At 45.4% G+C, this 71,859-nt stretch overlaps 2 long non-coding RNA genes across 4 annotated transcripts; one reads left to right on the top strand and one right to left on the bottom strand.

The window, feature by feature from the left end:
- Positions 1-48,933: 48,933 nt before the first annotated feature.
- On the bottom strand, positions 48,934-54,088 carry LOC115635961. The gene is made up of 3 exons (XR_003996752.1): positions 54,059-54,088; positions 50,334-50,468; positions 48,934-49,037 (listed from the first exon to the last, which is right to left on the bottom strand). It is a non-coding gene; the product is annotated as an uncharacterized LOC115635961 (long non-coding RNA).
- A 544-nt stretch (positions 54,089-54,632) lies between these two features.
- LOC115635960 lies at positions 54,633-70,966 on the top strand. 3 transcript variants are annotated; one of them, XR_003996751.1, is made up of 5 exons: positions 54,633-54,979; positions 57,619-57,753; positions 58,265-58,308; positions 69,118-69,292; positions 69,965-70,966. It is a non-coding gene; the product is annotated as an uncharacterized LOC115635960 (long non-coding RNA). The 3 variants fall into 3 exon arrangements; XR_003996750.1 differs by having other exon boundaries at positions 69,789-70,966; XR_003996748.1 differs by having other exon boundaries at positions 54,786-54,979; positions 69,118-70,966.
- The last annotated feature ends 893 nt before the right edge of the window (positions 70,967-71,859 follow it).

The following is a 71,859-nucleotide window of genomic DNA, read 5'->3' as shown; positions in this document are numbered from 1 at the left end:
AAGAAAAACAAACCCAGGAATTTTAAAAATTGTATTTTTATAAACATTTTGAAGCCAGAGCTTTGCATCACATAGTTGACTCTCAGGGCTAGATTCTCCAGGTGTTGTAAATTGCCATAGGCCATGACTTCAATAGAACTATGCCAATTTATGCCTGCTGAGGAGCCAACCCTTTGCACAATAACTGTCCTCCTTCAAAAATGGATATTTGTCAATATGAGGTGGGGTGAAGTGTTCATTTCCTTGCTACTGGTGAAATCAGCTTTTCATAGTAAAAACTTATTCATTTATTATTATTAATTCCTGGCTGTGCACATCCCTCAGCTGAGTTTCTGCATTATGGTTAGCCTTGGAAGGTTTAGATTTTAATTGGTAAATGTCAGTAACACACACACAATTTCACCAACACACACAAACTGATGAAAAAAAATTTCAGTTGCTGATAATTGAAATTTACAGATAGGCAAAGTAAAAAAAATGCTGCTTGAGAACTCCTTAGAGTCAAAATCCAGTGATTTCGACTTTTGAATGAGACTTGTTACAAATGGACTAGTGAATGCAGAGTAAAAACAGGTATGATTTGTTGATTTAAAGATATTTACTTTGTGTATTGTGACATGATGTTGACAGTTTGTGTCTTAATGGTTTACAAAGTTTTAATTTTTGAATCTCAATGCCTATTGTCATTAAATAATTGTCCGACCTCCCCACATAACTTTTCACAACTATAAAAATTTTATCTGTCAAAATGATACAAAAAATTGAATTCTGCCAAGCCCAATTATCGTATTGCTGTAACTCTTGTCCTCCTTTCACAGCACCTTGACTGTTTGCAAACTGCCTTGTGTGTTGTGTCTGAAAGTCCATTGGGACAGGGGCTGTACAGGGCTAGCATGCTTCTGGCTGCTATATAATAATGACATTGAGGATAATTCTGTCATTGGAGGTGTTTATGAACAGGTTAGAGAATCACCTTTCAGGGATGGCCTGTGTGTATTTGGTTCTGCCTTCGCTCAGGGGGATGGTCTTGATGACCTCTCAAGGTCCCTTCCAGCCCTGCATTTCTATTATGATGATTTGTTAAGCACCAACTATGTGTCTTCTGCTGTACAAGACACAGAATACAAGAAGTCCCTGTCCCAAAGAGCTCACGCACTAAGGAAAATGGAAACGTTCTGACCTAAGGCAAAATGACGTATCCCCCTATGCAGAACCGTTCAGAAAAACACACAAAGCCAAGCAGTAGAGAAGATCTTAGCCATTAATAACCCACTAGATTTCTGCCATGCTCAAGCATCCTGGTTTGGTATCTGATGATAGTATGTACAGGTTTTGTTTCCTTCATTATTATTAGTTATTATTAGTATACCAGAGAGCCTAGGCACCCTCGTCATGGATCTGTTGTGCTAGGCACTGTGCAAAGATGGTCTCTGTCCCAAACTGCATAAGACAAGAGAAAACAGATAGATACAGATGGACAGATGGGGGATTACATGAAAATAGTGAGATAATGTTGATCATTGTGATAGGTAGTGATCTCAGCGTATCAGGGGCCTAACTATTACCAAGTTTTTTGTAGGAATCTGTTATGATTCACAGCCTACAGTTTGATAAAAACATAAATATTCCCGCTAGAATGTTGCAGTTTAGTACTACTTTATTTCTTAGTATTCAGAATGAAAACCATACAAGAACCCAAAATAGACAGAGACAAAAAAGGCTGCCCCCTAAAACAGGGAGACAAACTCAGGGGAGAGATACCTGAACTGCCTGGCAATTGATAGCCTGCTGGGCAGCTGCCACACAGGGAACTTAGGGGCGCTGATAGGGGGGCTGCTGGTCCACCCTGGTTCCAAGCCCCCACCAGCTAGCTCCAAGGGGCTGCTCTTTCTGCAAGCAGTGGACAAAGCAGGAGGCTGCCAAACAACGTTATAAGGGAGCATTGCGCGACTTTAAACGAGCATGTTCCCTAATTCATCAGCAACGTCACAACGAAACATTAATGGGGACGACGTTAAGTGAGGAGTTACTGTACAGTTTTCAATATACCAAAGCATCACAATCCTTGCCTGAGTGTCTTCCATATAGACCACCTCTCAAAAATTGGAGTAATAATGTACTGAGACCATGTAGTTCCTGTCACTAAAAGTGAATAGGTCTCTCACAAGCTTTTTGCAGGGTTGGGTCAGGATTTCATGAGGTAGTAGAGACTCCTTCTGTTGATCACTATACTCTTTCCAAGCCTTGCTCTGTTCCATGTGTGCGCTCCATTGGAGATTCACACCTGGCCAGTAGATACATTCCTTCGCTCCGTCTCATGATGCCAACTCTTAAATCTTCTGGGATTACTTATTATTTGTTTGGTGGATTTCTTATCAATAGCCTGCATTGGCCCAGAGGCCTCAGAATGATGTTATTGTTCATCACTAGTGCTTGGTCACATTTCTCCAGTGTAATATTGCTGCTTATCAATTTCTGGGATTACTAGCTTCACAAACCATTTGGAATCAAATTGGTCACACAGTTGCAAGGATGGCAGTTGAATGGCTGGCAATGCTTGCATATTCAGAGTCTCAGGATCTTGTGAAATCACACAGCACATATACTCGTCCCCATAGGAAGTCTCTGTTCTCAATCACTGGATCTACTGCTCCTTCTTTTCTGCCTGGAGTAGCTGTGTGATATTGGAACAAAGTAATTCTGTTTCTGACACTGCTTGCATTGTTGCCCATAGACTGGCCATTGTTTCTTTCCGCCTTTCATGTCGCTTTCCACAGTATATCCACTGGACAGTGATGCCTGCATTATTGATCAATCTGTCCCTGCTAAATTTCTTTAGCTTAAGCCTGTGAACTTGTTTGGCACAATTGTTTTGATCCTTTCCCTGGACAGTTCATCTACCCTTGCTATTTGGAGGCATCTCTCTAGGGTTAGATTTATTTCTCTCAGCAATCTCTCCTGTAAACTGGAATCACATGTCCCACAAATGATCATGTCTGTAATTAGAGACTCTTTAATATCTTTGAAGTTCCATGTGGATGCTAATGTTCCCAGCTCTGTAATATAAGTATCTATTCCCTCTTCTACTTCTTAGTTTTGGCTAAAATAAACAGTATTTCTCTGCAGTTTGATTCTGTCTGGGGTCACAGTACTCAACACATTTTAAGCTGTTCCAGTGTTTCGGGTATTATTTCTGGCAACAGTGACTCACTCACTTCTCATCCTTTCACTGAATGAAAGATTAAAAAGCTTTACCTTCATTTTCTCCCCTTTATCTCTCTGGGTTAGATCTGTAGGCAGACTTAATTCTTGCTTCCCCAGCTTCCATGCTTGGGCAGTTTTTTTGTCTGGAAATCAATCTTTGTCTCAATGTTTCCTTGTATTCCCCCAGCTGTCCTTCTGTCTGTCTGTCTGCATCTGTTGTTTCTTGTCTTATCCTTAGATTTTAACCTTTTTGGGACAGGGACATATTACGGTTCTGTGTTTGCACAACAGCTACCATTATGAGGAGAAATCATAAATAAAATAAATAAATAAAAATGCTGCTTTGTTTTCCTGTTAATCACACTCTGTTCCCTGCTGTGGATGTCACTAGTTCTGATTGCTGCCACCATGGTTCATGTACTATGCACTGGATAATAAAACAAGAGACAATTACATGTTTCTAAAACTAAACTAGCTCTTTATTAAGAGGACTATTTACAGAGGGGCTGTAGTAGCCAGGTGTACACAGACTGACTTCTGGTGCCTCCTCCAAACTCTTCCCTCTTGCAATCTGTGCTCCTCCCTCCAAGTTTCATGCAGGTTGTTACAGTAAGTTGTTCCAATGGCTAATTACCATCACTGTTAAGAGTGTGCACCTTATTTCCAGCTTGAATTTGCCTAGTTTCAGCTTCAAGCTAGTGGATCTTATTATGCTCTTGTCTGGTAGAATAAAGATCCCTCCACCTTTAGAAATCACCCAATGGAGATGCTTATAGTCTGTGATCAAGTAATTTCTTACCCTTCTTTAGAATAAATGAATTAGTCCGAGCTCCTTAAGTCTCTTATTGTAGGGCAGGATTCCAGACCTCAAAACATTTCCTGAAACCTTTCTAATTTGTCAGCTGGTTATTGAGTTTCCACTGGGACACACACACAGGCAGCCTCCCTAAAGGTGTGGTTCCATCTATGTGGGAACAACTCCAGGGTCAGGAAGTAATTCTGAGATGAAAGCATGGGTGCGCCTGCTTCTCTTGCATTCCCCTCAACTTCAGACTAGAAATGCACAGGTACCCTTCTTGGACCCATTGTTATTTATGAACCATTATCAGTATTATTGCAATGCTGTATCAGTTTAATTCAACCCCCACCTCATCCAAATCCTGCTGGCTAAATACTGCAGTATACTGTTCCAGCTTGTTTGAAATAAGTCCATTTTGTGACCACTGGTTTCATTCACTTGCAGTGCCTCCAGAGCCAGTGCTACCATTTAGGTGACCTAGGTGGTCGCCTAGGGTGCTGGGATTTGGGGGGCACCATTTTCTTCAGCAGCGACCACAGTGGCCGGATCTTCGGATGCCCCGGTCACTGTCAGCATTCAGGTGGAGGGAGCTGGGGCAGGGGAGCGTGGGGAGGGCCGCCTGCAGCAAGTAAGGGGGGGGCGGCATGCAGGGGAACTCCCCGATCCAGCTCACCTTTGCCCTGCCTCCTCCCTGAGCACGCCATTGCTGTTTCACTTCTCCCGCCTCCCAGGATTGCAGCATCTAAGCTGATTGATGCCACAAGCCTAGGAGGCGGGAGAAGTGAAGCAGTGACGGTTTGCTCAGGGAGAAGGTGGGGCAGGAGTGAGCTGGGGTGGGGAGTGCCTCAGGGCAGAGGGTGGGGTGCGGGGAGCTGCTGCATGGGGGGCATTTCAGGGCAAATGGTGGGAGCTGCCGTGGGGGGTGATGCCTCAGGGTGGGGGGGGGCGCAAGGTGGAAGTTTTGCCTAGAGCGTGAAACATCCTTGCACCGGCCCTGAGTGCCTCCATTAGCTACTTCATATCCCAGAGCTCCTTGGAGCCTTCCTGTTTCTCTCTCTTTGTCAGTTTCTCTCCCCCCATCACTTCCTATTCTCCTATATTCAGAACTAGGAGGCTCCCCTAGCTTATTGTGACTTTTTAAAATATGAGCTTCTAGGGCCAGATTTGTAAAGATATTTAGGTGGCTAAAGATGCAGATAGGTACCTAGTGGGATTTTCAGGCACCTAATACCTTTAAAAACCAGGACTGCTCCCTTTTTTGTGATTCCAAAAGAGAAGGCCACTAGCAGGCCAGACCTTCCCAGTGATGTCTCTATCACACCCTTTGCTCTAGCATGATTTACTATAACTACCATGTGGGTCGGATTTGCTTCCATCCTTCAAGAAGTGGTTACATCCTTAGCCAGAGTTTCTGAGATCTCTCCCTGGATGCTTCTTTACAGGTGGTCACCTCCAAATCAGTTCAGAACTGTGCCAAGAAACATTCCCTCACTCTGAAGCCAGCAAAGTAACTGTGTCACAATATTGTTATCCAAAGAAAACAAAGTGGCATAAACAGCTGTTTTCTTTGTAACCATAATAGGAAATCTATGATATCACTGTGTTCTCATTTCAATGGAGGCTGTTGGGTTTCCTTGGTATATGTTATGTTTCTTCTTCTTTGGTTCACAGAATCTGCGTATAAACTGCAGCTTCGTCCAGAAGAGAAAATGATCCGTGTCTCCTTGTAGCGGAGTGGTTACCCCACTCCTGCCCTGAAGGGCTTATAACAGCCCTGGTAGAGGGCTGTGGCAGGGGAGAAAGCTGGGCTGATTGGGAAAGCAGCCACAGCTGTAGCCAGTACAATCAGGACCCAGTTGGCCCTTATAAGAGGGGGGTGGGCCAGAAGGAGAAGCACACACACTCTCTAGCTCCCTGGGAAGCTGAGGAGGGTACCTAGGGTAGAGCAGTGCTGGGGAAGGGCAGAGGGAGCTGGGGAGCTTCAGGCTAGCAAAGCCCCAGGCTGAGTTAAAGGCCCACCAAAGGGTACTAGAGCTGCAGAGGGGCAGCCCAGGAATAGGCAGAGGCAGCTGGTCCAAACTGCCTTGCTGATGATAAGTGGTTTACGGACTGCCATCTGCCCCAGTGAGTGGGGGCTAAATGGAAACTGTCAGTAGCCACTGAGGCAAGGTGGGGATAGGGAGTTAGGGGTTCCCTTGGGAGGGCAGACCCAGAGCAAGGGGGTACTGTGGTGGGCAGAACCCCTGGGCAAAGGGCACCAGGGTCTGGGAAGGACACAGGGCCAGCAGCAGGCGAGACACCGCCTGCAGGGGCACTCCAAAGCTGGTGAAGAGCTAATTCCCAGGACAACCAGCAGGAGGCGCCATGCCAGTGAGTCATCACTTCACTACACTACTATCAGAGGGATGTGAGTGGGAATGTTGTTCGTTTGTCATGGTGGATAGATGTTTAGTTGGGCGGTTGAAGTTCATGGTGTGTGTATGGGGGAGGGGGAGCATAGTTTCGACACAGGCAGGAAAAAAATATACTAACTGCAGCTGGAGTGAACAAAAACTGATTGTTTCCAAAATATTGCAAATGCACCTGTGATCTCAAGCAACAAAGCAGGGAAATATAAAAAGGATGCACTTCCCATGGCATCTTTAAAAGGGGTAGCAAAGAGAAATAAGAAAGCACAACAGGAATACTGTGTAGCCCGGGGAGGAGACTGTGTGCAACAAAGACAGGAGACTAGTTCTAGGGGAAGTATTGGTCTTTCACCTGGGGAGATTTATGTTCAAATACTGAACCTGACTTTAAGAGACATGAGCTTTCAGCATTTCTCATTCTTGTTCTTAGTAAATATTTGTGCACATCATAAACACCCCCCCACACACATACACTTTGTCACAATTAATAATAGACAGACAGTGCTAAAGAGAAATAATGTGGGTGGAGAGGTCTCTGATTCAGGTGCCTCAACAGGGCTAGGATGAGACTCAGGAGTGGAATGCTGCTCTTCAGGCTTTGAGGTGTATTAGCAAAGGCATCCCACAAGTGCAACCATAGACTCATAAACTTTAAGGTCAGAAGGGACCATCATGATCATCTAGACTGATCCCCTGCACATTGCAGGCTGCAGACGCTCACCCTCTCCTGAAATAGACCTCCAACCTCTGGCTGAGTTACTGAAGTCCTCAAATCATGATTTAAAGACTTCAAGTTATGGAGAATTCACCATTTACACTAGTTTAATCCTGCAAGTGACCCGTGCCCCATGTTGCAGAGGAAGGCAAAAAACCCAGCGTCTCTGTCAATCTGACCTGAGGGAAAATTCCTTCCCAACCCCAAACATGATGATCAGTTAGACCCTGAGCATGTGTACAAGACCCGCCAAGCAGCTACCTGGGAAAGAATTCTCTGTAGTAATTCAGAGCCCTCCCCATCTAGAGTCCCCTCTCCAGCAGTTGGGGATTTTTGCTACTGGCAGTTGCCATTGGGTCACATGCCATTGTAGGCAATCTCATCATACCAACCCCCCCATAAACTTATCAAGTCTCAGTCAAATCACATAACTATGCCATCTACTATTTGAATCTCCAATGCACCTCAATTCTCACCTCTGGGAGAATTTGGCCAAAGGTTTCATCCATAAATCAACCTCACCTGCTGGGGCACCTGCTCTCTTTATGAAGAGGAAAGATTGTTTATGAGAAGGTCATGTAAGACAGTATCAAAAGCCTCACTAAAGTGAAGATATACTACATCTATCACTTCCCCCCCATCCACAAGGCTTCCTATCCTATCAAAACTATTAGATTGGTTTAATATGACTTCTTCTTGACAAAACTATACTGACTGTTACTTATCACCTTACTATCTTCTAGGTATTTGCAAATTGATTGCTAGATTAGCTCCATTACCTTTTCAGGCACTTAAGTTAAGCTAACTGGTCTTTAATTTCCTGAATAGTCCTTATTACCCTTTTTATAGATTGGCATTATATTTACCCTCTTCCAGTTCTCTGGAATGCCTCCCATCTTCCATGAGTTTTCAAATATAATCACTAACAGTTCAGATATCTCCTCAGTTGGCTCATTGAGTATTCTAGGATGTATTTCATTGGGCTTTGCTGACTTGAAGACATCTACTCAGGAGCGGTGCCAGGGTTTCTGGTGCCCTAGGCAGAATTCAGGGGGCAGCATTTTGTGCGCTCCCCATGGGGCGCGCAGGAGCTTCCGGTTCCACTCCTGTCACGCCGCCGAAGAAGGACCCTCCGCCGAATTGCTGTAGGCGACAGCGGCAGTCATTGAGCTGCTCAGTTACCTGACGCTGTTTTCTGCGGCACGTCGGCAGAAGATCCTTCTTCGGTGGCACGATGGGAGCAGAACCGGAAGCTACTGTGCACCCCGTGGGGAGTGCACAAAGTGCCGCCTCCCGAATCCTGGTGCCCTAGGCAACTGCCTAGGGTCACCTAATGGAAGCGCCGGCCCTGCATCTACTTTGTCTAAGTAATTTTTAACTTCCTCTTTCCCTATTTTAGGTCTTGTCTACACTATATAGTTTTCTTGACAAAAGCTGCCTTTTGTTGACCAAAACAGTGGATGCATACAAACTGCAAAGCGACTTTAGGCTGCAAAAATGCCCTGTTTTGGCAACAAAATAAAACCACCTCGACCAGAGGCATCAGGCTTTTTGCACAAAATTTTTGTTGACAAAGTGCCAGTGTAGACATCACATTTGGTTTTTATTGCTTTAATTGATCCCCGGGCTGCTCTGGTCAGCGGTTTGAACTCCTCTGCCCTGCAGCCAGGTAAACAACCATCTGCCCCTCTCCCTTAGAAGTCTCAAGAATTTTTGAAATTCTATTTCCTGTTTGTTTGGGGTGGAGAGGTCTCATTGCATCTTCCCAGGTGACCATGGCTGCTTATTGCAGCAAATGCTCTGCTGCTTGGACCACTGCAGAGCTGCTGGATCTGCTCAGTATATGGGGAGAAGAGGCTGTGCAGTCCCAGCTGTGCTTGTGTTGTAGGAATTGGGATACCTACAGGCAGATTTCTCAAGCCTTGTGTGAAAAGGGCTGTGATTGGGACACGCTGCAGGGCAGAGTGAAGACAAAGGAGCTGAGGCAGGTGTACCATAAGGCCAGGGAGGCAAACCATCGCTCTAATGAGGCTATCATAACCTTAGTCCCAGATTTGGACCTTAGCGTCCAAAATATGGGGGTTAGCATGAAAAACCTCCAAGCTTAGTTACCAGCTTGGACCTGGTACCTGCTGCCACCACCCAAAAAATTAGAGTGTTTTGGGGCACTCTGGTCCCCCTGAAAAACCTTCCCTGGGACCCCAAGACCCAAATTCCTTGAGTCTCACAACAAAGGGAAATAATCCTTTTTCCCTTCCCCTCTCCAGGTGCTCCTGAAGAGATCCACAGACACAAGCTCTGTGAAACTACACAGAGGGACTCCCCCTCTCTGTTTCCAATCCTGGAAACAAATAGTACTTTCCTATTCCCCCAGAGGGAATGCAAAATCAGGCTAGCAAATCCAACACACAGATCTCCCCGATTTCTTCCTCCCACCAATTCCCTGGTGAGTACAGACTCAATTTCCCTGAAGTAAAGAAAAACTCCAACAGGTCTTAAAAGAAAGCTTTATATAAAAAGAAAGAAAAATACATACAAATGTTCTCTCTGTATTAAGATGATACAACACAGGGTCAATTGCTTAAAAGAATATTGAATAAACAGCCTTATTCAAAAAGAATACAAATCAAAGCACTCCAGCACTTATATTCATGCAAATACCAAAGAAAAGAAACCATATAACTTACTATCTGATCTCTTTGTCCTTACACTTAGAAACAGAAGATTAGAAAATAGAAACTACTTCTCCAAAGCTCAGAGACAGCAGGCAACCAGAAAACAAAGACACCAGACACACAATTCTCTCCACCCAAAGTTGAAAAAATCCAGTCTCCTGATTGGTTCTCTGGTCAGGTGTTTCAGGTGAAAGAGACATTAACCCTTAGCTATCTGTTTATGACACGCCCCCCAAATTGCAGACAGTGGGGAAGCTCACTGGCGGCAATTTCCTTCTAGAACTTGAAAATAAACAGATTAATACAACACATGCACCTTTACATATACTACTAAGTATATAACTAACAGACTTTTACATTTTAAAAACACTTTTTAACTACTGGATTCTGGGAAACTCTTACGGGAGAGTGCATCAGCAACTTTCTTAGAAGCTCCTGTGATGTGTTGAATTTGAAAATCAAAATCTTGGAGAGCTAAACTCCAACGAAGAAGTTTCTTGTTGTTCCCCTTGGCAGTATGAAGCCACTTTAGTGCAGCATGGTCAGTTTGTAGTTTGAACCGCCGTCCCCAAACATATGGGCGTAGCTTTTCCAGGGCGTACACAATGGCATAGCATTCCTTTTCACTGACTGACCAGTGACTTTCCCTCTCAGACAGTTTCTTGCTGAGAAACACGACAGGATGGAAGTTGTGATCTGTTGCTTCCTGCATGAGCACTGCTCCTATACCACGCTCAGATGCATCTGTGGTTACTAGGAATGGCTTGTCAAAGTCCGGGGCCCTGAGCACAGGGTCAGACATGAGCATCGCCTTAAGCTGGGTAAAGGCCTTTTGACACTTATCAGTCCACTTAACGGCATTTGGCTGGGTCTTTTTGGTCAGGTCGGTCAATGGGGCAGCGATTTGGCTGTAGTGTGGTACAAATCGCCTGTAGTATCCGGCCAAGCCTAAGAAGGATTGGACCTGCTTCTTGGACCGTGGGACAGGCCACTTTTGGATAGCATCCACCTTGGCCTGTAGGGGGTTTATGGTTCCTCGACCCACCTGGTGCCCCAGGTAAGTCACTCTGTTTTGGCCTATTTGACACTTTTTGGCCTTAACAGTTAGTCCTGCCTGCCTGATGCGCTCAAAGACCTTTTCCAGGTGGAGTAGGTGTTCGGGCCAGGAGTCTGAAAAAATGGCCACATCATCGAGGTAGGCAACTGCAAATTCTCCCAGTCCAGCTAGTAGACCATCTACCAGCCTCTGGAAGGTGGCGGGTGCATTTCGAAGGCCGAAAGGAAGGACATTGAATTCATACACCCCCGCATGGGTGACGAATGCTGACCTCTCCTTGGCAGGTTCATCTAGCGGTACTTGCCAGTACCCCTTGGTTAAGTCTATTGTAGAGATGATCTGGGCACGTCCCAACTTCTCCAATAGCTCATCGGTACGTGGCATTGGATAGTTGTCCGGACGAGTTACAGCATTTAGCTTACGGTAGTCCACACAAAAGCGTATTTCCCCATCTGGTTTGGGTACCAGAACCACTGGAGATGCCCATGCACTGGTAGATGAGCGGATTATACCCATCTGTAGCATGTTCTGGATCTCCCGTTCTATAGCAGCTTGGGCATGAGGAGACACCCGGTAGGGTGGGGTTCTGATTGGGTGAGCATTACCTGTATTAATGGAGTGGTATGCCCGTTCAGTCCGTCCTGGGGTGGCTGAGAACAATGGGGCGAAGCTAGTGCACAGCTCCTTGATTTGTTGCCGCTGCAGACGTTCCAGGGTGGTTGAGAGGTTCACCTCTTCCACGCCACCGTCTTTTTTCCCGTCGTAGTAGACACCGTCAGGCCACTCAGCATCATCTCCCTGGACTGTAAACTGACAAACCTGTAAATCTCTGGAATAGAAAGGCTTGAGAGAATTAACATGGTACACTTTAGGCTTTAGTGAGGAATTGGGAAATGCTATGAGGTAGTTTACATTTCCCAGGCGCTCTTGGACCGTGAATGGCCCTTCCCATGATGCTTCCATCTTATGGGCCTGTTGCGCCTTCAAGACCATAACCTGGTCTCCTACCTTGAAGGAACGTTCTCTGGCATGTTTGTCATACCAGGCCTTTTGCTCTTTTTGAGCATCCTTTAGGTTCTCTCTAGCAAGGGCTAAAGAGTGTCGGAGGGTGCTTTGTAGGTTGCTTACAAAGTCCAGAATGTTAGTTCCTGGAGAAGGCGTAAACCCCTCCCATTGCTGCTTCACCAACTGTAATGGCCCCTTAACCTCGTGACCATACACAAGTTCAAATGGTGAAAACCCTAAACTGGGATGTGGTACAGCCCTGTAGGCAAACAGCAACTGCTGCAACACTAGGTCCCAATTATTGGAGAATTCGTTGATGAATTTTCGTATCATGGCCCCCAAAGTTCCATTGAACCTTTCCACCAGGCCATTGGTTTGATGGTGGTACGGGGTGGCAACCAAGTGATTCACCCCATGAGTTTCCCACAGTTTTTCCATGGTCCCTGCCAGGAAATTAGACCCTGAATCTGTGAGGATGTCAGAGGGCCAACCTACCCTGGCAAAGATGTCTGTTAGGGCCAGGCACACAGTGTTAGCCCTGGTGTTGCCTAGAGCTACTGCTTCTGGCCATCGGGTAGCAAAGTCCACTAAAGTCAGTACGTACTGCTTTCCTCTGGGCGTCTTTTTTGGGAAAGGGCCCAGAATATCCACAGCTACTCGCTGAAATGGGACCTCAGTTATGGGGAGTGGCTGGAGAGGGGCCTTGACCTGGTCTTGAGGCTTACCCACTCTTTGGCATACCTCACAAGACCGGACATACTTGGCAACATCCTTGCCCATCCCCTCCCAGTGGAAGGACTTCCCCAACCGGTCCTTGGTTCTGTTCACCCCAGCATGGCCACTGGGATGATCATGGGCTAAGCTTAAGAGCTTCCCCCGGTACTTAGTTGGAACCACCAACTGTTTTTGCGGCTGCCATTCTTCCCGGTGTCCACCAGAAAGAATTTCCTTGTATAAAAGTCCTTGGTCTATAACAAATCGGGATCGATTAGAAGAGCTGAGAGGCGGTGGGGTGCTCTGTGCCGCCGCCCACGCTTTCTGAAGGCTGTCATCTGCTTCCTGCTCAGCCTGGAACTGTTCCCTTGAGGCTGGGGTCACCAGTTCTTCCTCAGACTGTGGACTTGGGCTTGGTCCCTCTGGAAGCGATGTAGGTGATGGAGTTGTTTCCGTTGCTGGTGAACCGCTCTCCGCTGGTGCACCTGAGGGTATTTCAGGCTCTGGCTGAGACTTTTGGGTATGGCTGTCTGTTGCTTCTGCCAGCTCTGGCTCACTGGCGCCCTCTGGCGTTGAGTTTGAAGATGTGGTTGCACTTGCTGGTGCTGGTTGCTGTTCCAGTTCCGGGCCTGGGACTGGAGATGCTGTGGCTGTTTCAGTGATAGGCATGGAATCCGGGTCCACTACCTCTGTCTGGGTCTCTGGTAACACAGACGGGGCCTCTGTGGACGGCTCAGGAACAGGAATGGGTCTGGAAGCTTGCCTGGTTTGGCTACGGGTAACCATTCCCACTCTCTTGGCCCGCCTCACCTGGTTGGCCAAGTCTTCCCCCAGTAGCATGGGGATAGGATAATTGTCATAGACTGCAAAAGTCCACATTCCTGACCAGCCTTTGTACTGGACAGGCAGTTGAGCTGTAGGCAAGTCTACAGCTTGTGACATGAAGGGGTAAATTGTAACTTTGGCCTTTGGGTTGATGAATTTGGGGTCAACGAAGGATTGGTGGATAGCTGACACTTGTGCCCTCGTGTCTCTCCACGCAGTAACCTTCTTTCCGCCCACTCTCAAATTTTCCCTTCGCTCCAAGGGTATTTGAGAGGCATCCGGGCCTGGGGATCTTTGGTGTGATGGTGGTGTAATGAATTGCACTCGCATGGTGTTCTTGGGACAGTTGGCCTTGATATGTCCCAGTTCATTACACTTAAAGCATCTTCCATCTGATGGGTCACTGGGCCGAGGTGAGTTACTGGAGACTGGTGAGGTTGAAGGGTAGGGTATCTGTGGCTTTACTTGGGTGGTATGTGGGGTCTTTGGCTGTCCTCGGTTGTAGAGCTTATGGTCTGTGTGCCTCCTGTGGTAATCGATCCCCTTGACAGTAGCTTTCTTGCTTTCTGGCAGTTCCATCCATTTGGCTCCAATCTCCCCCGCCTCAGCGATATCTTTGGGTTTTCCATCTTGTATGTACCGTGTGATGTCTTCAGGAACACCATCCAAGAACTGCTCCATTTGTATGAGGAGGTTCAGTTCTTCCAAGGTTTGAATGTTGTTTCCTGTTAGCCAGGCCTCATAGTTTTTTGCAATGTAGTAGGCGTGTTTGGGAAATGACACCTCTGGTTTCCACTTTTGGGTTCTGAAGCGCCGACGGGCATGATCTGGGGTTATCCCCATCCTGTATCTGGCCTTGGTTTGAAAAAGTTTATAGTCATTCATTTGCTGCTTAGGCATTTCAGCTGCCACCTCTGCTAAAGGTCCACTGAGTTGTGGCCTTAATTCTACCATGTACTGGTCTTCGGGGATGCTGTACCCAAGACAGGCTCTTTCAAAATTTTCCAAGAAGGCCTCGGTGTCATCACCTGCCTTGTAGGTGGGAAATTTCCTGTGCTGTGGAGCAATAATTGGCGCCGGGTTTTTAGGGTTGGCTGGCACATGCAGCCCAGCTTTTGCCAAGTCCAGTTCATGTTTTCTCTGTTTTTCCTTCTCTTCATTCTCTTTTTGTTGTTTTTCCATTTCTCGGCGGTGGGCCACCTCTTCTTCTTCTAGTTTTCTTTTGTGTGCTGCCTCTCTTTCTCTCCCTCTTATTTCCATCTCTGCTTGTTTTATTTCCAGTTGTCGCCTGTGTTCAGCTTCTTTGATTTGTTCTTCGGCCTCCATTTTTGCCTTAGAAGTCATGATTCCTGTTTTCTTGTGTTGGGGTGCCCTCCGGTGTTTATCTTCTGAACTGCAGGTTCTCTGTTGCCTCCTGAAGTCTGCCTAGCAACAGTGTTTTTTTCCTTTTCTCTCTCTAGCTAATGTTCAATGAAGGGAAACCAGAAAAACCACTTTATTTGCATGCATATAAGTGCTGGTACTTGCCTCCTAATGGGAGGGCTATTGCATGACAAAAGACCCTTAACAGTTTGGTAATGGCTTCTTGCTTATTATGCAAGCCACAAACTGCCAGAGAGAGCAGAAAAAAAATTCTCTCTGGTTCCCTTTTAAAACCAACTGTTTCTCTCTCTGCTAAAAAGCCCTTAGCAGAGAAAAGAAAAATATAATATTCCTACTGGCTTCTGGATTCTGTCTATATCCCACCACTGCCACACCATATCATAACCTTAGTCCCAGATTTGGACCTTAGCGTCCAAAATATGGGGGTTAGCATGAAAAACCTCCAAGCTTAGTTACCAGCTTGGACCTGGTACCTGCTGCCACCACCCAAAAAATTAGAGTGTTTTGGGGCACTCTGGTCCCCCTGAAAAACCTTCCCTGGGACCCCAAGACCCAAATTCCTTGAGTCTCACAACAAAGGGAAATAATCCTTTTTCCCTTCCCCCCTCCAGGTGCTCCTGAAGAGATCCACAGACACAAGCTCTGTGAAACTACACAGAGGGACTCCCCCTCTCTGTTTCCAATCCTGGAAACAAATAGTACTTTCCTATTCCCCCAGAGGGAATGCAAAATCAGGCTAGCAAATCCAACACACAGATCTCCCCAATTTCTTCCTCCCACCAATTCCCTGGTGAGTACAGACTCAATTTCCCTGAAGTAAAGAAAAACTCCAACAGGTCTTAAAAGAAAGCTTTATATAAAAAGAAAGAAAAATACATACAAATGTTCTCTCTGTATTAAGATGATACAACACAGGGTCAATTGCTTAAAAGAATATTGAACAAACAGCCTTATTCAAAAAGAATACAAATCAAAGCACTCCAGCACTTATATTCATGCAAATACCAAAGAAAAGAAACCATATAACTTACTATCTGATCTCTTTGTCCTTACACTTAGAAACAGAAGATTAGAAAATAGAAACTACTTCTCCAAAGCTCAGAGACAGCAGGCAGCCAGAAAACAAAGACACCAGACACACAATTCCCTCCACCCAAAGTTGAAAAAATCCGGTCTCCTGATTGGTTCTCTGGTCAGGTGTTTCAGGTGAAAGAGACATTAACCCTTAGCTATCTGTTTATGACAGAGGCACCTAAGACCTGCCGGTTCTATAAGGAGCTGGTGACCCTACCTCCACCACCAAGAGCCCGTGGATACTTTGGCGGGCCTGGAGGCAGCAGAAAGAGGGCCTAACCCATAGGACAAAGTCATTGATGAAGAGGTGGAGTTAGATGACAATGTGGAGCTCCCAGCAGGGTCACCCAATGAGGCAGGCAGCCAGGAACAGTTCACCACTCTGGAGGTGTCTGGCCAGTCTCATCAGTTGCTCTCAAGTGAGCAAGAAGCAGGAGAGGAGATGCCTGGTAAGTGGCTGTAGTTTGTGTTGTGTGGAGGTTGGTTCAGAGTATAGAAATGTACATGGCTGCCTATGTGTCTGTGTGCTGGACATTTCCCTGGGTAACTAATTGGTATGGCGGAACAGGGTGTTGATGAATGCCGAGATCTCATGGGAATCCTTCAGAGAGATCTCTAGGAAAGTTTCCTGGAGGTACCTGACAATCCTCTGCCAAAGGTTCCTTGGCACAGCTGCTTTGTTCCTTCCCCCATTGTGGGAAACTTTCCTGGGCCATTTGGAAATCACTTGTGCAGGGACCAAAGCGGCACATGGGCAAGTAGCATAGAGACTAGGGCAGAAGCCACAAGAATGTAGCAGATGTACCCTTTCTTCCCTGCTTATCCTCAGCAGTGAGATGTCTGACAGAAAGACCCCTGCCTGTGGAAAAGTGCGGGAGAATTTTAGAATTTTTTTCCTAGTCGGCTGCACTGGAACCCTTGCAAAATGCTCTTTCCCCCATATAGAGCACCCCCCACCAACACTCACCATGCTTTGGGTGTTCACCAAGATGTGTACTTGCCGAGGGTCAGTGAGAAACTGATTGTTATGTTACCAGAGGTGTATTTTGCTGCAATGTTTCAATACTGTGCAGGAACCTTAACCATCATGTTCTCTGCATTGTTCCTTGTGCTTCGGCAGATGTAGCCTTGAGGAACACTCCCCCCAAACACCAGCTGAGCATCTCTGCCAGATTAGAAAGCACCCAAGACAGAGCAAAAAAGACATGTTCCAGGAGGTACTGCACTTCTCCAGTGCAGAGAAAAGGGAACGCAAGGAGTGGAGGGAAGCCGAAAGGCAGGACAGACAAGAAAATCAGGAGTTTGTTAAGAATGACACTGAGCAGATGATTAAAGTCTTGGAGAAGCAAACGCAAATGCTGAAGTCCTAAATAATGCTGCAGACTGAGCAGATGTGCACCCTCTCCTGCAGCTCATTCAGAACTCTTTTTTCTTTGTCCCCCTCCCTCAAACTCTGCCTGCACAGTCCTTTGCACTTTCCAGGACATCTCGGTTCCCTTTCACTCTGCCCCCTCAGACAGCTTTCAAAATGATAGCTGGACCTACACACTGCTCTGAAAGTCTGCCCTTCCCTGGTAACTCCTTCCCACCAAGCGTCTTCATGTGTGTGTTTGTTTTTTGTGCAAAAATTTTGAACTTTATTTCCTACAAATTGAGATAGCAGGCACTACCAATACATACATAGGAAGTTTAATCATTTCATTAGTGGAATGTAACACCCCAGATTTCACCACTGCTTCCTAGGAAAACTACATGTAATGTAACATTGCAGCACCAATCACAAAGATGTACATTACTGGTTCTCATTTTAAAATGTTGCCTCAAAGCCGCCTTGATTTGAGTTACCCCCATTTTGGGCTCCTCTGATAGCCCTGGTATTTGGCTGCTCAAAATCAGCAGTCAAGCGGTCTGCCTCAACACTCCACCCCTGAGCAAATCTTTTACCTTTAGCTTCACAAAGTTTATGCAACGTACAACATGCGGCTATAACCATGGGACTATTATCATCACTGAGGTCTAACCTGCCATAAAGGCATCACCAGCATGCCTTTAATCTGCCAAAGGCACATTCCACTGTCATCTGGCACCTACTCATCCTGTTGTTGAACCACTTCTTACCTCTGTCTGGATTTCTTGTGTAAGGTATGCCAGGTCTCCCAGGATCACTATGGGCATTTCAACTTCCCCCACTGTAATCTTCTGGTCTGGAAAGAAAGTCTCTACTTGTAGCTTCCTGTACAGGCTGGTGTTCCTAAAAATGCATTCATCATGCACCTTCTCTGACCACCCCTCGCTGATGTTAGTGAAATGCCCATGGTGATCCACAAGCACTTGCAACACCATGGAGAAGTACCCTTTCCTATTGATGTACTCCACTGAAGGTGGTCTGGTGCCAAAATTGGAATATGTGTGCTATCTATTGCCCCTCCACAGTTAGGGAAACCCATTTCTGCAAAGCCTTCCACTATTTCACACACATTTCTCAGAGTCATGGTCCTTCATAACAGGATGTGATGAACTGCCCTGCACACTTGCATTAATGCAGCCCCTACAGTCGACTTCCTGACTCCAAATTGATTCACAACTGACCGGAAGCAGACTGGAGTCACCAGCTTCCACACAGTGATTGCCCTGTGCTTCTCTTCTGAGAGGGCAGCTCTCATTCTGGTGTCCTTGTGCTGTAGTGCTTGGGTGAGCTCCACACACAGTTCCAGGAAGGTGGCTTTCCGCATCCAAAAGTTCTGTAGCCACTGCTCGTCATCCCAGAACTGTATTACAATAGGATCCCACCATTCAGTGCCTGTTTCCCAAGCCCAAAAGTGATGGTCCACCACCTGCAGCTGTTCTGTGAATGCCAAAAGCAATCTAAAGTTGCTCCTATCCATATCACACAGCATGTCAGGCAACTGGGAATCTTCAGTTAGAAACTTTGTGATTAACTGCACTGCCATCTGCAATGTCTTAATGACAGTTATCAGAGCATAAGAGAGCAGTGAGGGATCCATCCCTTCTCACAAAGATGTCCGGGGGTAGGACTACAAGTGGTATGCAGACCAACAACAGAAAGACCCTGACTTCGCTGTAGGCCAGGAAGTGTGGCTCTCAGCAAAGCATTTCCATACCAACAGACCATCCCGCAAAGTCAATTACCAATTCCTTGACCTGTATTGAATTCACCAACAGATCAGACCTGTTGCTTTTGAACTCCACTTGCCTCTTTCTTTCAGAATCCACCTGGTATTCCATATATCCTTATTAGAGCCACATGGGGCTCACCTGTTTTTTTCACCAGATCCAGCCACCCCCGGAATGATGCGTGTTCAGGACCATGGCACATGTATCATCCACAAAATCCTCAATTCTAAAAACAGATGGGGTAAACTGGAGTATTTGAATGGGAAGGTTACAGGCCAGAGAAGCATTCCTGGGAGCTTGCTGAAAATGTCCATGCCTCTGAACTTGTAAAAAATGTTTACAAGAACCACAACCCATTGTCACTCTACAGATGGTAACTGATGTGGTGTCCAAAGTCTTGAACCCAGGCCTGAAAGAACCCAGAAACCTGCTGCAGCCTAGTCTCCACCAGCTATCTGCTAAAACCTTTTGGGCTAAGAAGCTAGTAGGACTATAGCCTCAGCCAAGATACCACCTGAAAGTTGCCTGGGCAACAAGGTAGTTTCCTGTTGTGTCTGTATCGGGCCCTGTACCCAACTGTGTTCCTGATTCCTGCTCATCCTTGTCTCTCCTCCAGTTCCTGGGTTTATCTCAATTTTACCATCAGTGACCGCTCCTGTCTCTGACCCTAGGTTCTGACTCTGGCTTGACCCTTGGCTCAGGCATTTGGTATCTAACCTTCAGCTCTGACCCTCAGCTTCAATTTCTCACTCTGGTAATTGGCAGTTGACTCTGGAGCTGACCCTGGGCTTTGTTCCCCAATCTGGATGCCTGCTTCACCCATAGAGCTGACTCCTGCTCTGACTGCTGGGCCAGACTGCTTATACCCTGGCCTGTAACATGGTGCATTGTGAGAGATGCACTGGGGATCCAGGACTGGCATAGTGGGGTGTGGTCCTGGTCAGGACTGTGTACTGTCTATATTGCATGGTAGGGAAGGCTTGCCCAGACAAAAACATTCACATTGTGCCTGGTTTGAGTCAGGGCCACTAGTCCTTCTGTGTCAGCTGTCAGTACTAAATATACTCACACGTTAAAGACAAAAATCCTTAAAACAGAAATCCCAGTAATCTGTCCTCACAAACTCCCATTAATCCAGAGCCTTCCCAAACTATTCAACATTAATCATTGTTAGTGTGTGTCTGGAGGAATGAAGGAAACCAAGTTCGGTGCCTTTCGGTAACCAGTCCCAGGTGAGATGAAAGGGTTACTACATGGCAATTTGGAGAGGAAGAGTCTCAGCTCCTGGTGGATGGGAGTGAAGGGTGGAAACAGGAATGTTTCTTTCTGTGTGGCTCACATTGTTCTCTTCTGAGTTCTTCACATTCCCCGTGTGTCTAGCTTGAACTGCTGCACATGTCATCCCCACCTCCCACGCAGCAGCAGGCTGAGTGTGCTGTGTGTGGGTACATCTCCAGGAGGCTGTACAGGGATGCAAATGACCTCCAGGAAGGGTTTCAGTGCTTCTTTTGAATTACAAAGGCAAGATGGCATCCGGAGGAGAGCTGTGCCAGCACTCGCTGCCCATGTGTGCTAACTCGGGCATCTGCAAAGGGTGCTTGTGTCCTTTACTGCCCTTGGGAAGTGCAAAACCAGCTACTTCTGTCCATCCAACCAGTGAGAGTCTAGCATCTGGCTGTGGGGCAGATACAGTGTTAAGCATTCAGTGGCTTTACCCCTACCTTCTCCTGGTAAAGAGTTGCCACAAGCAAAGGGTGAGAAGGAACAGCAGAGGGACTAGAAAGTGGGGTGTGTTTGTCCATCACTGCTCCCAGAATCTCAAGGTGATTTATAGACTATGGCTCCCATATTTCTTCGGGAGCTGTCCCCAAGCCCCTTCCAATGCTCCTATTCCCCCTCATTTCCCCTCCACCATGATTCCCCATGAATCATTTTCAGAAGTGTCACGTAAGTCCTTAGAAGAGACCTCAGTTTAACCCTTGGGACACAGACCACTTCTGAGGTGATGGTGATCTGGGAGTGGGATTGGCCATTTCCTAGAGGTGCTTTGACAGAGAAAGAGGGTCTGTTTTTGCTGCTAGGTAACTGGCTCAGGTTTCCTACTTAATGTTCTGACTGGCTATATGTCCTCCAGGATGGAAACCACCCCTTGCCCTTTGCCTGCACTACCACTCTGCCTTGCCAGTCCGTGTATGGGGCTCTGCACACACACACCCATCTCGTGGGGAACCAGCCAGGGCAGACAGCTCAAAGGAGCAGTAGAGCCCAAGGGCAGGGATCGCTGGTTTTGAGCTGATGGCAGCTCCATGCTGAAGTGCAGGCCAGAAGAGAGAATGAGGATCTGCAGCACTTATGGGAGTGGCTCAGGCAGGGAGATTAGCGAGTTAGGCGAGGCCTCATATTGTAGGTGGGTGGGAATAGGAGGGACGTATAAAGTGTGGCCATTGGGTTTATGGTGGGGGCAGGACAGGCACACTTCTCAGTGCCATTCACTGAGGATCAGTAGCCTGGCTGCCAAGGTCCTAGGGTGAACGTCTCACCTGACTGGTGGCCTCTCCCTACCTGCTCTTCTTCACGGGGTGAGAGTAGGAAGGGGACATCACAATTTATGGCCGCAGTCATATTGTTCATTCTGCCATGTCTGGAAATTGCACTTATGGTACTTTTAGCTGCAGAGTCCCAGCCTCAGCTAAAGTACCTTACTCTGGAGAGGAGATTAAAGAGCTCTCCTGGGCTTGTTCAGTTCTAACAAGGTGCAGCTGTATGGCTTGTAGGAGCCTGCCCCAGGGAGGAGACTCCTGTACCTCAGAGCCCACCAGCCGCAGAGACAGGTCAGCTATGAGGGAGACAGTCACAGGCCTTGCTGCCCCTGAAGCTGCATGGACCAGCTATGAAGCAGGGCGCCCCAAGAGGAGGGACTGGAAGTAGATCCTAAATAAAAACATCGACCTGCTGATAAGGTAAGCCCCAAGCGGGTGATCCCACAAAGACTGCATGCGAGCCAGACCACGTTTACCTTTCTTTTCTTCCACTCTGATTCCTTTGTCTTGCACGGGAAAGAGAGAGAAGAGCTTGCTTTCAGTTGGTCGGTTTGGAGAAGGCCTCCTGTGAGTGTAACCCTTCTGCCAGGTGGAGTTGACAACAACAAGGGCTGAGTTCAATATCCAGGAGTTCCTCTTAACAATATTAAACAGACCCAGCTTGAGCCCCCACTCAGGAATCTGGGACAACTTAACATCACCCTGAGTGCCTCTGTAACCCATGTGCCTAATAGGGAGATATCTCTTCAAGGTAGGAATGAGTTGGGTCTGGGTCATTGTTGCTAGGCAGATTTAGCACTCCACATCTAGAAGCTTCTGGAATTGGGTGTGGTAGTTTTGGGTCTGCTTCAGTAGGTTCCCTGTTGCTGGGGTCAGGCTCCAGGAGAGCAAGTGGTCAGGGCAGCTGCTTTGCAAAGGGCCACGTGCTCTGTGTGAGTTGTGAAAAACTGAGCCCAGAAGCAGAAAGCAGGCTCTTTTCCCTAACTCTGAAGCGTTTTGCAGCTAGGTTTTCAAATATGTACACTTAACTGAGTGGGTTGGTTAATCGGTTAGCTGACTAGATAGCAGTGATTTCAGCAGAGGAAGAGTCTGCATGGATTTCAAGTGAGGATTCCTACAGGCAAGTGGAAGGAAGATGTTGTTTTAGACTTAGCAGACTGGCTATACTTGGTGATCAAAGACACTAACTGAGACTTAGGTGAACTAAACCTAAGCTTTTGAGAACTCTCTGTTTCTTCTCACTGTGTTTCTGTGGGGTTTGAATTGTTCGGATTTTAATTTTACTTTATGCATAACTGAAGGTAATGGCTGTGGATTATAAAATAGCCATGTTGTGCTGTAAAATTAGATTTTGTTTCTTTATCATAAGATTTAATCAAGTTATTTAATTAAATTCATTTCTTTAGTTCCTTTGGGGGACCTGAATGGGGAGAGGTTGACCCTGTGCAATCCTTGCTGAAAATCCTCAAAGAGACTGAACTCTGGGTCTCCAGTTACATTTCTGTGGGAACTGGGGCGTTTTAGGCATTGAAGAAGGGCGATGAAGTGAAGTCTAGCCCACCCAAAGGTTACACTTCCCCACTCGCAAGCACTGAGCCTATGTATAACAAAAAAGAACTTTTATTAAAAGGGGAAGGGAACCCAGCATTAGTTTGGGGAAAATACCACAACCAGATTCAAAAGCATGTGACCATAAGCAAACCAAACCTCAGTGTTCTTTGCCTCAGTTTCCCAACTTGTGGTGGGGAAGTCTGATGAATGAAAGTCCCTTTAACATGCCACTCTGCTCTCCCTCTGTGGCTCCCCACCCCCAGTTGGCTGTCCTTGGTTAGTGAAGACTCAAGAGTTCAGAGGTGTGTTCATGTGGGTTCACCTCCCACCCCTCAGCAAGGGGGGGGGCAGTGAATAATTCCTTTGCTGCCTCTGCAACTGGCTCCCAGCTGCTGCTGTCTCTCTGCTACCACTGCTGTTTCTCTGCCGCCACTCTCTACAATCATGTTCTGAGGCTCGACCACTTAGCCCATTTCCTGTTGACTTTAGCTCTCAGTGAGGTCAGCAGGTAGTGGGGAGCCTCGCTGCCAGTGTCGTTCCTGGGTTGTCTTTCACACCAGCACTGTCTCCACCCAAAGTCTGAGGCTTAGACCCTAGGCCTGCTCAGTAGTGAGGTCAGCTCCACCAACCAGAAACAAGGACTCTCAATGGATTCTAATCAGCTGTCTCTAAAGAATGGAGAGGGGCATGTCAAATGGCAGCATCCAAATCACCAGGTAGAAACACCTGTCTCTACTCACTCTCCACTTCACTGGATTTAGCAGGGGGTAGGGATGCCTAGCAAGTAAGGCTCAGTTGAGGGGATCCCTTCAGTCAGGGCAGGCTAAGCACAGGCCTGCCCTTTACTCATACAGTTGGGATAAGTTCATTACCCCTGCAATCAAACACTAAAGTGATTTGTAACCCAACACCAGCCAAAAGTGATCACTCTGGCAAAGCAGCTCCCTCTGTGCACAGCTATACACAGCCAATGTCTATGCAAACACAGACTGCTCCTGAACTCTCTTCCCTCGGTGCATCACTAGATATTGGGGAGAGCCCATTGAGATCCCGCTTACATGTGCTACAAACAGGGGAGGACATTGGAAACAACTTGACTTGGGCTGTGGTGGGACCTCAGGAGATGCAGCCTCCATAGAATGAAAACTACTCCGAACCACTCAGCTACTCCCACCAAGGCTTTCTTCATCACTTTGGAGCTTCCCTGTTCAGAGCCAAAGGAAAAAAGCCTGACAGCTCTTCCTAGTTTCAGGTGCTGAGCGAGCTCCTGGGTCGCATCTCCAGGGCTCCTCTGACTGGATCAGCCTTTCTGGAGAACTGTAGGAAAAATTCTGAAGCAGCAGGTCCAAAACAGCCACTTGCCCCTCTGAGGTTTTATGAAACTCCTGCAGGGAAGAAGAGCTTTCTTTGAGCAGTAACAATTCACTAGAGCTTTTCATCCCAAAGGACTCTGAAAAATTTTTGCTAAAACACCAGCAAAACACCTTGGCACAAAAAATGGGAATGTGCTAATAAAGTTTGTGGATGACACAAATCTGGGAGGTATTGCTAACACAGAGAAGGACCAGGATATCATACAGAAAGATCTGGATGACCTTGTAAACTGGAGTAATAGTAATAGGATTAAATTTAATAGTGAAAAGTGCAAGGTCATGCATTTAGGGATTAATAACAAGAATTTTGATTATAAATTGGGGACACATCAGTTGGAAGTAACAGAGGAGGAGAAGGACCTCGGAGTATTGGTTGATCACAGGATGACTATGAGCCGCCAATGTGATATAGCTGTTAAAAAAGCTAATGCAGTTTTAGGATGCATCAGGCGAGGTATTTCCAGTAAAGATAAGGAGGTGTTAGTACCGTTATACAAGGCACTGGTACCTCATCTGGAATACTGTGTGCAGTTCTGGTATCCCATGTTTAAGAAGGATGAATTCAAACTGGAACAGGTTCAGAGACGGGCTACTAGGATGATCCGAGGAATGAAAACCTGTCTTATAAAAGGAGACTGAAAGAGCTTGGCTTGTTCAGCCTAACCAAAAGAAGGCTGAGGGGAGATATGATTGCTCGTTATAAATATATCAGAGGGATAAATATCTGAGAGGGAGAGGAATTATTTAAGCTTAGTACCAATGTGGACACAAGAACAAATGGATATAAACTGGCTATCAGGAAGTTTAGACTTGAAATTAGACGAAGGTTTCTAACCATCAGAGGAGTGAAGTTCTGGAACAGCCTTCCAAGGGGAGTAGTGGGGGCAAAAGACATATCTGGCTTCAAGACTAAGCTTGATAAGTTTATGGAAGGGATGGTATGATGGGATAGCCTAATTTTGGCAATTAATTGATCTTTGATTATTAGCAGGTAAATAGGCCCAATGGTCTGTGATGGGAAGTTACATGGGGTCGGATCTGAGTTACTACAGAGAATCCTTTCCTGGGTGTATGACTGGTGAGTCTTGCCCTCATTCTCAGGGTTTAGCTGATCGCCATATTTGCGGTCGGGAAGGAATTTTCCTGCAGGGCAGATTGGCAGAGGCCCTGGAGGTTTTTCGCCTTCCTCTGCTGCATGGGGCACGGGTCACTTGCTGGAGGATTCTCTGCACCTTGAGGTCTTTAAACCACGATTTGAGGACTTCAGTGACATAGACATAGGTTAGGAGTTTGTTACAGGAGTGGGTAGGTGAGATTCTGTGGCCTGTGTTGTGCAGGAGGTCAGACTAGATGACCATAATGGTCCCTTCTGATCTTGTCTATGAATCTATGAAACAATAATTACTCAATCCACCACTGCTATGCCAGGAGAAAGTAGGGGGAACCTTCAATAACCTTACTCCTGTCTGCCCCCAGGGCAGACACTTTTCAGAAGTCAGGTGTCCCAGGACATTCTCGTCCCACCACACCCATTCCTTCTTTATGCAGGACCCTCCTTTCCATGCAAGCCTCTCTCCTGCCCCCACCAAGCCCTGCTCACCTGCTGCAATGCTTTGAAATGTTCAGAGCTCTCTCAGCATAAGCACCTGATTCTCAAGATAGGTGAGAGCCTTTACAGCTGGGCAGAAAATGGTGGTGTATATGGGAGGGTGGCCCTTGGAAAACTTTCATTTGTCATTGAAAAACCAAGAACTCTACCATCAAAAATACTTTCATTTTTGGCAACTGAGAAATGTTGACCGAAAACTGCCAAAAAACCAAAATGTTCATCTGCACACTGCCAGAAACTGAAAAAATTATGGTGTTCAGCTACAAATTTTCAGTTGTCAAGTCTTTGTATTTCTGACAAATCAAAACTTTTCAAGGTAAGCAGTTATGGAAAAATCTTCATTTAGTTGAAATCCTATTTTCTGATTGGAAAAAAGGCTTTGGTGGAAAATTTTCAACCCAATATACAGCTCTATAAATGCATCTCAGTACTGACCAACAGCACCCCTGCGGGCTTAGTTGTGAGCACCCAACAGCTCAATCTTGCTCACTGCTCTCCTAAGGAGAGTTCTGTCATACTGAATAGCATGGTGGTTTTGTAACATGGACAAATTGGGGCTAGACAGGATGAAACAATCAGAAAACTGAAGATCTTCTCATTGCTAAATAGTGGCAGTCACTTGACACAGTCCTTGCAGAGGTGCTGAAATCCAGATGAGTTTGGGGTTCATGCAGGAAGGCATGGCATTGACCAAGCTTGCAGGGCACCTCTATTCAGCTTGATGGCATTTCTGTATCTGTCTGTAATGTAATAACGTCTGAGCATCACAGCTGATCAATTCTGGGAATGTTCTAGGGATCAGTGACAGGAACCTTATTGATTTTTTGGGAAAATGAGAAGACTAAATTGGGGAAAACAGAGGCCACATGGAGCCCCTGCCATCTGTTTAGCAGAGCCACAGCTTCAAGCACTTCTACAATTCTGTAGAGATCAGACAGCTGGGTGATGGCACCATGAATGCCTTCCAGCATAACAGTGCTCCATCTCATTTCTGCTCATCCTCCCAGAAGAGTTTAATGTGTAGCATGTAGTCTCCTTAGTGTGCAGGGAATGGGGGACCCTGGTAGGGGGAAGTAGGGACACAGAGCCCCTTGCATGGAGGGAAGGTGCTTCTTTATTAATTTCTCTGAATCTGCTCATGCTCCAACCAGCCATACAGATCAGATTCCTGGAGACACATAGGTCTTTTTTTTTCTTGCAGTTTTAATTTACTCTCCTCTTTTTATAATGTTAAAAACAAATTCACATTGAACTTAAGAAGTTCATGGCCACAGTGGAGAGATTTCCAGATAGTTCCAAAGAAGGCATCCAAAATGCAAGTACTGGTGGAAGCAGTGGGCCCAATACCATTGAAATCAAGAATGGAGAAGAGTTTTTTTTTCTGCAAGAGGATTTCCAGATCAAGTGCTTTGACTTTGCATTACTGTAAATGTTTGGATTTAGGAACCCTCAAGGTAAATATTGGCTTTAACTTTCCACTGGTCACTTCAACCGAAGTCCATGTTTGCTTAAACAGGAAAGATCCTGTTTTCAAACAAATGTCCCTATTAATAGAAAATGAGGAAAGAATAGTAAGTATATTCTAAATAAGAAGCTGATTAGTTTCTTTCCATGAGACTTCAGCTATTTTTTCTACCTTCATTGCAATATTTATTCCCACAACACACGTGAGCATTGGCTTTCATCAAGAAGATCATCATTTAATTAAGCAAGATCACAGACCCAAGCTAGAACATGAAGTCTCAAGAATCATCTTCTTTTTTAAGCATGTGCCTATGAGTTTGAGTTCCAAGTTGGGTAACTGTGCTAGCACCACCTCTCAGATGAGGGAATTATTGACTGTTTTTGATACTTAAAGCAGGTTTCATTCACAAGAGTGCTACTACCAGCTATCAAGCTACTGAAACAAAGATGGCGGCAGCTTCTAGGGAAGGAAAACTTCCATGAGGACCTCATGAGACGTGGACTCCCAAAGCTCCAGCATAATCCCTATATTGTTAACATCTGAGCTACAGGGTTTTGTGTCACTTTCCACATGAAGATGACATGATGCTAATCATTGCTATGGTAGCAAGCAAGGTCTGCAGACTGAACTGTGCCAGTGGAGGGATCTCCTCATTACCTCATTTCTGGTCAGTGAAAATGAGCATGGTAACCACAGTGGGAGAGTGAGTAAGGTATTGAACTGTAGCACCAATGAGCAAGTGTGTCTGTGTTGACTTGGATTCCGCTTGTGGTAACTGTGATGAACTGGGGCTGTTCTTAATGTGGTCTTTGAATGCTGAGTGGGGAGTGTTGGCCTGGGAGGACGGTGTGCATTGCGGGATGGGAGACTGGCCTTGAGGGAGGATACCTGAGCATGTAATGTGAAAACCCAGGAAGGGGTTAGAGGCTAGGTGACACCTCTGCCTGGGAAACTGAACAAAGGCTGAGTGAGAGGCTAGGGGGAGTTTTTCAGTTTGGCAGCTGGCTGGGAAATTGAGAGGGGCACCCGATGGGGCTCAGGCCTCCAACGGGGCTGTGGCCTCCCTGGGGCCCCAGATGGACGTAACTAAAAGGGGTCCTGTTGTCTGTACCGGCAAGACCTGTTTTGGACTGTGTTCCTGTCATCTAAATAAACCTGTTTTACTGGCTGGCTAAGAGTCATGTCTGACTGCGAAGTGGGAGTGCAGGACCTGGTGTCTTCCCCAGGACCCCGCCTGGGTGGACTTACTGTGGGAAGTGCATGGAGAGGCAGAGGATGCTGAATGCTCCAAGGAGAGACCCAGGAGGTGAAGCTGTGTGAGCTTCTTGCCCTGGAGACAGTCTGGCTGTGTGAGCTTCTTGCCCTGGAGAGGAGGCTCCCCAAAGTCCTGACTGGATTTGTGGGGAGCAGTTCCAGAGCATCACCTGGGGACTCCGTGACAGTAACGCTGCTGTTTTTTGCCCTACCTGTTGAATGAGAGTGCTTCTGTAAAGTGTACCATTTCATATAACTGAAGTAGCATTATCTAAGTCCTATACAACCATGGCACTATCCATACTTCCACTTTTTGCAGAATTCCTTTTTGATTTTTTCACATTGGGAAAGTGCTCTTGATTGAGCCATATTCATTTCTATTCTTCCTATCTTTCTTTCATGGAGGGATAACTTGCTCTTGTGCCTTTCATATTGTCTCTTTGAGAAACTGCCAGGTCTCCTGAACTCCTCTTTCCTTCAGATATTCTTCCCATGGGACCTTACCTACCAATTGTCTATATTTGTTTTTCTGCTTTTTTGAAGCTCATTGTTCTTGTTATGCTGCTCTCATTCCTCCTGCCTTTCCTTAGAATCCTGAAATCTATCGTTTCATGATCACTTTCACCTAAGTTCCCTTCTACCTTCAAATTCAAAACAATTCCTCCCTGTTAGTCAGAATCAAGTCTAAAATGGCTGTCCCGCTGGTTACTACTTCCCCCTTCTGAAACAAGAAGTTGTCCTTAGCACGTTTCAAGAACTTATTGGAGACTTTGTTTTGCTGTACTGCTTTTTCAACAGATATCTGGATAGCTAAAAAGACTCCTATTACTAGTAGTCTTATGTTTTTGATGTTCTAGAAATGCCTCGTTCATCTTCTCCTCCTCCTAATTTGGTCTATAGATGATCCCTACCACATCATAACCCCTGGGTTTTTTTGTTTGTTTGTTTTCTGCTTTTTTCTTCACCCAGAGACTTTCAACTGGTCAGCTTCTCAGCTCCTTCTGACCTCAGAACAAATGTCTATATTCTTGATGTACAATGCAACACCTGCTCCCTTTTTCCTTGCCTGTGCTTCTTGAACAAGCTGTGTCATTCTACACCAGTTTGTCATCAGATTTATCCCACCAAGTTTCTGTGATGCCAGTTAAGTCATAATTTAGCTTGTGTACAAATACTTTCTGTCCGTTCCTCAGACACTTTGCATTTGTGCACAGACATTGAAGATTTTTCACAGATTTCCCCCACTATGTTCTCTTGTTGCTCCTATGACCCTATTATAATCTTCCATTACCCCCCTCTCCGACATCTATCCTTATGTCAAGGCCACCTTTTTATAGCCACCTGCCTCCTTTGAACCTCATTTAAAGACTTCCTCATTTGTTGGTGTCGAAAGATGCTCTTCCTTTTCTTGGCTAGATGCACCCCATCTCTTCCAGCAGTCCTATCAACACTATATCGGAGGTAACTCCTATACATTAGCGCTCAACTGGTCGGCTGGGTAGAACATAACGCAAGATGACAGTCAGCTGATCTACATGTGACACATCCAGTGGTGAGTCAACAGACACTGAAAAATATCCCACATCTTTGATTTCATCTACAGTGGCTGATAGTGTAATTGCCATTGTGTTTCGATCCAACAGTTTCATCTGAGCCACAGAATGGCAGACCACGCTCAGCAATAAAAACTATGGTTTCAACTACATATCTGAGAACATTCTTCCAATAAGCACAAACTTCCAAAAACTTGTTTTCCATTTGGGTATCAGTTCTGCCACTAACTTTCTTTCGGGCATGGTAGCTGCTAACTGACAATGTATACTGCTCACTCATTGCACGACTGGTAATATATACAGTATTCTTCCAATCATTGAAGCCTTCACAGAACATTCCCCACTTTTTGGTATCAGAAAACAGGCTGCAATAAAAACAGTACACTTTCTTTTTAGAAGGCGAATACATGAGCCATTTTCGCTTGCCAATCTGTTTATTAGGCTTCAGGTATTCAAACATCCTCCTTTCTTCACATGCTTTCTTCCAGTGTAGGCCTACTGTGCACAATGTTCAATATGGCTTGGGCCCACAAACACTTACTTAGACAAAGTCAAAATCACTACCACCATTAATTGAATTCACTATCTTAATGGATTAATTTCCACAAAGAAATAGCTAATGAGACAAAAAAATTCCAATTGCCCCGCTATTGTTGCTCAGCTGTTACTTCAATATGGAATGGAGGGCCTACTGGAGGGCCTAAAATAGGAGGCCCTAAGGCTATAGCCTTATTAGCTTATGGGTTAATCCAGCCCTGCAAGAAAGGGAAGCTTTCAAAATGCTGAACTGAGATCTGAACTTGCAACTACGGGTTTTAAGAACACTGCTCAAAAGTCACTGCTAGCCCTCAAAGGGGCCATAAAGATGACAGAGGACTCAAGCTGGGCCTGCATATCTGAATGTCAAGCTTTTATAAAACTTGAAATGACAACTAGAGTTACTGGGTGGGTCAGGTGTTGAGCTCAAGTGATAATGAGCATCGCTGTGTGGATCTGAATCCCACTTCTAGAATCTTTGCTATCATTTTGCACAGCTTGTTCAGCAAGGCTGCTATTACACATGGCAAAAAATTTAGACAAATAAAGTAGGTGTCTAACTTACCACCACAGAAAACCAGCTTGCTTATACAAACCACAAGGACTATGGTCTTCCAGGAAAGGAGCCTTTGATAAGATTGCAGGAAAATTTAAACTCCCAACTGCTCCTTTAAAAAAACAGCACTCTAAATCCTTCACTACAGAGCCTGAGAAGACCATCCTTCCTCATCATGTCTAGATACAAACAATTTTTCTTAAAGAAATTTGTTATGGAATCAAGTAAGGATTGCAAACCTAAATTATACAACTGGTTCATAAAATATAAGGCCAACTAGTCTGACATCAGTATAGCATAGGACTAACCTGAATTAATTCCTACTGTTTTGTTTTTTTAAAGAAAAATATCCAGTTTTGATTTTAAAATTGCCTGTGGTGGAGAAGAGGAGGTGGATGAGGCTTTTTTAAAATAGCTAACAAAATCAGTCAAAGCACAGGACTTGGTGGTGATGGGGGACTTCAACTACCCAGACATCTGTTGGAAAAATAACACCCCTACCTCCTACTCCCTGAACGGTGTCCTTAAGCCAGGGAGTAGGGGGTCCCCAAAACAAATTCCCTGACTAACTAAATAAAAGCTGGTGCACTCACAAACTCCATGAATGAGGTTCAGGTTCGAAGATGATGCGGAATTCCTCAGTCACTGCAGAGGGGCTGCTGTCTGCTGGCAGGGATCCTCCTCAAGCAGGAGTCAGGCTGCGTTGGTCCCAGGATTTCCCCTCACCACAAAGGGGTGCAGGGCTCAAGGTGCAGGTTATACAACTATCCTAACATCCAAGCTGTTGTCTCCTAGCCCAGCCTCCAGTCACACACTCAGCAGGCAGCTTCCCTGGACTAGCAGAGCTGACCAGGTGGTGACTAGTCTCCCCTCCAGAGCTGGAGGTGAACCCAGCTGGCTGGGGAAATTTCTCAGCAAACGTAACAATTGGGAATAATCCGTGGAGAAGGAAAACCCAGATGAGGGATCTGCTGTGCGGTCCCTAGAGGCCAGTTCTCAGGGGGAACCTGCCTGCAGGCCTGGGACTTCCCAGCTCCCCACACAGCCAGTCCTGCCCTTGCCTTGGCTGGCTCCAGCCTCTCCAAAATAGCTTCTCCCCTTCCCTGAAATCCCTGAGAGGGGATTCTCACTCCCTATTGGTTGCCGGGCAGACTCTGATGTATGGCCATGGGAAGCAAGTCTAAGGGGAAAAACAATTGAAGACAGTTGGCAGTTTTTCAGAGACATTATTAAGGGCACAAGAGCAAATTATACCACCATGTAGGAAAGATAGGAAATATGGCAAGAGACCACGCTGATTTAACCAGGAAATCTTCAATGATCTAAAACTCAAAAAAGAGTCCTACAAAAAGTGGAAACTCGGTCAAATTACAAAGGATGAATATAAACAAATAACACAAGTATGTAGGGACAAAATTAGAAAAGCCAAGGCACAAAACAAGATTAAACTAGCTAGGGCCATAAAAGGAAACAATAAAACATTCTACAAATACCAGAGAAGACCGAGGACAGAGTAGGCCCGTTACTAATGAGGGGAGAAAAACAATAACAGAAAATGTGGAAATGGCAGAGGTGCTTAATGACGTCTTTGTTTCGGTTTTCAACAAGAAGGTTGATGGCGATTGAACATCTAACAGTGAATGCTAGTGAAAATGAGGTAGGATCAGAGTCTAAATTAGGGAAAGAACAAGTCAAAAATTACTTTGACAAGTTAGATGTCTTCAGATCACCAGGGCCTAATGAAATGCATCCTAGAATACTCAAGGAGCTGACTGAGGAGATATCTGAACCATTAGCAATTATCTTTTAAATGTCATGGAAGTAGGAGACATTCCAGAAGACTGGAAAGGGGCAAATATAATGCACCTCTCTAAAAAGGGAAATAAGGACAACCTGAGGAATTACAGACCAGTTAGCTTAACTTCTGTACTTGGAAAGATAATGGAGCAAATAATTAAGCAATCAATTTGCAAATACCTAGAAGATAATAAGGTGATAAATAACAGTCAGCATGGATTTGTCAAGAATAAATCATGTCAAACCAACCTGATAGCTTTCGTTGACAGGATAACAAGCCTTGTGGATAGGGGGAAGTGGTAGATATGGTATATCTTGAATTTAGTAAAAAGAAAGGAGTACTTGTGGCACCTTAGAGACTAACAAATTTATTTCAGCATAAGCTTTCGTGGGCTACAGCTCACTTCTTCGGATGCACAGAATGGAACACACAGACAGGAGATATTTATACATACAGAGAACATGAAAAGGTGGAAGTATGCATACCACCTGCAAGAGTCCAATCAATTGAGATGAGCTATCATCAGCAGGAGAAAAAAAACCTTTGAAGTGATAATTGAGATGACCCATAGAAGGTGTGAGAACTTAACATAGGGAAATAGATTCAATTAGTGTAATGACCCCACCATTCCCAGTCTCTGTTTAAACCTAAGTTAATTGTATCTAATTTACATATTAATTTGAGTTCAGCAGTCTCTCTTTGGAGTCTATTATTGAAGTTTTTTTGTTGCAAAATTGCCACCTTCAGGTCTGTCACTGAGTGGTTAGAGAGGCTGAAGTGTTCTCCCACTGGTTTTTGAATGTTATGATTCCTGATGTCAGATTTGTGTCCATTTATTCTTTTGCACAGAGACTGTTTGGTTTGCCCAATGTACATGGCAGAGGGGCATTGCTGGCACATGATGGCATAGATCACGCTGGTAGATGTGCAGGTGAACAAGCCCCTGATGGCATAGCTGATGTGATTGGGTCCTATGATGGTGTCACTTCAATAGATATGTGGACAGAAGGCTGTTGATACTGTATCACATGACCTTCTCATAAACAAACTTGTTCCGCCGCTTGTGCAGGGAAAGCCCATGGTGGGCCGGGCTGGTTTGTCTACTTGCCACATCTGCAGGTTCAGCCAATCGCTTCTGCCAGTGGCCGCAGTTCGCTGTTCCAGGCCAATGGGAGCTGCGGGAAGCGGTGCAGGCTGAGGGACGTACTGTCCGCCGCTTCTAGCAGCTCCCGTTGGCCTGGAACAGTGAACCGCGGCCACTGGGAGCCGCGATCGGCCGAACCTGAGGACGCAGCAGGTAAACAAACTGGCCCAGCCTGCCAGGGGTTTTCTCTGCACAAGCGGCATAGCAAGTTTGGGAACCACTGTGCTAGGGAAATACAACCTAGAAGAAGCTACTATAAGGTGGGTGCATGACTGGTTGGAAAATCTTTCTCACAGAGTAGTTATCAGCGATTCACAGTCATGCTGGAAGGGCATAACAAGTGGGGTCCCGCAGGGATTGGTTCTGGGTCTGGTTCTGTTCAATATCTTCATCAATGATTTAGATAATGGCATAGAGAGAACACTGATAAAGTTTGTGGACAATACCAATCTGGGAGGGGTTGCAAGTGCTTTGGAGGATAGTATTAAAATTCCAAATGATCTGGACAAACTAGAGAAATGGTCTGAAGTAAATAGAATGAAATTCAATAAGGACAAATGCAAAGTACCCCACTTAGGAAGGAACAATCAGTTGCACACATACAAAGTGGGAAATGACTGCCTAGGAAGGAGCACTGCGGAAAGGGATCTGGGGGTCATAGTGGACCACAAGCTAAATATGAGTCAACAGTGTAACGCTGTTGCAAAAAAAGCAAACATCATTCTGCGATGTATTAGCAGGAGTGTTGTAAGTAAGACATGAGAAGTAATTCTTCCACTCTACTCCACACTGATTAGGCCTCAGCTGGAGTATTGTGTCCATTTCTGGGCATCACATGTCAGGAAAGATGTGGACAAATTGGAGAAAGTCCAGAGAAGAACAACAAAAATGATTGAAGGTCTAGAAAACATGACCTATGAGGGAAGATTGAAAAAATTGGGTTTGTTTAGTCTGGAAAAGAGAAGTCTGAGAGGGGACATGATAACAGTTCTCAAGTACATAAGAATGGTTGTTACAAGAAGGAGGGAGAAAAATTGTTTTTAACCTCTGAGGATAGGACAAGAAGCAATAGGCTTAAATTGCAGCAAGGGTGGTTTAGGTTGGACATTCGGAAAAAATTCCTGTCAGAGTGGTTAAGCACTGGAATAAATTGCTTAGGGAGGTTGTGGAATCTCCATCATTGAAGATTTTTAAGAGCAAGTTGGGCAAACACCTGTCAGGGATGGTCTAGATCAGGGGTGGCCAACCTGTGGCTCCGGATCCACATGTGGCTCTTCAGAAGTTAACATGCGGCTCCTTATATAGGCACCGACTCTGGGGCTGGAGCTACAGGCGCCAACTTTCCAATGTGCCAGGGGTGCTCACTGCTCAACCCCTGCCTCTGCCACAGGCCGTGTCCCCACTCCACCCCTTCCTGCCCCCTCCCCTGAGCCTGCCATGGCCTCGCTCCTCCCTCCTCCCCCCCAGAGCCTCCTGCATGCCATGAAACAGCTGACTGAGAGCTGTAGGGGGGGGGGAGACGCTGATTGGCAAGGCTGCTGGTGGACAGGAGGTGCTGGGAGTTGGGGGGGGAAGCTGATGGGGCTGCTGCTGATGTGTTACTGTGGCTCTTGGTCAATGTCCATTGTTAAATTCTGGCTCCTTCTCAGGCTCAGGTTGGCCACCTCTGGTCTAAATAATATTTAGTTCTGCCTTGAGTGAAGGGGACTAGACTAGATGACCTCTCGAGGTCCCTTCCAGTTCTATGACCCTTGGTAAGTTGTTCCAATGATTAATTATCCTCTGTTTAAAAATTTGCACCTTATTTCTAGTTTGAATTTGCCTGGCTTCAGCCTCCAGACATTGGATTTTGTTAGAGCTTTCTCTGCTAGATTATAGAGTGTTTTATCAAATTTTGTTCCCCGTATTAGTATTTATGGACTGTGATCAACTTTCTATGATTTGAATGCTCAAAAGAACTTTAGGTTTCTAAGAGCCATGGATGTCAATGGCTGTTAGACTCCTAACAAGTTAGGAGCTTAACTTCTTTTTGAGAATTCAAACCTATAAGACATGTTTCTGGTAATCCTTTAATCACGCTGATCAGTGACAATCTTGTTTTTCTTCGGGGTCAGTGATATACTAATTTAACATTTTTATGTTCAAGAGCCAGTCCCTGCTGGACCCCACTACAAACACACACAAAATAGATTCCTGTTTACAATTTCCTTGTGAGATCAGTCGGTCAGTTTTTGATCCATTTTAATGTGTGCCATGTTAATTTTGTATCCTTCTAATTTCTTAATCAAAATGTCATGTGGTACCAAGTTTTATTTTGCCCAGGATTGATGTCAGGCTGGCAGGCCTATAAATACCCATGTTGTCCCATTTCATCTTTTGTAAATAATGGCACATTAGCTTTCTTCCAGTCCTCTGGAACTTCTCTTGCCTTCCAAGACTTATTGAAAATTAAGATTAAGTTCGAGAGAGCTCCTTGGACAGTTTTTAATAAATTCTTGGATGTAATTATCTGGATCTGCTAATTTTAAAATGTCCAACGTTAACAGCTGCTGTTTAACATCCTCCTGAGCTACTGTTGGAATGGAAAGTGTTCCATTATATGACATCATCTATTCCCCCGCCCCTACATTTTATTGAACATCTCTGCCTTGGAGAAGGCCCAAGCATTTAATCAGCACTCCTAAGGGAGGGATGCATAGCAACTGGAATCGTAGAGATTGGAATAAGTGCCGATGTCTGTCAGAAGTGAAACTCAAATGCAAATTATTTTATTTTTGCATTGCCAGCCAGGTGAGGTAGCTACTCTTAGCTACATTTTGGATTTATTAAAAGAAAAAAAAAAAGGCAAGTACCTTTGAACTGCACATTGTCACCTGCAACCAAGTTGCTTCAAAGAGGTTGGTGAATTTTCAAGAAAGAGAAGGCTCTTGCTAGTTCACTGGGATTTAAACTCACAACTCCTGCATTACACAACTCCTGAGCTATGGGGCCTTCCCGCCTCAGGCAAAGATACCAAACTCTTTTCCTGAATACAGTTGCTGTGAGATGCATGATCTGAAAACTTAAACTGTATCACTGGAGAATTCCCAAGGAGTTCCTTGTTTGTTTTCCCTCAATCTCTTCATTTAGAAGCCTTGGGAGCAAGAAGCATAATCAGCCACTTCCACCTCTACCAGAGCAATGCCCACTCCCAGGGGAAGCTATCACTCTACTCTCCTGCAGCCAGCAGATTCCTCAGGCAAAGGATGTGAGCCACCAGTTCGGAGGGAAGCCTGTTCTATCATGGCCTTTTGTGTTCTCTTGGTCAATAGTTCTGGCTCTTCATTCCTGCACTTCAGCAACTTGGGTGACACGCTGCTGCCCTGAGGCTTCGAGGACTAGCAGCTGCTTGCTCTGGGTGAATATACTTGCCTCTTCAGCACAAGGCAGATGGTCGACAATTTGCGTTCTGACCTGTACATGTGCGTGTTACCTCTCAAATTGATTTGTCCAGCACTACAGATACTGCTCAATCAATGAGATGATGAACATCCCACTCTCTAGGCAAATCACAATGGGCCCTTGTTTTGCCTATCAGACTGGGTTTCCTTTTTCATTTGGTAAGAAATATACTGTTCTCACCGCGTGTCTTTCATTCTTTGTAGCTAATGACATCATGGTGGCTTCTCCTCTGCCAGCTGCAACAACCCATGTTAATTCTCGAGGGTAATGAACAGAGCAAATGTCCATGAGTTCTATCTGGCTGCAAGTGAAACAAACAGGGCTGTGGGAGGATGAACGCAACTGGGGCCAGAGTAAAAGCACCTGAGCAGACAAAGCCAGGGGGGAAGAGGGGACTGGGGCGGGCAAAGAAAGCTGAAGCCTGGCAGCTGTGAGACTGACAAATAGGCAGCTGTGGCAATTAGAACTAAGCAAAATCAAAACAAAAATGAAGCATAATGTTGTAGGTCACAGCCTACGTAAGGCCAACAGACTCTGGTCGTTGATGGGTGTGATTGAACTTAAGACCTCTGAAGCTTACTGTTTGAGTTTACGCTGCGTGAGTTAAAAGCCACATGGCTCTAAGCTATGGCTGCAGCAGATTCATCAATCTCTAGCTAGGCTAGGTGCCCCAGAGCTACACCAAATATGTATGGGTTATACCTGCAGGGCTGGCTCCAGGCACCAGCTAAGGAGGCAGGTGCTTGGGGAGGCCAATGCAAAGGGGCGGCACGTCCAGGTCTTCAGCAGAAATTCGGCGGCAGGTCTCTCAGTCCCTCTCTTTCCCTTTCAGCTGCCGCCAAAGTGCTGCTTGAGGTGGCAGAAAACCTGGAGCTGGCCCCGTGTACCTGCACACTCAAGGGCTGAGCATGACAGCAGTTTTCAAATGCAGAATGCTGCTATAGCAGCAAGCACCACAAGGGGAGCAGTAGCAGGCTGTCTGTGCAGGCTGGGGTGTGGCTGAATTGCCTCCACCCCACAAGAAGTGCATGAGTAGCTGACTATTGCACCCCCTGGAGTGGTTTATTGCTAGGGTCCTACCAAATTCATGGTCCATTTTGATCAATTTAAATCGTAAATGTCATGATTTCAGATATTTAAATCTGAAATTTCACAATGTTGTAACTGTCGGGTCCTGGCCCAAAGGTGGGTTGTGGGGGCTTGCAAGGTTATGGTAGGGGCAGTCTCAGTATTGTCATCCTTACTTCTGCGCTGCTGCTGGTGGCAGCGCTGCCTTCAGAGCTGTGTGGCTGGAGAGGGCCAGGTGCTGGCTGGGAACCCAGCTCTGACAGTAGTGCAGAAGTAAGAGTGGCAATACTGAACCCCCCCCCCCCCACAATAACATTGCGACCCCCTTTTGGGTTGGGGCCCCCAGTTTGAGGAATGCTGGTCTCCCCCCTAAAATGTGTATAGTATAGAGTAAAAGTACACACAAGCCCAGATTTCATGGTCCGTAATGCATTTTTCACTGCTGTGAATTTGGGAGGGCCCTATTTATTGCTAACATAGGCCCAGAGCTGGTGAAGTACTGATGCATGTGAGCAGTCCTGTTTCCAGGGTGGAGCCAGAGTTTGGATAATTAATTTACATTTCACTTAAAAATAAATTAAAAAGTCAGGCTTGGGAAGATTGAATTAGTCACCCTTCCACTCTGAAGTATGGCTCCTAAATGAGTGATGCGTGGGAGAGTTAGGAATATTCCTTTCTCTTTATTTTGAAGATACTGTTGGTTTGTTTTCTTTCTAAATGGAATGTGCCAAATCTGTTCACTTGTATCCTCTCCTGATTCTCCTCCTAACTCTAAGTGCTCCATTAGCTTGTAGTTTGAAGGATCCTTCTCACAGAATCATAGAATATCAGGGTTGGAAGGGACCTTAGGAGGTATCTACTCCAACCCCCTCCTCAAAGCAGGGCCAGTTCCCAACTAAATCATTCCAGCCAGGGCTTTGGCAAGCCTGACCTTAAAAACCTCTAAGGAAGGAGATACCATCACCTCCCTAGGGAACCCATTCCGGTGCTCATCTACCCTCCAGCCTTCTGTGGAGTTCCATGGGGCTCTGTCCTTAGTTTCCCCCACCCCTTCTCATCTCCCTTCACGTTTAATCTCTGGTTAATCTCATCTACCACACAAATTCAGCCATCATCTCTATGCAGATGGCTCATAGATCTTCCTCTCTGTGCCAGACCTGTCTCTTTCTGTCCAAACTAAAATCTCAGCCTGGCTCTGACATCTCCGTGTGGATGTCTAGCTGCTACTGCATGCTAAATCTGACTAAACAGAGCTCTTAATCTTCCCCCACACCCTCTCCATTATCTGCTTTCTCAATCACTGGGGACAGACAGCACAATCATTCTACCTGTCACTCAGGGCTATAACCTGGGTGTCCTCTTCAATCTGGACATCTAGCTTGGGTCTCCCATCCAGGCAATGTCTAAATCTTGCCAATTCTTTCTGCAGACTATTTCTAAGATTCAGCCTTTCCTAGCCATCCACACAGCTCGAACTCCTGTCCAGGCGCTCCTCATCTCACACCTGGATTAATGCAACAGCCTTCCCTCTAGCCTTGACAAATACAATTTTGTCCTCTTCATGTCCATTTGAAATGCTAATGCAAAGATTATTTTCCTAGCCTGTTGCTTAGCCCCTGCTCTTTGAATACCTCCACTGGCTCACCCTTCTCTGTCACATCAAACATAAGCTACTTGTCTTCATTTTCAAGGCCCTTCACAATCATCCCTACCTGTCATCTTTCATTTACTATCAAGAGGTCGACTCCCCCCTCTGAGCGGCTCATGACACCAGCCTCCCATGATGCTCCCCAGAGTACAATCTGGATGGTTGAACAGCTGTGTCCTCTTAACTCTCCAACCTGGGGAGCCTTTTACACTAATTCACTGTGAGAACAACCACTCCCGGCCTCTTCTCACACAGCCTCTAGCATGCAAAATCACTCTCCGCTGAATGATACGAGAGCTTTAGCCAGCCACTCCTGAATTATACTGCAGCGTGACACTAGCAAATTCTCTTCTCCCCAGAAATGTGTGACTGTCTGTGTCTTGTACTGCCCAGCTCTTTCCTTCTGGACTATACAAACTCATAGAAAGTCCATCATTTCATTAATAGAAAAAGATATGCACAAACCCTGTTATTGCAAATGGAGGTTTCCTACCCCTTCAAACATACACTAGTTCAGATAAAACAATAATACAAATTCATTAACTACAAAAAGATAGATTTTAAGTGATTACAAGTGATGACACACAAACACCAGCATTGGTTACAATGAAATAAACAGTAAAATGCAAACGAATACCTAACTTAACACAGTTCACCACATGCTTACAGCAGTCTGACTGGATTCCCTCAGCCAGGGCCACTCCCCTAGTTCAATTATACTTTTTTGGTCTTTCAAACACTGGTAAGACAGTGAGGCAAAAGAGGTGACTTGTGTCCTCTGTTCCTCATTTTTCTCTTTCTTCCTTATCTTTGAGAATCCTCTTCAGCTGCAGTTCAAGGAACAGCCACTCTGCTTACATGGGAACCTCCCTCTCGGATGTAAATTTCTTGCTCACACACATCTTTCTGTCAAAGAATGGCTGCTTAATCAGGGGATAGTTCATTTGATTTTATCAGCTGCTGAGTGAGGCATCAATTTGACTTCATCTCTGAGAAACTGGTTTGGGCTGCTCCCTAGATGTGGAATATGCCTTAGTAACATCATACAGTAGAATTTTATTACTGTAACCCTTCTGCCCGTCTGAGTTGGCAGCACCAAGGGGCAGGTTCAGTATCTAGGGGTTCTGTTTCAATAACACAATGCAAAACTGGCTCGAGCCCCCACCCAGTGACCTGGGACAATGACATACCACCCCCCTGGGTGCCTCTAAGAGACAGTACTTCCCCTCTTGCAAGCACAGAGTCTGAATGTAGCAAAATCCTTTTAATAAAGGAGGGAAACAATGTGGCATTATTTTGGGGAAACAGGATTCATAACACAAATCATAACACCCCCGCCCCGAAGTAAGTTTGGCAGTATCCTTTTCCCCTCAGGGTCTTAAGTTCAGCAACCCAAAACATCACCCAAAAGTCCAACACCTCAAAAGTCTCTGTCCCTGGTCAGTGCAGCCCCAAAGTTCAAAAGTTTATCTGCAGAGTTTTACCTCCCAGCCGGGGAGAGGGGCTCGCTTAGCAGTGTTAAGGGGCACCTTACATGGTCTGAGGCTGACGGCCCCGCCTCTCCCTGGGGTTCTGCTGCATCCTTCACCGTGAGCCGCTTCACCAGCCGTTCTGCTCCACCAGCCGTTCTGTGAGCCACTCCAGCCATTCCGCGAACTGCTTCGCTCTGTCAGCTGTCCTGCGAGCCGCTCTAGTCATCCCACAAAGTGCTCTTTTCTGCCAGCTGCTCAGCAACATATCTTCAGTCCCCCCAAAATAGCACTCAGTGATTCCAGCTCTTAGTAATTTTAGCTCTTTAATGATTTCAGTTGTAGTAGGGGAGCCTCTGGGCTAATGGTGCACTAGCATTAGGTGAATTCATCTCAGCAGCCTGTAACTAGATTCCTAATAGAATTAAAATTAGCTCTGATATTCCACAGTATGGAAAAGGAGGAGGCACAACTGGTATTTCAGGCCCTGAAAGGGGGACATACCATCAGGTACAAATAACTGTTCCCAACCTCTCTCAATTCACCAGGTTTTGGAACCCATGTCCCTTGTCTAGTGAGTGCTACTTAGTTGACAGCAAGTCCCTCTGTCATAAAACAGTTTCATTGTCCTTGATTCACATAATCAGGGTAACAACACTTTATTCTTCCTGCCCCAATAACAGAGAAACTGGGGATCCCACAGCAGCCAAAGTGACCTTTGGGCTCATACTAGGCAGGGTGGGTGTGCGTATGTTCCTTTCCTTTCCACAACTTGCCACAATTCACCTCCAGATGTCAGGGTAGTGCGCATCCTGACTCTGTTTACATAACTTTATATGCAATGTTGCCACACGTAGTTTTACCAGGACAATAATAATCAGTGAATTATGGGTTTTCAAAATATACCTCATAAGACATACTTTGCACAAAATTTATCATAGTTTTGTAAAAATGGTGAACATTTGGGTAAAGTCTGTCACATTCTATCACTTGCTAAATTTTCAAACAAGAGCCTTTGTGATTTCTCCAAAATGGCCTCATATTTGGGAGGAGCTCCCCACAAAGCCACCTTATTATCCACCTTCAAGTCCCATCTCAAAAGTGTCCTTTGCTCTGATGCCTGCATGAAACTTGACAACTGCTAGACAGCTAGTGTGCTGAGACTACGGCTTACCATGATGACCAATATTGTTTTCTTGTGCTCCCCCATCAGACTGTATCCATCTGTTGTCTTGTGTCTTATATTTAGATTGACAACTCCATAGGACAAGGACTTTTTTTGTTCTGTATTTGTACAGCACCTAGCACACTGGGGTCCTGGTCCATGACTAGGGCTCTTAGGTGCAATGCTATTTTTAATAATAATCGACTCTTCTAACCACTAGACCACATCCCTCTCACCTGGGCAAGGATGTAGCCCGGGAATCCTGACCCTAACATTTATCTCTATTTAGAACATGGGTGTGTAACCAAATGGTCAAGTGTGTGTCATATTCCCTACTAGATTCTGACTGTGTGGATGACAGCCCTGTGTTAGCTCCAATAGGAGAGCTCCATCCTGGGGGACTGAAGTGTCAGAATTCAAACCCAGCTACAGAACCAGGCATGGAAGCCTTTACATTTGTACATGACGGAATGTTGGGGAGTTTCAGGGGCTTTTTACACAACCAGTTTTTCATTTATGCAGTGAGGAAAAGTGCATAAAACTAGTTTTTTAATAGTTGTGGTGTTTTTTTAAACCCTGTAATCTATCAATTTGTTACAGTGCAACAAAACCAAGAGTTTTCACATTTTGTCATTTGTCACACACTGATGGACTTGACGTTTCCAAGGTATGCCCCTCAGCATGAGTGAGCCTGCCATACTCGTCCCTGCTGTATCCAGGTTGTTAGACCTTGCCCCACAAATGGTTCTGCAAGCACCTATACTTCTTTTATTAGTTACAGCCACAGCTGGTGTGAACCCTGGGCCCAAGGAGCATGAAAGCCTGTTACATATGAACAGGGTGCTGCTTTGGGTACATCTACATTTTGAGCTGGGAGCAGGGGATTCCCAGCTTGCATAGATAGTGCTTAAAATCTGCAGTGTGTCTGCAGCAGCCTGGGTAGTGGCTTGGGCTAGGTGGTCTGACTACATACCCAGTGGGTCGGGTGGGATTGTACTCAGGGCAGCTAGCCCAAGCAGCTCCCTGTGCTGCCATGGACACACTGCTATTTTGAGGCACTAGCTTGAGTAGAGCTCATGCAGGAACAACTATGCGAGCTGGGAATTGCATCTCCCAGCTGCAGTGCAGACATATGCTCAGTAGCTGGGTACAAAATGACCATGCAGCCCTTGTATTGCTAAAGAAGTAAGGGCTTATTTATATGACGAATTATCCTAGCGTAATTACACCAGTCTAGTTACACTGGTATAACTCCTGTTGTGGAAACTCTTATTCTGGTATAAGAGTGCCTTTTCCCAGGTTTAGCTTAGGTGTTCATAATGCTGCCCATCCCCAGGGTTTCTGAACACATCTAGGGAGGAGTAGAGACAGCTCCCCCTTTTGTGCATCGACAGCCTCTGGCCCTTAACTGTCCAGTAAATCCATGTGCAAATAAAGAATATGGAAAAGCAGCTTTGCCTTTTCTTATCCGCTGAGACGTACAGTAATTCCAGGATTTGAAGTCTCCCTTGAAATAGTTCCCAGGGTAGGGCAAGCTAGTGAAATGGACACCAGTCCACTAGCAACTGAACTAGATCCACCTGCTTCATGTCACATTGGCTGGTAAAAGACTGTAAAAGCTTTCAATCAGTCCATCTCTCTCAGCTCTGCCCCACCTGAACTGGTGACCTAGAGGCACAAAGCTCTGTATCCCATGCTTCCCTGTCGTTTTCATTGCAGAGCTGCATGGTATTTAAACAGATGGCTAATGATGATGCACCACATGTAGAAAGAAAGCTTTGTCTCCATAATGAGCACAGCCCTAGTGCTGTCTGTGGGTCCTCAGTGTATTGGCTTGTTGCCCATAGCCATTTGTAATGCCTATGTTACATACATGCACTGATGACAGCTCTTGTGCTTCCTTGGGGCAGTATGCCCTATTTGCTAGAGGTGCTTTTCCATGGGGCAGCCAGTCTGCTAGGAATCCAACTTCAGCACCAATTAAGTGAGCTGAAGCTATTCCTAAATAATCAGGAATTCCAAGGGAGGAGGCTCCTGTGGATAGAGAGGGAATGAATTTGTTCTGGACAAACCTCTTGGCTTGATAGCCTTGGAGAACAAAGTGCCCTACTCAGTGTAAGCTCCCCCCATACCACCCTCTGTCAGAGCCCCTCGACCCTGACCTGGAGGGGTCCCTGGATGGGAGAGGGGAATTCAATATCTGGATGATGTATTTCAAAGATTCATGGATTCCAAGGTCAGAAGGGACTATTGTGATCATTTAGTCTGACCTCCTATATAGCACAGGCCAGAAACCCGCCCAAAAATAATTCTGGTTACCGCAGATCTTTTAGAAAACATCCAGTCTTGATTTAGAAACTGCCAGAGATGGAGAATCCACCACTCTTGTTCCAGTGGTCAATTCTCACTGTTAAAAATGTACCCCTTATTTCCAATCTGAATTTGTCTAGATTCAACTTCCAGCCATGGGATCATATTAAACCTTTCTCTGCTAGACTGAAGAGCCCATTTTAAATCCTTGCTCCACATGTAGGTATGTATAGACAGTGATCAAGTCACCCTTTAAACGTCTCTTTGTTAAGCTAAATTGATTGAGCTCCTTGAATCTCTAACTAGAAGGCAGGTTTTCTAATCCTTTAATCATTCTCGTGGCTCTTCTCTGAACCCTCTCCAGTTGATCAACCTCTTCCTTGAATTGTGGATACCACAAATGGACACACTATTCCAGCAGCAGTTGCACTAGTGCAAATACAGAAGTAAAATAACCTTTCTACTCCTACTCAAGATTCCCATTTTTATGGATCCCAGGATCACATTAGCCATTTTGTCCACAGCATTGCACTGGTTAGCAAGTGAGAAAATATGCCCTTGGGTTTGCACTTTTTAATTTTATTTTATAAAAAACAATGAGCTAAAGAGGCAATGGAAAAATTAGGAGATTTTATAGTTAATGAAAGCTCATCCAGTGAAGTAATTTGTAAGCCCTTGCTTGGCACAGACTAGCAGGATTGGACAAGTCTACCAAATGTTCTGTGCTTGTTACATAGCATTTAATGCCGCTGGCAGCATACCTGGCTACTGTGCTCTTCTCCAATAGTATCTCTGCCAAGCCGAACATTGTACAACCCCAAAGGGTCTCAGTCTTGCCTCTCACAAACACAGGACATTCTAGACTGTCTCTTCAGTAGAAACTGGGTGAATTCTTCAGGGACTTCTCCTGTGGTCACATCTGCACTGCAGTAAAACAGCCGCAGCTGGCCTCTGTCAGCTGACATGGACTCGCAGGTCTCAGGCTTGGGTGGGAGCCCAGGCTCTGGGATTCCGAGGGCTCCAGCCCAAGTCCGAACATCTACGCTGTGATTTTATACCCCTGCAGCCCAAGCCAGCCACTGGGGGTATATTGCCGTGCAGACATAGCCCCAGAGACCAAGACTGACTCCTTGGTGGGAGCCCAAGCATTAAGAGAAAAGGGGCAGAATCCCTTTAAGCCAAGCAAGGCTTTAGGGGTATGTCCCGTTTGCCCTCTTGTGCTATGGGAAGAGGATGTGCCACATCAGTCTTCTCCCATTAGCTGACTGCAGCTCTGCTCTTTTCCACACTCCATCGGGAATGTTTCTGAGCACAACTCACAACAGGCCAAATGCAAATAAGCCCAATGTGCATCCTGCTTCCTGGGACGTCCCCAGTCAGCCTGTAAAAGGGCCAGCACAAAGGAAACCTTCTGCTCCATGGCTGCCGGAAACCATGGGGCCTGGTGCAGGCCTCCTGCTTCCCCCTCCTGGACAGTGATTGCTCCTGCCTGCTAGGATGGGAAACATAAAGCCTGAATGGAGCACTTAGCACCCTCCCAGCTGCTCTCTTGGCCCTCAGCTGGCTCCCTCTGTAACAAGTCCTTTTGATTGGCAAAAAAATTAAATTAAAATAAAATAAACCACCTCCAGACGCCTTTTATAGAATTCTACAATAAATATTTTGGGCTCCAGCATTGCTGCTACACTCATCCTGTCTTTGATGGCCAGCACTGGCTTGCACAGCTGAAGGGAGAACAGCCAGTTACTAATAACAGAGTCAATATTGCTCCAAAACCTGATCTAATTTCTTCTGGTATTAAAAGCCCAGCCAAGATAATGGAGCATAGAGCCAGGCCCAGCACAGCCCTGCTTGTGTGTCAGTAATGTGGGAAGGAGTGTGATGGGAATGCAGAGCAAGAGAGAACTAGAGTCTTGGATCCAAAGGTTTCCTAGGACACTCAAACCCCAAGGAAAAGCAGGTGCCACAGGAGTGAGGGAAATGGCTGGCCAAGGAAAAAGCCCCACTCCAGCATTCAGGTGTAGCAAAGACACATGCCCTTGCTAGGGACTTTGGGCACCAAGGGTCACAGCAGCTCCATTAACCTGCAGAAGTGAGGAATTCATATGGCCATGAGTAGTAATAAGCTCGATAGTATTCATCACCATACAAATTTTGACAGGTTTCCACGCCCCTTTTAGGGCTTATGTCCCGCCTTCCCACCCCCCGTTTCCATTGGCGCCAATGTGTGGCGCCGTCGGCCATTTTGAAAAAATGTGTGTGTGTGTGTATGTGTTTGACTAGGGGAAGTGTTGTGTATGTTTGTGCTTGGTGACATGAAGAGAAAAAAGTTGAAAGAAGAGTGTAAAGAGGAAAAGAGAGTCTGAGTAAGGTTTAGAGAAAAAAAGGAAATTTGAAAGAAGAGAGGTAAGTTATTGAAGAAAAGAGGCTGGTTATGAAAGAATAGAAAGATTTTTGTTTTTAAAGGGTTAGTTAGTTTGAAAGGAGAGATTTTTAGTGAGTTTGAGTAAGGAGAGAGGATGGTAAAGGCTTAGTTTGGTAGGCAAGTAAAGAATAGAAATTTTTGAGATAAATGTAAAAGGTGTATTAAATATCAGGGTGGGTTAAGAGAAAAGTTAAATAATATTGAAAACTAGGTTTATAAAGGGAATTTACTAAGGCAAAACCTGTTTGGTAAGCACAGGATAAAAAAGCATTGAAACTATTCAATACCAATGTAGGTTAAGAAAAAAGCATTTAAAAACATTAAAAACTAGGTTTAAAAAGGGAATTTACTGCGGCGGAGCCTGTTTGGTAAGCACAGGGTAAAAAAAATGAATAAAAAAGCACTGAAACTATTCAATACCAGTGTAGATGAAAAAAAAGAAGAGCCCCCTTTGCAACGGGCAAAGATAGACAGCACACGATGGAATCAAAAAAAAAGAGAGAAAACAACATTGGCGCCAAAGTGTGGCGCCGACGGCCATTTTGAAAAAGAGTGTGTGCTTGTATGTGTTTGACTATGGGGGAGTGTTGTGTATGTTTGTGCTTGGTGACATGAAGAGGAAAAGAGAGAGTTATGAAAGAATAGGGGGATAAAACTTAAAGAAAAAGGAAATATATTAAAAACTAGGTTGAAAAAGGGAAAGGCAAAACCTGTCTGAAAGGCCCAGGGTAAAAAAGGGAGTGAAAACTATTTAATACCGAGGTAGGTTAAAAATTTGCTAAAAAAGGCATTAAAAGTATTCAATACCAATGTAGGTTAAGAAAAAACGAGGTTTAAAAGGAAAATTGACAAAGGCAAAGCTTGTTTGGGAGGCCCTGGGTAAAAACTATTGACTACCCGTGTAGGTTAAAAAAAAAAACATTAAAAACTAGGTTTAAAAGGAAAATTGACTGTGTAGTAAGCACATGGCCAGTAAATTTAAAATAAAAATTGCCTGTGCAGTAAGCACAGGGTAAAAACTCTATAAAAAAGTGGCTAAGAAAAATACAATAAAGCTCAGGGTAAAATAAAAAAAAAAAGAGAAAATTTTTACCTTTGCAGACTTTTTGTAAATGAGGCAGCTTTTCTGGTTTAACCCTAGTAAATAAAACACATTAAAACTATTCAATACCAATGTAGGTTAAGAAAAAAGCATTTAAAAACATTAAAAACTAGGTTTAAAAGGGGAAATTTACTAAGGCAAAACCTGTTTAGTAAGCACATGGCCAAAAACTATAAAGGGGTACTAAGAAAAAAGCATTTAAAATGATTAAAAACTAGGTTTAAAAAGGGAATTGACTGAGGCAAAGCCTGTTTGGTAAGCACAGGGTAAAAAAGTGAGTAAAAAAGCATTGAAACTATTCAATACCAGTGTAGGTTAAGAAAAAAAGAGAGGTTAAAAAAAAGAACAGGACAAAGAGCAAAAATAGAGAGCACATGGTGGAATCTGAATGAGACAGAGGCCATGTCTACCTCTAAAATTTTGCAGCGCTGGTTGTTACAGCTGTATTAGTACAGCTGTATAGGGCCAGCGCTGCAGAGTGGCCACACTTACAGCAACCAGCGCTGCAAGTGGTGTTAGATGTGGCCACACTGCAGCGCTGTTGGGCGGCTTCAAGGGGGGTTCGGGGAACGCGAGAGCAAACCGGGAAAGGAGACCAGCTTCGCCGCGGTTTGCTCTCGCGTTCCCCGAACCACCCTGCAAACCGCAGGGAAGGAGACCTGCTTGCTCGGGGTTCCGGGAACGCGAGAGCAAACCGGGAAAGGAGACCAGCTTCGCCGCGGTTTGCTCTCGCGTTCCCCGAACCACCCTGCAAACCACAGGGAAGGAGACCTGCTTGCTCGGGGTTCCGGGAACGAGAGAGCAAACGGGGAAAGGAGAACAGCTTCGCCGCGGTTTGCTCTCGCGTTCCCCGAACCACCCTGCAAACCGCAGGGAAGGAGACCTGCTTGCTCGGGGTTCCGGGAACACGAGAGCAAGCCGGGGAAGGAGACCAGCTTGATTACCAGAGGCTTCCTCCTTCTACGGAGGTCAAGAAAAGCGCTGGTAAGTGTCTACATTGGATTACCAGCGCTGGATCACCAGCGCTGGATCCTCTACACCTGAGACAAAACGGGAGTAGGGCCAGCGCTGCAAACAGGGAGTTGCAGCGCTGGTGATGCCCTGCAGATGTGTACACCTTCAAAGTTGCAGCGCTGTAACTCCCTCACCAGCGCTGCAACTTTCTGATGTAGACAAGCCCAGAGAGAAGCAGGCAGAGTCTGTTTAGTAAGCACAGGGTAAAAAAGCATTCAGAATCAGGGTGGGTTACAAGACAAGAAAGAGAGCTCCCTCTGCAAAGGGCAAAGATAGAGAGCACATGGTGGAATCAGAAAGAGAGCGAGAATTCTCACCTTTGAAGTCTTTCTGTAGAATGAGGCAACTTTTCTGGTTCAGACCCTCTCACACTTGTTATCAATTCCTTTGGATCGGCCCAATCAGAGGTGGTTTTACAGCAGCGTCATAGAATTCATTTTCCTGAACCAATCCTAGTGTCCCAAGATTTTAAACAAGAGCCAGCTCCCTCCTTTCCCCCCTCCCCTCCTGTGTCCCCCTCCCTTTTAACTGTTTTTTCTTATCTAAAGAAACAGACCCCCAGCATTTTCCAGCCACGTAGCCCTTTTACAAAGGGGTTTTTATAAAAGTTAAAACCATAAGCTTTTAGTAATACACCATTTTTAACACATGTTAAAGTTACCTTAGTTTTGCAAAGGAATAAGAGACATCCCTTTTGTATGTGTTGTAATAAAAAAATATGCAGAAGCACCCCAGGTTAATAGTAATAAACAATTTATAAACCCCTTATTTTGTAAACCAGTAAATTAGAAAGACAAAGAAGCAAAGAGCCTGTTAGCAAAGCAGCCTCTGTGAGTTAGTGGATCAGAGATAAGAAGGCTGCTTCTGACCCAAGCTTTTTAACAAACACATGTTAAAGTTACATTAAGTTTTGCAAGGGGATAATGGCTTAAAAAGACAAACCTAAAACACATTTCTTTTACATTTATGTTATAATAAAAAAGAGCAGGCAGAAGTACCCCAGGTTTTTAGTAACAGACAGTTTAAAAACCCCTTATTTTGTAAACCAGTGGATTAGAAAGACAAAGAAGCAAAGCGCCTGTTAGCAAAGCAGCCTCTGTGAGTTAGTGGATCAGAGATAAGAAGGCTGCTTCTGACCCAAACTTTTTAACAAACACAAGTTACAACTACATTAAGTTTTGCAAAGGGATAATGACTCGAAAAGACAAACTTAAGACACAACCCTTTTGTATGTGTTGTAATAAAAAATTATGCAGAAGCACCCTAGGTTGAAAACCCCAGGTTTTTAGTAACAGACAGTTTATAGTCCCCTTATTTTGTAAGCCAGTGGATTAGAGAGAAGAAGAAGATTGCTTCTTTCCCCACTTTCTAACAAAGAGAGGTGAAAGGCTTTTAAGGGAATAAACCCTTGAAAAGACATGCCTAAATGAAGACACATTTCTTTATTTACCCCCCTTGACACAAGTGTTTCAGTAAAAAAGAGCAGGCAGAAGCACCCCTGGTTTTTTAGTAACAAACAGTTTATAAACCCCTTATTTTGTAAACCAGTGGATTAGAGAGAAGAAGATTGCTTCTTTCCCCACTTTTTAACAAAGAGAGGTAAAAGACATGCCAAAATGAAGGCATTCTCCTTTGGTATAGGTGTTTTAATAAAAAAAGAGCGTGCACAAACAGTCTAGGGTTATAAAAGTAATGTATAGTGACAAAAAAAAGTTTTTTTCCCCCTAGGTTTTAGACTAGCACTGCTTATTTTTTAGTAAAAACTGAAGCTGCAGCAGAGCCCTGTTCTGCTCTTATCTAAACAACCAGGACCCTGTAACAAAAGCTGAACAACACATACTAGAAACCATTTTAAAGGAGGGCTTTAAACTAGGTTCGACGGGGACAGGTGAGCAAACCCCACAGGTAAGTGGGGAACAAGACCTGGGAGATGGGTCGGAAACAGGAGGGAGCATGGGCTATAATGGCAGAGAGAAAGGAGGGTCAGGGCAAAGCTGGGAGGCAAGATCAAACCAGTATCTTAGATGCCTATATACAAATGCAAGAAAAAGCAGTCTCTGTGAGTTAGTGGATCAGAGATAAGAAGGCTGCTTCTGACCCAAGCTTTTTAACAAGCACATGTTAAAGTTACATTAAGTTTTGCAAGGGGATAATGACTCGAAAAGACAAACCTAAGACACAACCCTTTTGTATGTGTTGTAATAAAAAATTATGCAGAAGCACCCTAGGCTTAAAACCCCAGGTTTTTAGTAACAGACGGTTTATATTTTCCTTAGTTTGTAAACCACTGGACTAGAGAGAAGATTGCTTCTTTCCCCACTTTTTAACAAAGAAAGGTAAAAGACATGCCAAAATGAAGGCACAGTCCTTTGGTGTAGGTGTTTTAATAAAAAAAAGAGCATGCACAAACAGTCTAGGGTTATAAAAGTAATGTATAGTGACAAAAAAAAATTTCCCCTAGGTTTTAGACTAGCACTGCTTATTTTTTAGTAAAAACTGTGAAGCTGCAGCAGAGCCCTGTTCTGCTCTTATCTAAACAACCAGGACTCTGTAACAAAAGCTGAACAACACATACTAGAAACCATTTTAAAACGTCTTTTTTTGAAGTAATGTCTAAAACCCCCTCTTTTTAACGTATTAAATACATGAAATAACAAACTTACTTGAAGACACATTTCTTTATTTGTAGGGGTATTTCAATTAAAAAAAAGAGCATGCAGAAGCATCCCTGACCTAAGCCCGCAAAACCCTTACTAAGAAAAAGTCCGTTCCCCCCCCCCCAGGTTTTTAGTGTGAACCACTTGAAACAGCCTTTTGAAGGTAGTGGATTAGAAAAGAAGACCCCTTTGAAAAACAGGCCACCTGAAGACACTTTATTTTTTTTTTTTGTATTTAGCCCCCTTGGCATAAGTGTTTCATTAAAATTTAAAAGAGCAGGCAGACCCCCCCCCCTAGATTTTTAGTAACAGACGGTTTATATACCCCTTATTTTGTTAACCATTGGATCAGAGAGAAGAAGATTGCTTTTTTACCTGCTTTTTAACAGTTGTTATTCCAGCATGATGATGATATTTAACACACTTTCCATACACAAAGCACTGCTAATTTCTTTAATTTTACAATTCACATCATCATGCTGGATAACGGACTGCAGTGCCTCTGTTTAACCCAGGAACATTTAGCTCTAGGGGCAGAAGTGGTGGACAAAGTGACAGAGGCCGAAAACCCCAATAGCGTTTTAAATGAAATCATCAAACCGACAGATAAATGTTTAATGCAAAATGTTGAACATCTTCTTCGTTCAGCAAATTACAAAATCTTGCTCAGAAAAAACACTAACAGAGCGTGTTTGGGAACAAAACAGGCTGAGTTGTAAAATAAAATGTCAGTTAAAAATAACTGTGTAAAGCGTGTTTTTAAGGAGTTTCAGGGATGTGGGGTTTGTCAAAAGGTACATGAACGGCCTGTTCCTCTAACAAAGGCCCAACCACCTCACCCAGCCCTGGTGTTTGTGCGTAAGGGTTATAGGCTCCCTATGGACCATTGCAAAGCAGCCCCCAAACCCCTCTTAAATCATACCATCTTCTGCTTCGGCTGCACCTTTTCATTTTCCACCCCAAGGCCCTCTGCATTAGGACTTAATCATAGCCCCTCTAATTTCAACAATGTCTCAGGTCTCTTGTCTACTGTTTCATATTATTTAATGCAGTACATCATCTAGGGTTACAGTTTGCATAAAAGTGTTTTATAAAAACAAAACAAAATATATTCTCTAGGGCCTTAGACAAGGTAATAATAAACAATATTGTAACTATTGTTTTGCAGTCCTTGCTGCAATGTATCTTTTAGCTTGTTGTTTTTAATATTTCTGATAGGCCGTAAGATGGGGGAGATAATACCTCATAAAGTAAAAAAGTGCTTTCAAACAATAAACGTTTGCCCATGCTAAAGCATAACAACTTACACAGACAGGCTGCCTACAAAACTGTTTCACTAAAAGAGTTATCAACATGCCCCCTAAAACTCAGGACAGCTTTCTTACCAGCATGGCCTGATCTCTGTGGCCCTGGCTTTTTTTTTTAAAAAAAAAAAGTTTGTCCTTGGTTTAGATTTTAAAAAACAGTTAAAAAAAAGAAGAAAAAAAGGGGAAGGGTGGCGGGGGGAGGAGAAAAGAGTGTGTGTGTGTGTGTGGAGCGGGGGTGAGGAAGGCTCCATATCTCTGGTAAACCTTTAAAAAGCAATCTTGGGTGGTTGTTGTTTTTTTTTCTAATTAAAACATATGTAAACTCCCCTCAATTGCTAGTTTTCATATTCTTACCCAGTTGTTGTTTTGGTACTTTAAAAACACTGTTTTTAAAAGAACAGGCTAGTATCTTAAGCCTTTTAGTTCACTAAACTTCTACAAAATATCTCTAAGAGGGGCCTTGTTTTGTTACAGCTCAGGCAATACTGCTTTTTCATAATAAACTTTACAAAACATAATGCTTCAAATATATGGGAAGGAAAATAAACTTCTCTCTGATCCCCTGGATTACAAAATAAGGAGGATATAAACTAGCTGTTACTAAGGTTCTGTGGTTTTCACTCTGGCGTGTTTTCTGCAAGCCCTCTTTTTAATTAAAACACTCATGTAAAAATGTTAAATAAAGGGCTCTGTCTTTATATAGGCTTGTCTTTTAAAGTGTTTATTCCTCTACAAAACTTAATATAACTTCCACTTGTATGTGTTAAAAAACAGGCAAAGAAGCAGCTGCCTTATCTCTGATCTACTGGTTTACAGAGGCTGTTTTTGCTGACAGCTGCTCTGCTGCAAAAGCCTGCTGTCCTTACTAAAAAATGACCAGTGCTAGCCTAAACCTAGGGAAAAACTTTCTGTGTTTTTAAGCCTGGGTTGTTTCTGCGGACTTGCATGTTATTGAAACACCTATGCCTGAGGGGCTAAATGAAGGTTATGGGTCTTCAGGTAGGCTTGTCTTTTCAACTGTTTATTCCTTTTCACCTCTCTTTGTTAAAAAGCAGGTAAAAAAGCAATCTTCTTCTCTTTGATCCAATGGTTAACAAAATAAGGGGTATATAAACCGTCTGTTACTAAAAATCTAGGGGGGGGGGTCTGCCTGCTCTTTTACATTTTAATGAAACACTTATGCCAAGGGGGCTAAATACAAAAAAAAAAAAAATAAAGTGTCTTCAGGTGGCCTGTTTTTCAAAGGGGTCTTCTTTTCTAATCCACTACCTTCAAAAGGCTGTTTCAAGTGGTTCACACTAAAAACCTGGGGGGGGGGAACGGACTTTTTCTTAGTAAGGGTTTTGCGGGCTTAGGTCAGGGATGCTTCTGCATGCTCTTTTTTTTAATTGAAATACCCCTACAAATAAAGAAATGTGTCTTCAAGTAAGTTTGTTATTTCATGTATTTAATACGTTAAAAAGAGGGGGTTTTAGACATTACTTCAAAAAAAGACGTTTTAAAATGGTTTCTAGTATGTGTTGTTCAGCTTTTGTTACAGAGTCCTGGTTGTTTAGATAAGAGCAGAACAGGGCTCTGCTGCAGCTTCACAGTTTTTACTAAAAAATAAGCAGTGCTAGTCTAAAACCTAGGGGAAATTTTTTTTTTGTCACTATACATTACTTTTATAACCCTAGACTGTTTGTGCATGCTCTTTTTTTTATTAAAACACCTACACCAAAGGACTGTGCCTTCATTTTGGCATGTCTTTTACCTTTCTTTGTTAAAAAGTGGGGAAAGAAGCAATCTTCTCTCTAGTCCAGTGGTTTACAAACTAAGGAAAATATAAACCGTCTGTTACTAAAAACCTGGGGTTTTAAGCCTAGGGTGCTTCTGCATAATTTTTTATTACAACACATACAAAAGGGTTGTGTCTTAGGTTTGTCTTTTCGAGTCATTATCCCCTTGCAAAACTTAATGTAACTTTAACATGTGCTTGTTAAAAAGCTTGGGTCAGAAGCAGCCTTCTTATCTCTGATCCACTAACTCACAGAGACTGCTTTTTCTTGCATTTGTATATAGGCATCTAAGATACTGGTTTGATCTTGCCTCCCAGCTTTGCCCTGACCCTCCTTTCTCTCTGCCATTATAGCCCATGCTCCCTCCTGTTTCCGACCCATCTCCCAGGTCTTGTTCCCCACTTACCTGTGGGGTTTGCTCACCTGTCCCCGTCGAACCTAGTTTAAAGCCCTCCTTTAAAATGGTTTCTAGTATGTGTTGTTCAGCTTTTGTTACAGGGTCCTGGTTGTTTAGATAAGAGCAGAACAGGGCTCTGCTGCAGCTTCAGTTTTTACTAAAAAATAAGCAGTGCTAGTCTAAAACCTAGGGGGAAAAAAACTTTTTTTTGTCACTATACATTACTTTTATAACCCTAGACTGTTTGTGCACGCTCTTTTTTTATTAAAACACCTATACCAAAGGAGAATGCCTTCATTTTGGCATGTCTTTTACCTCTCTTTGTTAAAAAGTGGGGAAAGAAGCAATCTTCTTCTCTCTAATCCACTGGTTTACAAAATAAGGGGTTTATAAACTGTTTGTTACTAAAAAACCAGGGGTGCTTCTGCCTGCTCTTTTTTACTGAAACACTTGTGTCAAGGGGGGTAAATAAAGAAATGTGTCTTCATTTAGGCATGTCTTTTCAAGGGTTTATTCCCTTAAAAGCCTTTCACCTCTCTTTGTTAGAAAGTGGGGAAAGAAGCAATCTTCTTCTTCTCTCTAATCCACTGGCTTACAAAATAAGGGGACTATAAACTGTCTGTTACTAAAAACCTGGGGTTTTCAACCTAGGGTGCTTCTGCATAATTTTTTATTACAACACATACAAAAGGGTTGTGTCTTAAGTTTGTCTTTTCGAGTCATTATCCCTTTGCAAAACTTAATGTAGTTGTAACTTGTGTTTGTTAAAAAGTTTGGGTCAGAAGCAGCCTTCTTATCTCTGATCCACTAACTCACAGAGGCTGCTTTGCTAACAGGCGCTTTGCTTCTTTGTCTTTCTAATCCACTGGTTTACAAAATAAGGGGTTTTTAAACTGTCTGTTACTAAAAACCTGGGGTACTTCTGCCTGCTCTTTTTTATTATAACATAAATGTAAAAGAAATGTGTTTTAGGTTTGTCTTTTTAAGCCATTATCCCCTTGCAAAACTTAATGTAACTTTAACATGTGTTTGTTAAAAAGCTTGGGTCAGAAGCAGCCTTCTTATCTCTGATCCACTAACTCACAGAGGCTGCTTTGCTAACAGGCTCTTTGCTTCTTTGTCTTTCTAATTTACTGGTTTACAAAATAAGGGGTTTATAAATTGTTTATTACTATTAACCTGGGGTGCTTCTGCATATTTTTTTATTACAACACATACAAAAGGGATGTCTCTTATTCCTTTGCAAAACTAAGGTAACTTTAACATGTGTTAAAAATGGTGTATTACTAAAAGCTTATGGTTTTAACTTTTATAAAAACCCCTTTGTAAAAGGGCTACGTGGCTGGAAAATGCTGGGGGTCTGTTTCTTTAGATAAGAAAAAAACAGTTAAAAGGGAGGGGGACACAGGAGGGGAGGGGGGAAAGGAGGGAGCTGGCTCTTGTTTAAAATCTTGGGACACTAGGATTGGTTCAGGAAAATGAATTCTATGACGCTGCTGTAAAACCACCTCTGATTGGGCCGATCCAAAGGAATTGATAACAAGTGTGAGAGGGTCTGAACCAGAAAAGTTGCCTCATTCTACAGAAAGACTTCAAAGGTGAGAATTCTCGCTCTCTTTCTGATTCCACCATGTGCTCTCTATCTTTGCCCTTTGCAGAGGGAGCTCTCTTTCTTGTCTTGTAACCCACCCTGATTCTGAATGCTTTTTTACCCTGTGCTTACTAAACAGACTCTGCCTGCTTCTCTCTGTCTCATTCAGATTCCACCATGTGCTCTCTATTTTTGCTCTTTGTCCTGTTCTTTTTTTTAACCTCTCTTTTTTTCTTAACCTACACTGGTATTGAATAGTTTCAATGCTTTTTTACTCACTTTTTTACCCTGTGTTTACCAAACAGGCTTTGCCTCAGTCAATTCCCTTTTTAAACCTAGTTTTTAATCATTTTAAATGCTTTTTTCTTAGTACCCCTTTATAGTTTTTGGCCATGTGCTTACTAAACAGGTTTTGCCTTAGTAAATTTCCCCTTTTAAATCTAGTTTTTAATGTTTTTAAATGCTTTTTTCTTAACCTACATTGGTATTGAATAGTTTTAATGTGTTTTATTTACTAGGGTTAAACCAGAAAAGCTGCCTCATTTACAAAAAGACTGCAAAGGTAAAAATTTTCTCTTTTTTTTTTTATTTTACCCTGAGCTTTATTGTATTTTTCTTAGCCACTTTTTTATAGAGATTTTACCCTGTGCTTACTGCACAGGCAATTTTTCTTTTAAATTTACTGGCCATGTGCTTACTACACAGTCAATTTTCCTTTTAAACCTAGTTTTTAATGTTTTTTTTTTAACCTACACGGGTAGTCAATAGTTTTTACCCAGGGCCTCCCAAACAGGCTTTGCCTTTGTCAATTTTCCTTTTAAACCTCGTTTTTTCTTAACCTACATTGGTATTGAATACTTTTAATGCCTTTTTTAGCAAATTTTTAACCTACCTCGGTATTAAATAGTTTTCACTCCCTTTTTTACCCTGGGCCTTTCAGACAGGTTTTGCCTTTCCCTTTTTCAACCTAGTTTTTAATATATTTCCTTTTTCTTTAAGTTTTATCCCCCTATTCTTTCATAACTCTCTCTTTTCCTCTTCATGTCACCAAGCACAAACATACACAACACTCCCCCATAGTCAAACACATACACGCACACACTCTTTTTCAAAATGGCCGTCGGCGCCACACTTTTGCGCCAATGTTGTTTTCTCTCTTTTTTTTTTATTCCATCGTGTGCTGTCTATCTTTGCCAGTTGCAAAGGGGGCTCTTCTTTTTTTTCATCTACACTGGTATTGAATAGTTTCAGTGCTTTTTTATTCATTTTTTTTACCCTGTGCTTACCAAACAGGCTCCGCCGTAGTAAATTCCCTTTTTAAACCTAGTTTTTAATGTTTTTAAATGCTTTTTTCTTAACCTACATTGGTATTGAATAGTTTCAATGCTTTTTTATCCTGTGCTTACCAAACAGGTTTTGACTTAGTAAATTCCCTTTATAAACCTAGTTTTCAATATTATTTAACTTTTCTCTTAACCCACCCTGATATTTAATACACCTTTTACATTTATCTCAAAAATTTCTATTCTTTACTTGCCTACCAAACTAAGCCTTTACCATCCTCTCTCCTTACTCAAACTCACTAAGAATCTCTCCTTTCCAGCTAACTAACCCTTTAAAAACAAAAATCTTTCTATTCTTTCATAACCAGCCTCTTTTCTTCAATAACTTACCTCTCTTCTTTCAAATTTCCTTTTTTTCTCTAAACTTTACTCAGACTCTCTTTTCCTCTTTACACTCTTCTTTCAACTTTTTTCTCTTCAAGTCACCAAGCACAAACATACACAACACTTCCCCTAGTCAAACACATACACACACACACACATTTTTTCAAAATGGCCGACGGCGCCACACATTGGCGCCAACGGAAACGGGGGGTGGGAAGGCGGGACATAAGCCCTAAAAGGGGCGTGGAAACCTGTCAACATTTGTATGGTGATGAATACTATCGAGCTTATTACTACTGCCATGGAAAGGCCTGTGAAAATAAGCCCTTGCAGTGTAGGTGGGGCAGTGAGCATGAGGAGTGCCAGGTGGATTCCCAAACAGGGTTGCAGCCAGCGCAATGATAGCCAATGCTCAAGTGGGGACAGGGACATTTTTCAACTTGCAGTACCCAAAGCCATGCTGTAGGCTAAGCTGGAGAGCAGGGCTCTAGCACCATTCTTAATGCACAACCAAACCCTGCCCTTTGGTGTTGAGTGGAGCAGATCCGGCTGCTAAGCAAGGCAGCCTGTGTGCAGGGGGCTGGACACCTAACTATTCCCCTGAGCTGGCATGCCACACCCCTGGGTCAACAGAGAGTGAGTGGTAGGTTGGCCAGCTCTCTGCTTGAAAGTGCTCAAGAGCATGGCAGAAGTTGGTGCTCAGCTGCTGTTGTGGCTTTTGCTCACTCTGCTAGTCCAGTAGGGTACCTGCACCACAGCAGGGAGGGCTATGGCCCTTGGTGGTAGCTCTATTGAGTGTGGAAGCAAATTATGTGAAATTCTCAGTCCTCCTGCTGGAAAGAGCCTTTCCCACCTGGCTCCAAGCCCTGGTGAGGACAAGGCTTCAGGAGCACTGAGAAGAATAATGGAGCTGGCTCTGCAACTTCTTATCAATAACACTAGCATAGATATAGCTGCTGCTTTGGTTCCTGCAAAGCTTACAAACTAGCCCAGTTCTCTGCCCTGGATTCACGTGTCCACCAAAGGCTCCGTGGAGGGTTCACAAAGTGTTTGCTTTGCTGCTCATGATTCATGTCGTGGTTGGTTGCCTGAATCACATGGTATTTCTCCACTCCCTGATTGGATGACTAACAGTTTTTAAGCCAGAGAGTAGCCCTGACAAATGCAGTCTTGCCCTGTTCAGATCCATTCACAATGCTGCTGCAATGATCCTTCTCCTGTCCCCTTGCTTTGATCATGTCACCCTCTCTGCATCCCTCTACTGGCTCCCCCTTCTCTGCCATATCAAACATAAGCTGCTTGTGTATACTTCCAAGGCCCGGTGTGGACCTTCCCTACCTGACCTAACAGTTCTCATTCACTCTCAAAAAGTCAACTCCTGCGTCTGATTGGCCCTGACGTCAGCTTCCATCTCCTGCTTGTGACTACAAAGCAGGGTTTAGTCAGAGGGGCAGCTAGGCTGCAAAGGAGTGAGAGGCTGGGGTGTGTATGTTTGCACTGCTGCTGCCCAGGCTGGGCCTGTCCTGTGGATAAAGGACATCAGTATCTAGGGCTGCCACTACAGCGCCATTCACCAGCCCTAGGCCAGGGACATAAGAACATAAGACAGGTCAAGTCGTGTGGGGGAGGGTGGAGGAGTGGCGCTATATGTGAAAGAAAATGTAGAATCAAATTAAGTAAAAATCTTAAATGAATCCACATGTTCCATAGAATCTGTATGGATAGTAATTCCATGCTCTAATAAGAATATAACAGTAGGGATCTATTATCGACCACCTGACCAGGACAGTGATAGTGATGAAATGCTAAGGGAGATTAGAGAGGCTAGCAAAATAAAGAACTCAATAATAGTGGGGGATTTCAATTATCCCCATATTGACTGGGTACATGTCACCTCAGGACAAAATGCAGATACAAAATTTCTTGATACTTTAAATGACTGCTTCTTGGAGCAGCTGGTATAGGAACTCAGGAGGGGAGAGACGACTCTAGATTTAGTCCTCAGTGGAGCTCAGGATCTGGTCAAAGAGGTAACTATAACAGGACCACTTGGAAATAGTGACCATAATATAATAACATTTAACATTCCTGTGGTGGGAAAAACACCTCAACAGACCAACACTGTGGCATTCAATTTCAGAAAGGGGAACTATGCAAAAATGAGGAGGTTAGTTAAACAGAAATTAAAAAGTACAGTGACTAGAATGAAATCCCTGAAAGCTGCATGGACACTTTTCAAAGACACAATAATAGAGGCCCAACTTAAATATATACCCCAAATTAAAAAACAAAAGAACTAAAAAAGAGCCACCATGGCTTAAGAACCATGTAAAAGAAGCAGTGAGAGATAAAAGAGCATCTTTTAAAAAGTGGATGTCAAATCCTAGTGAGGTAAATAGAAAGGAGCTTAAACACTGACAAATTACGTGTAAAAATGTAATAAGAAAAGCCAAAAAGGAGTTTAAAAGAACAGCTAGCTAAAAACTCAAAAGGTAATTGTCACCGATTCACAGATCATGCCCACTCTTGGCCCTATGCGGTCTGTGAGGGGTGCCCCTTTCAGTGAGACAGCCCTTCTCTGGGGTCCACTCTCTCTCGGGGTCAGGCCCCTCCACCTCCTGGAGCCACACCTCTCTGAGCCTCAGCACATCTGTCTCTCGCCGTGGGCCCCCTCAGGGAGTCCACGTGCTCTGGACCCTCTGGGCCTCCTCACCCCCAAAGGGGTTGATGCCCCCTGTTCTCTAGACCAGAGTGACTCTCAACCAGCATAAAACAGGAGGGTTTATTGAGAGTTGAACACAGCACAGGAAACTCTCAGGGACTCAGGCCTGGCCTTCCTCAGCACAGCATATCCCAGTCCCCCTGCAGCCAGGTAGGCTCTGCCTGCTTCCCCTCTCCAGCCCAGAGGCCCCCGTGCTTCCCAGCTGGGCTTCTGATATCTCCGGCCCCAAGCCCCGTCTCTGTCCATTGTCTTCTCTCCAGGTAAACAGGGTCGTAAACAGGAAGGCCTAGGTCTCCTCTCAGCCCTCCTCTGGCTGGAACCGGCTGGTCAAGTCACCGGGGTCCTCTCTTCACAGCCCATTGTCCTCTCACTGGCCAGAACCGGCTGTGTCTCCAGAGCCAGGTCTCCGGGTCACCAGGTCACCAGTCGCTGGGGTCTCCATCCTCCCGGCCATCGGCCAGGGTCCCAAGTTCCCTCTCCTGTCCTCTGTAACAACAAACTCCCTCTCCCCTCCCCTTGTTAAACCAGTAGCACCCGGGGACACTGAGTCCCATCCCCTGTGCATGCAAACCACTGGAAAACACAGAAAATCCCAAGAAACTCCCCCACTTCATCACAATAATAACAAAATGTTTTTAAGTACATCAGAAGCAGGAAATCTGCTAAGCAACCAGTGGGTCCCCTGGACGATCCAGATACAAAAGGAGCACTTAAAGACGATAAAGTCATTGCGGAGAAATTAAATGAATTCTTTGCTTCAGTCTTCACGGCTGAGGATGTTAGGGAGATTCCCAAACCTGAGTCATCTTTTGTAGGTGACAAATCTGAGGAATTGTCACAGACTGAAGTGTCACTAAAGGAGGTTTTGGAATTAACTGATAAATTTAACAGTAACAAGTCACCGGGACCAGATGGCATTCACCCAAGAGTTCTGAAAGAACTCAAATGTGAAATTGCAGAACTATTAACTATGGCTATGGTTTGTAACCTGTCCTTTAAATCAGCTTCTGTACCGAATGACTGGAAGATAGCTAATGTAAAGCCAGTATTGAAAAAGGACTCCGGAGGTGATCCCGGCAATTACAGACTGGTAAGTCTAACATCAGTATCGGGCAAATTAGTTGAAACAATAGTAAAGAATAAAATTGTCAGACACATAGAAGAACATAAATTGTTGGGCAAAAGTCAACATGGTTTCTGTAAAGGAAAATCCTGTCTTATTAATCTATTAGAGTTCTCTGAAGGGGTCAACAAACATGGACAATGGGAATCCAGTGGACATAGTGTACTTAGATTTCCAGAAAGCCTTTGACAAGGTCCCTCACCAAAGGCTCTTACATAAATTAAGTTGTCATGGGATAAGAGGGAAGATCTTTTCATAGATTGAGAACTGGTTAAAAGATAGGGAACAAAGGGTAGGAATGAATGGTAAATTCTCAGAATGGAGAGGGCTAACTAGTGGTGTTCCCCAAGGGTCAGTCCTTGGACCAATCCTATTCAACTTATTCATAAATGATCTGATAAAAGGGGTAAACAGTGTGGTGGCAAAGTTTGCAAATGATACTAAACTGCTCAAGATAGACCAAAGCAGACTGTGACGAATTTTAAAAAGATCTCACAAAACTAAGTGATTGGGCAACAAAATGGCAAAAAAAATTTAATGTAGATAAATGTAAAGTAATGCACATTGAAAAAAATAACCCCAACTATACATACAATATGATGGGGGCTAATTTAGCTGGGCCTGTCCTGTGGATAAGGACATCAGTATCCAGGGCTGCCACTACAGTGCTTTTCACTAGGCCAGGATGCAGAGACTCGTTCGTTCTCTGGCAGCCATTAGCCATCTCCTTTGGGAGAGGAGGCTCCCACCTGCCCCCAGGAATGCTCACCTTCCTGCAGCAACCCACTGATTCTGAGAGGCTGCAAGCAAATGCGCTGGCTACTTACATGTGCTTGAATTGCGAGGACATGACGGGAGCCAAACAAACACAAACCATATGGCTGACACCACGGGGCCTGGCTAATGTACCCACTAGCTTTCCATGGGATCCCCCCACCAGCTGTTTGTGATGCATAGGCCAAAAGGCAGGGGAGGTATTTCTGCCCATCAAGAGCTCCCAGCCTAATGCTGGGTCATTAGACAGCAGCCTGTGACCCTGGATATCTCTCCGTGTTTTTACATGCCCATCAGGGAGATGCATGTTCAGTGCATACTGTGGGAAGGATCCAGTAGGAGAGCTGACAGCTGCCCCGGGTCTGTGGGCAGAGTGCTCGGCCACAGCCGTATGAGAGAGGCAAAAGGACAGGCAGAACATTATATATTAACCCACAACCCCAGAGCCCCAGCTGCGTGGTGCAGCCTGCTGACCACCCTTGTGCTGAGCCAGCAGGACCTGGCAATGCAGCCAGACAGCAGTGGTGGTGTTGAGGATGAAGACGGGTAACCAGAGTTCACCCACTTCTCAGCTGGGCACTATGGAGTTGAAGTTAGGTTAGTTCTGCTTTTAGCACTGCCCCACTGCTCTGCAGGAATGAGCACAGGAAGACAAGACTCAGTTCCTGACCCCAATGACGCCTCACCCGGACCCCACACAGAAGCTCCTCAGACCAAACAGCCCTGGTCTCACCTTTGCAGACCAAATGTAGGCCAAGTAAATACAGTCCGGAGCTCCACCATGGCCTCTCAATTTCCAATGTCACTGGTGAATGTGAAATGTAGGGGGCCCATCTAGCCCAGCGAGCAGAGATCCCGAGCAGCAGTCTGTTCCCAAGGAGAGGCTGTGACTCGAGATCAGGCCAGCAGGAGCCCAGGTTATTCCTCACCTTGCAGCAGACATCTCTCACTGGGTTGTTCAATGCAATTCTGCTCTTGTCACTTGCAAAGGTGACCTGCAAAGAGGTGCAGAAGAATTGTGTTGTATTGTTCTGCCTCTGGCTGGGGAGTGAAGAAGAATTGTGTTGTATTGTGCTGCCTCTGGCTGGGGGGTGAAGAAGAATTGTGTTGTATTGTGCTGCCTCTGGCTGGGGGGTGAAGAAGAATTGTGTTGTATTGTGCTGCCTCTGGCTAGGGGGCGAAGAAGAATTGTGTTGTATTGTGCTGCCTCTGGCTGGGGGTGAAGAGCCTTTGAAGAGTAGATTTTTTTCAATTTTTACAATGGAAAATCAAGTGGTGCCCAGTGTGTTTATTGTAGGCTCTGTGGATGAGGGGAGAGCTCACGAGGTTATGCCCTCACAGACACCAGCCTGACAATGCAAGAGGGTGTGATGGTTTTGCTCAGACTGGTTAACCCTAGCTGGTGCAAACACCTGACACACAGCTGGGAGAAACACTTGTCCATTAAGGGCCCACGCACTCCCAGTCCATTCTCTGCCTCCCCACTCACACCCCAGGAAACCTCCAGAAAAACAGACAAGGCTACACTTGACATTCCTGATGTTTGCTCATTCCCCGACTCCCCTTATCATTTAGCTCAGGGACGGGCAGAAATGGCACAGCTCCCCCTCCTCCAGACCCCTTTAGAAACCAATGTCTGTTTGGTTGCCTGCTTTCTGCTGCTTCTATGTGTGGGTGTTGTGTAGTGCAGGGTGACGCATCTCTCCCAACGTCTCCCCCAAGAGTCATTCGTTCTCCCCACCCCATATCTCCCCTGCCCTAAACCCCGTATCTGCCTTTCCCCTCACGCTGTCTGTGCTCCGCTGTTCACTCCACTACATGGAGGGTTTCATTTTCGGGGGGGCTTGGCCTTCCCCCTTCGCTCCCTGCTGAGCACTGGACAGAAATATGGATGGCTGGGTGTGGTGTCCTCTGAACTGTGTCAGTGTTTTGGCCAGGACAGATGGAGGATGGGGACTTTGCTCAACCCGGAACAGAGGGGGTCCCTCAGGCTTCTGGTCGGGTTCCCCCAAGCCCAGCCAAGCCCAGTGGGCTAGTGTCCAAAATACATACCAGGAAAGGCTTTTATCACCTGCTGGGGGCCTGGAACAAGGTTAGAGATGGCCTGCCAGGGAGGGCAAGGTGTGGATGCAAGAGAGACAGGGTGAAAGGCGCTGGGGTTTGGAAAGGGCTCAGTAGCATGGCTGGAGAGCAAGGGTACGTCTACACTACAGGATTATTCTGATTTTACATAAACCAGTTTTGTAAAACAGATTATATAAAGTCGAGTGCACACGGCCACACAAAGCACAATAATTCGGCGGTGTGCGTCCATGTACCGAGGCTAGCATCGATTTCTGGAGCGTTGCACTGTGGGTAGCTATCCCATAGCTATGCCATAGTTCCCACAGTCTCCCCCGCCCATTGGAATTCTGGGTTGAGATCACAATGCATGACGGTGCAAAAACAGTGTCACGGGTGATTCTGGGTAAATGTCATCTCTCATTCCTTCCTCCGTGAAAGCAACGGCAGACAATCATTTCGTGCCCTTTTTCCCTGGATTGCCCTGGCAGACGCCATAGCATGGCAACCATGGAGCCTGTTTTGCCTTTTGTCACTGTCACCGTATGTGTACTGGATGCTGCTGACAGAGGCGGTACTGCAGTGCTACACAGCAGCATTCAACAGCCTTTGCAAGGTAGCAGAGATGGTTAACATCTCTATTGTACCATCTGCCATGCCATTATAAATTAGCAATGAGATGATGGTTATCAGTTGTTCTGTACCATCTGCTGCTGTCATAGGTGTTCCTGGCTGGCCTTCACTGAGGTTGGCCAGGGGCGCAAAGACAAAAATGGGCATGATTCCCTGGATCATTCCCTCCTTTATGTTTTGTCTAAAAATAGAGTCAGTCCTGCCTAGAATATGGGGCAAGTGTACTAGAAAACCAGTGTACCAGAGAGCACAGCCACTCCGTGTCAGATCCTGCAGAAATGATGAGCTGCATGCCATTCTAGAGGATGCCCCTGCAACAACCCCACCCTTTGCTTCCCTCCTCCCCCAACCCTCCTGGGCTACCGTTGCAGTGTCTCACCATTTGTGTGATGAAGTAATAAAGAAAGCAGGAATAAGAAACACTGACTTTTTAGTGAGATAAAATGAGGGGGAGGCAGCCTCCAGCTGCTATGATAGTCCAGAATCTTTTTTTTAGACATGAAAGGGGGGGTCTTATGGAGCTCAGCCCCCAGTTGCTGTGATGAAGATGGTTACCAGCCATTCTGTACCATCTGCTGGGAATGACCAGGAGTCATTCTTATTTTTACCCAGGCCAGCCAGGAGCACTCACAGGATGATGAGGATGGCTATCAATCATTCTGTACTGTGCCATCTGCCACCAGGGAGAAGAGGGGAGAGGATGCTGCTGTTCAGTGCCACAGCACCGCATCTACCAGCAGCATGCAGTAGACATATGGTGACATTGAAAAAAGTCAAAAAATGATTTTTTTCCCTTTTATTTCACGGGGGAAAAAGGGGGGTAAATTGACGAGGTATACCCAGAACCACCCCAGACAATGTGTTTGACCCTACATGCATTGGGAGCTCAGCCAAGAATGCAAATGCTTTTTTGGAGACTGCGGGGACTGTGGGATAGCTGGAGTCCTCAGTACCCCCTCCCTCCCTCCATGAGTGTCCATTTGATTCTTTGGCTTTCCATTACGTTTGTCACACAGCACTGTGCTGTGGACTCTGTATCATAGCCTGGAGATTTTTTCAAATGCTTTGTCATTTTGTCTTCTGTAACAGAGCTGTGATAGAACAGATTTGTCTCCCCATACAGCGATCAGATCCAGTATCTCCCGTACGGTCCATGCTGGAGCTCTTTTTGGATTTGGGACTGCATCGCCACGGGTGCTGATCGGAGCTCCACACTGGGCAAATAGGAAATGAAATTCAAAAGTTCACGGGGCTTTTCCTGTCTACCTGGCCAATGCATCCGAGTTCAGATCGCTTTCCAGAGCGGTCACAATGGTGCACTGTGGGATACCGCCTGGAGGCCAATACCATCGATTTGCGGCCACACTAACCCTAATCCGACATGGCAATACCGATTTCAGCGCTACTCCTCCCGTCGGGGAGGAGTACAGAAACTGGTTTAAAGAGCCCTTTATATCTATATAAAGGGCCTCGTTGTGTGGACAGGTGCAGGGTTAAATCAGTTTAAAGCTGCTAAATTCGGTTTAAACGTGTAGTGTAGACCAGGCCCAAGAAAACTTCCCTTTCTGTGCCTGACCTTTAAGGATGCCAGGTTCGAGCAGGGATGACTCATGGCTCCCAGTGGACTCTCAGACAGGGCCTGGACAGGAAGCATTTCTCACCATGCCAGGGGCCTGCGGGGAGGAAACTCTTTGTTCTCCACACAAATGATATGGTTCAAGTATTTTATTGTTGATTAAAGGCCCAGCCACAGGCCCTGTCCAGGATACCCCTGCTACCTTCTGTCCAAAGACACCAGTTCTGTTCCGTCAGGCTCTGAGCTCCAGCAGAGATGACAGACGAGCTCCTCTTTCTTGTGCCACACTCAAAATTGTGTACGGGACCATCAGGCATGCTTGAGGGCTTCCCACTGAGACCAGTGCCAGCCCCACACCACACACCCAGTGTGGTGCAAAGGAGCTCTCCGGATTGTAGCAGTTGGACAGTCAGAGAAAGGACAGACAGAGCAGAAATGATTCTTGCTCCAGAGCCAGATCTGAGGGGCCTGCCCGCTGCCCTGCGTCACAGGGAATGTCTCGGCAGAGTTCTCCATGCGTAAGAGGGACATTACGGAGATCTGAGCGGGAGCGGTGGCTGCAGAAGGACCAGCAGGTGTGCAGAAACATCCTGAGCCACTGCATGAGAGAATCCAGTTAGGTTCCCTCTGGGGCCTTCTATACTTCCAGGGCTGCCATGCAGGCTTGCCTTTGTGTTGCACCAGAGAAGGAAGGCAGTGGGCTCTGGGACTAGGCGTGAAGGCAGTATGCAGGCGGCTGTGCTGGGCCATGGAATGAACTCCCCTGCAGAGCAGAGGACCGTCCCAAGCCTCACCACCTTCTACTCCAATTCCAGGCACACTTTTCCAACAGGCCTTCTCTCCCAGAAACACAGAGCAGCTGCAGGTCTAGCAAACCCAGCCAAAGCCTACCAGAACTAATGCTCCACTGCACACAGACCTCTCCCCAAGGCAAGAGGAGGAGATGGAAAACAAACCACGTGGGACAGATGGCATCTGTCTCTGGGGAAGGTAGTTCATGACCTCTCATAGAACAGAATAGAGAACACAGAGCTCATCCTGGGAAGCAGGGGGGTTGTGCTGGGAAGCAGAGGACTGTGCTGGGATGCAGAGGGTTGTGCTGGGATACAGGCAGCTGGGCTGGGAAGGAGGCCGCTGGGCTGGGATACAGATAACTGTGCTGGGATGAAGGCGGCTGTGCTGGGATGCCCTGCTACACAGTCCAGCAATGAGGATCCTGTGTGATCTAGGGGAGGGAAAATATCTGTGTGCTGGAGAGCTGACTGCAATGATGGCACAGATGTGGGGTCTCAGGGAGGGCGCCATCGCGGTGTGCTGGAGCTGTCTAGGAGTTGGCCACTGATCCCGGAACTGGAGTGCCCGGTCATTGCTTCCTTGGGTGAACTGTTTTACAGGTGGTTTTATGGGTGGTTTGGCTTTTCAGAAGAGTGAATGGGGAGGATTTTGCTGAGTTGGGAACAAGAGGGCAATTGTAATGTCTTTATAGGCTTCTCAGCAGAGAGAAACATGGTCTCGCGGGGAAAACAGCAGGGAAAACAAAGGGAAACGAGCAGCAAATTGCTGGGGCGGAACCGGCTGTTGATCAGAGAGGCAAGTGGTAATCAACACGCCGGATTTTCTGCTGGGCCTCTGCAGAAATGACAAGAAAATTCACCATTGTAGGAACTGGACAAGAAACTCCTCCTGCTGCCATCCTCAGAGCTGGCAGGAGCACAGACAGGTTATTTTCCATCTTCCCTGCCCCCACCACAGGAGCTGGACTCTGCTTCGCAGTAAGTCACACTCTCTTCTGCACTGTTATTGGCTTGGACACATTCCACTGGCTAATGACACTCTCTTTACTCGCCTGCACGCTCCATTTTCAGCTGGATACAATCTCACCCCCGAACATGTGTTATAGTTGCTGTCCACCCCAGAAGTGGCTGCATTTCAGTGCAGGGTGCTTGTGCCAGGAACATGGTGAACTGCTTTTATCATGCGCTTTGAGCATCTCATCTGCACTCTGACTGGAAATCCTGTATAAGAGCTTGATATTGTTACTGGTTTATCTAGCACAAGCCAGACATGGAGGCACCTCACGTACTAATGAGACAGATGGGGACCTTCCCAAATTGCCTCCAAGCTGAGGTCTGCTCTACACTCTGTTTTTGTCCTGACTTGTGATTTCCTCCTGAAATAGTTAAATCAGCACCACTCCTAAAGTACCACAGTTATGTTGGTAGAAAGGTGACTCGTATAGGTACAGCTTAGTCCCCTTCCCTTATGCAGTGGTCCCCAAACGTTTTCTGTCACGCCCCCCCCCACCCGGAATGGAATCTGTCTGCGCGTTGCCCCCGGGAGCCACAGTTGGAAGCCGGGCTGGGAGCAGAGCCACAGCCAGGGTGAGGAGCTGAGGCTGCAGGCTGCAGTCGGCAGTGGGGTTGGGACTGGAGCCAATGCCAGGGCTGTGGCTAGAGTTGCGGCTGGGGCCGGGACCAAGAGCGGGGCTGCAGCCAGGGCCTGAGGCCGGGAGCCAGGGGCCTAGGTCGCAGCTAGAGCTGCAGCCGAAAGCGGAGCTGCGGCTGGAGCTGGGGGCCAAGGCAAGGGCCACCACTGCAGCTGGGAGCAAGGCCAGAGCCTGGGGCCGGGAGGTGTGGCCAGGGCAGGGAGTGGGGCAGGAGCAGAGCTGGGGGCAGAGCGGGGCCGGGAGGTGTGGCCGGGGCAGGGGCGGGGCAGGAGCAGAGCTGGGGGCAGAGCGGGGCTGGGAAGCACTCCCTTCCCACCTGCATGGGGGCTGGCCTGGGCCCCATCGTGCCCTCCCCCCACCCTAAGGGGATGCGCCCCACAGTTTGGGGACCACTGCCTTACAGGAATAGCTAGATCAGCATATGCACCTATGTATCAATACAACAGGATCCATGCTGGGGGTAGGGTGGTGCCACTTTAACTAAACCCATGTAGATAAAGCAGCATCACTTTGGTACATAGACAAATGGGAGACAAGATACACTAAGTGGGACCAGAAAGACCAGTAGAGGGAACTAAGGGAAGAGAGGACAAAAATCAGGTTAAATTGTTGCTGAAGATTGGACTCATCTCCATGAATCACTGCAAGTCAATCAATAACATGGGAAGCTTGTCACGTCTCTGTCTGTGCTGCCGGAGGCACCCAGAGCAGCAGGGCAGAGCGCAAAGGACGTGGCCCAAAGAGTGTAAAGATAATGGCCCTGACTCGCCGATGACTTACTCCTGTGTAAATTCAGGGTAACTCCGCTAATGATGTAAAAAGGGTCAGTATGGCCAGAATCAGGCCCAATGCGTGAGTAGTAACATAAGGGAGAAACATTTTCTTACATAGGATTTTTAATCTGATTCTGATACTAACCTTCCCAAACATACCTTTCACCAACAAGGGGCAGACTGGATAAAACAGTGGATTATATTGAAAACGTTTAAGTAGCTCCTATTTCGTTCTACAACTGCTTGGAAGCCAAAGCCATGCTCCACCCTTCCCTTTGCACTCAGACGTCAGGAGACTGGGGGCTGGTCTACACTACGGGGGAAAATCGATCTCAGAT

The sequence above is a fragment of the Gopherus evgoodei genome, chromosome 16 (assembly GCF_007399415.2).
Source record: "Gopherus evgoodei ecotype Sinaloan lineage chromosome 16, rGopEvg1_v1.p, whole genome shotgun sequence".
Classification (NCBI taxonomy): domain Eukaryota; kingdom Metazoa; phylum Chordata; order Testudines; family Testudinidae; genus Gopherus; species Gopherus evgoodei.
This window is presented reverse-complemented; position numbering and strand designations above follow the sequence as displayed.